This window comes from Trematomus bernacchii, unplaced genomic scaffold, assembly GCF_902827165.1.
Source record: "Trematomus bernacchii unplaced genomic scaffold, fTreBer1.1, whole genome shotgun sequence".
NCBI lineage: Eukaryota > Metazoa > Chordata > Actinopteri > Perciformes > Nototheniidae > Trematomus > Trematomus bernacchii.
In genome coordinates this window covers 3,398,666-3,449,903 of record NW_022987547.1, presented here as the reverse complement: position 1 = coordinate 3,449,903, position 51,238 = coordinate 3,398,666, and the positions used below count along the sequence as shown (strand labels likewise).

The 51,238-nt window shown below is 40.4% G+C and overlaps 1 protein-coding gene across 2 annotated transcripts; it reads right to left on the bottom strand.

The window, feature by feature from the left end:
• Window positions 1-13,626: 13,626 nt before the first annotated feature.
• LOC117476323 (zinc finger and BTB domain-containing protein 7C) lies at window positions 13,627-36,009 on the bottom strand. 2 transcript variants are annotated; one of them, XM_034122758.1, is made up of 4 exons: window positions 35,864-36,009; window positions 16,705-17,439; window positions 15,942-16,615; window positions 13,627-15,508 (listed from the first exon to the last, which is right to left on the bottom strand). In XM_034122758.1, the coding sequence occupies exons 2-4, from the start codon at window positions 17,425-17,427 to the stop codon at window positions 14,902-14,904; spliced, it is 2,004 nt and encodes a 667-aa protein (XP_033978649.1). In that variant the 5' UTR covers window positions 17,428-17,439; window positions 35,864-36,009; the 3' UTR covers window positions 13,627-14,901. The 2 variants fall into 2 exon arrangements, with proteins under 2 accessions (XP_033978649.1, XP_033978648.1); XM_034122757.1 differs by lacking the exon at window positions 35,864-36,009 and adding an exon at window positions 23,322-23,638.
• Between the last annotated feature and the right edge of the window lie 15,229 nt (window positions 36,010-51,238).

Here is a 51,238-nt window from a genome sequence, read left to right as displayed (position 1 = left end):
TGGATGGTTTAATTTCGGTTCTGCCAGTGAGTCGTACTTTAATAATACTACAGTGGCTCCTCAACAGACTATCCAGTGTCAAACTGGCTGCCATTACTGTACGAGCAAGTTTAATGGACTGAAATCACTTAACACTGAAATTGGAGAAAGAAAACAGTAGCCAGCTTTTCTGTAGAGGGCTCATTATAAGGGCTTCTGATAATTGCATGGTGCAGCCACGGTTACTGCCGGCTTTGCTGCATGTTAGCACACATGATATTTTCTTCACCTCCACATACATGCATGGCAAAAATCACACTTCCACATGTAATATGTACGTATGTACAATGTTAGTAACATATCCTGAATTTTGTTCCAGATAGGTACATACATTTTGTATTAGATGCCCTAAATATGACCCTATACTGTGCATTGCTTATAAATGATACTTATTCTTCATAGATACATTAAGCCTTGAAAGAACATACATTTGGGGTTTATAGGACAGGTTATTTAAAGTCAATCTGCATGTATTTTTTCTAAGTAAATGGGAATGAGTCCTTATCAAAGGATTTTAATAATTAAATCTGCATTTGTACTGTAAGTGAAAAGGATTAATGAATGTACATTGGTAGTCTATACACAAGATTCACCTAAATACTTAGCAGTCAAATGTAGAAAGGATAACTAATTCTAAACATGTCAAGTCAATATGTGATTTAACAAGCAACATTTTTATACAACATGGCAACAACAACAACAACAAGGTCCCAATAAATGGCTTATAATGATGTGTAAAGCATGTATACGTGACCTGTTAATGATTACTGACACTACTTTTTCTGTTCGGGACAGACTACCGTATGTTGCTTTCAGTTCATTGTGTGCACTCATTTCCCCTTTTACAGTACGCAGATACTATTAATAGAATCAATAGGGAAGTGGTAAAACCTACTGCGTTCATCATCTTTAATGTTGAACTACTGTTTTTATCCTTTGTGGTTTGATTGATTGATTGATTGAAAAGTGTATTAACAGCTTGTATATTGGGTACAGTACAGTACAGCTCAAAACATACAATTGTTAAGGGGATGCAGACCAGAGAAAGACTTTCGTCTTGTTTACATCAGGGTCCCCCATTTCCAATTCATCATATCATTTAAGACATATAAGACATATTTGACATACAGATGGCTTATTTACAATTTACATACAGGTGGTTTTTTACATACAGATGGCTTAATTACAATTTTCATTTTAGATTTCGTTCTAATACATCCTAACCGGACATTTAAGACATACCAAGTCTACAGATATACAGTTAGTAACAGAGTCTAAAATGCGAGTATATACATAGATGGGGGGGGGAAGCTGTCCATTGTACGACAGGTTGAGATTTGTACCATTACCGGGGCCAGTTTTGCAATGCTCTCCCCCGAAGGTGCTCTTTAAGAGAGGTTTTGAAGGTAAGTATAGTTTTACTTTACTTTACAGTTGTGGGAAGAGCGTTCCACCTTGATGTGGCATAATTGTGAAACGTGTATTCCCCCTTTTTTGTGCCAAATCTGGGTTTTACATGATTTGTGGAGCTCCCTCTGGTGTTATGATCATGGTATTCCTTGACCTTTGGGAAGAATTTGAACATGTACATGGGTACCATAGAGGTGTAGTGGATCTTGTAGACCAGGCCCATTGCAAGTAGCTGTACTCTGTCGTCTACTCTAAGCCATCCTAGGTTGTCAAAGTGGGCAGAGGTGAGGTGGGTTCTAGATGAAAGGTCAAGCAGTAGTCTGACCAGTTTATTTTGCGATGTTTGAAGTTTTATTTTTAGCGCCTTGGAGGTGCTATGGTACCATGACGTGCAAGCATAGTCATAGTACCCTTGAATGAGTGCTCCTGCCAGAGTTTTCAGGGTGTTTTTGTTTACCAGAGAGGAGATCCGGTATAGGAATCTAGTTCTTTGATTGACTTTTTTTATTACATTGGATGCCATTTTGTCACAGGAGAGGTTTGCCTCAAGAATAGATCCTACAGTAGGTATGTAATTTCCTTCTTACTTGTGACAATAATGTCACCCACTGCAACTGAGAAGTCGTCGGATTTGCTGAGATTATGTTTCGAACCGAAGAGAATGGACTCTGTTTTACCCAGGTGTAATGACAATTTATTATCGGCGAGCCAGGTGCAGATTCTGCCGAGCTCGGAGCTGAGGGTTTTTTCAACCTGCAATCTGCTCCTGTCAGAGACCAGCAGGGCTGAGTCGTCCGCGAACAGGAACAAGTTGCAGTCACATGCTGATGACATGTCATTTGCATAAATTAGGAACAGTAACGGACCTAATATGCTTCCTTGTGGAACACCACAGCTCACTGGGAGGGGGGGGGGACAGAGTACCGTTTACCTCCACCATCTGTTCTCTCCCCTCCAGGTAGGATTGCATCCAGCTCACCGATAGTTTATCAAAACCAATTGCTTTTAGCTTGTCAATCAGAATGGGGTGATTGACAGTGTCGAAAGCCTTTTGTAGGTCCAGCATCACCATGCCGCAGTATTTACCCTCGTCCACCTCTTGTTTGATGTGGTCGTTCAAATAAAGAAGGCATGTGTCAGTGGAGTGGGATGTTCTAAAGCCAGATTGAAATTCATAGATTAGTTTCTTTTCCGCAAGGTACTTTTCGACCTGTTCATATACTATTTTTTCCATGACTTTCGAGATGGAGGTAAGTATAGAAACAGGGCGGTAGTTGCCTGGGTCCAATTTGCTGCCCTTTTTGTGCAGGGGGGTTACTCTTGCAATTTTGAAGTCTTTGGGTACTTTTCCCTGTTTTATGGAGAGGTTAATTATGTGAGCTATGACTGGTGAGATGGCGGTTGCTGTGTCTCTGAGGAATTTGGAGGGGATATTGTCGTGGCCAGTGGCCTTGTTAGGTTTGAGGGCGCTCAGTTTAATGAGTACCTCTGCTGTTGTTACCCTTGCTAGACTGAAATCATCTTTGCGTACCCCTAGGTTTTTGTAGTAGGTCATGATGTGATCTACTCCAAAAAGTCCTGAGTGGGAGGGTAATTTATTTACAAGAGTTGTGGCTATGTTTGTGAAAAAAATGTTCAAGTACTTGGCCACATCCAGTTTGTCTGTGATGAGCCAGTTATCTGTCTTTATGTTTAAGTTTGAAAATCTCGTTTTGAGTTTTTTACTGCAGCCAAGCTGGTTATTGAGTAATTTCCAAAGTTCACAGGGTTTATTTTTGTTTTCCTCAGTTTTGACAATGATGAAATTCTTTTTGGCAGTTTTGATCATGGAGCTTACGTCATTTCTTAGTCTGTTTCTTTCAATTTTTAGTTCAGTCACGTGGGCCTGGAGTTCACTGCTCGTGCTTTTGGAAAGCATTGACTGACTTTTATGAAACTCAGAGCATTTTTTGTCTCTGGTTTTCATGGCGGTCAGTATGCCGGAGTGCATCCACGGCTCAGCGCGATTTTTTACCCTGGTTGTTCTTAGGGGGGGCCAAATCATTGAGTATTGCAGAGAATTTGTTTTGAAACCAAGCCATGTTTCTTCAACTTGTGTACCACTGAGCTCATCTGACCAGTCCAGGCTCTCCAGTTCTAGGTTAAAGGCCTCGCTAGAGTAGTTTTTGAGGTCTCTAGATATGACTGTTTTGTGACAGCCGGCCTTTTGTTTTAGCTTTTTGCGGGTACAGGTAAAGTTCAAGTGGTCCTCTCAGTGACTTATGACAGATTTTAAAGTCCATCCTGTAAATGCAGTTTCTGGTATTAAATCTAACACTGTTTTGACCTTATATGGGGACTTTATTTAGGCCTTCATAAGTTGTCAGTCTGGCTATTATCCCACAACTGCATTAGGAAGCAAGAAAAACGGTTTCCTTTCAGTTGAGTGCAACTGCATTGGCCTTCCAGACAGTTAATGTGAAAGTGCTGCAATAGTCCATTGATCACAAGGTCGGGCTTTTCTCCACAGGTCCATTAGGTCTGCAGTACTCAGAGCTCGTTGTATTGATGTCCAGCAGTCATTGGTCACTGCTTGACGAACTGCTGAACGGTTGGCTATTACATTGTCGTTAAAGGAGTCTGGAGTCTGTTGAGAAAAGGTCAAAGTTCATACAGTATACTGTATACCTCCAATTATCAATTTCTTAAATTAATTATATTTATTGAGCTTTCATTCATTTGTAAATATACACATTTATGATAATGAATTACCCCATTTTGTATATCAAAGGCTTTAAAATCATTAGCTATTTATAAAACCAATATTTCAAGAGCTCTCATGAGCAAATACTGGGCAGCCATTTAAAATAGTTTGCCTTGCTTATAATGCATTAAAATCAATGTTACTGTCATCTCTGGTCTTCATTTTTCTCTCTTGTCTTAGTGCTATAACCATAAGAGCACATTTAAAACAGTTATGTCTATAATTATCCAATGAAAGCAACATTTAACTCGTTCATATTGCTCATTTGCACAAGTTAGACAACATTAGTTTTCTATAATAAGATTAGCTAAAGTCGATGTTCTGTTGGATCAATGTGCTGTATATCCATTTATCCACTGGATGCCAATGTGTTGCAACAGCTTTTTAGGTGTTGCACATTATATTTTCACTTTTCATTTTTCAATGGCTACATCCATAACATAGATTTTTCATTAGACATCAATCATATTAGTAGTATGATTTAGACTTCACTCAAGAAGGTAAAAGGAGCTTTGTTATCCGTTTGCTTCCTGTTGGTGAAATCAATAAAACTGCTCTTTAGCTATACCTAGGAACCATTACAGCAAGTCTGATTAAATGTTGGTTACATTAGGCTTAGTACAAACTACTCCAGATGATGGATATATGCATGCCAGTGTATGTATCTCATATCATCAGAATTTAAATCAGAGGAGCATTAGTTGCTCCTGAAAAAAAAAAGAAATTAAAGAACAAATGTGCCAAACATTTAAAAAACGGCCAATACACACACAATTATTTGTTTATTCCTTCCTACTCAGTTATGAAATGCAGTTATGAGGCTGGTTTTAGGTTAATAACGAGTCAATTACTTCAAAAAGTGTGTCTAAATGTCTACATTTAGTCCAGCCTATGAGCTGTAAGGTGAATAAATATTCTTTAGCTGTCTTTACCTAGTTTGATTGTTATTTCCAGAAAGAGGCGAGGAGGATCTAAATGTCCAAGTGTTTTCTTAGAACAATCTAATTTTAGTCATGGTATAAAATTACCCTGAAAGAGAACAATACCTCACGCAGTAGGTTACTGTGGCTCCTTCAGTTCATTGTTAAAAATAGATATGAATAAACTCTAAAAGCAGAATCCTCATGGAGACATTTGTATTGTGATGTTTAGATGTATTGTCTCATATGTGCTGATGGATTTCACAACGTATTTAATGTATACTTGACCTCCCTGGTGAAAATGCTTTGTATAGTAAAACCTTCCAGCTGTGTATCCTTCTTCCCAAACAGTATACATATTTAATTAGGAGCATTTATGACTGGTGCCTTCCGGACTCATGGCACATACACACTTACATATTTTACCTTAGTCAGACACTGACGAAAGAAGAAGGATTGTCTCGAGTGATCGCCTGGTGCCGAGAAACCTTAGACTTACAGGGCAACTGTCTGCAAATGATAAAGTTGCAGTGACATTCTCGTTTGTGTTGTGGGGGGAAAAGGTCTTACAGCGAAATCTGTAATGTCTAAATATAAACAAGAACATGGCTGTGAAGATGAAAAGCCAAAGGAGACTTGAAGTGTATTGTCTACTCAAAAGATCTGTTAATGCTGCAAGTAAGCATTTCATATACACTTGCAGGCAGTTATTATTTAGGATTATTGACTTTCCTAAAGACACTTGTTCAATGTATTCAAATTTCAGCACACAGTTAGCAAAAGATACTCCAAGCAGGAGCGTTTAGCAGCAATGTGCTCCCAGGAGTTGGTGGAGACCCAAACGAAGCTAAAAATAATAATTCAACATACTTTTGCAAGGTGGCCAGGAACAAAACTCAATATGTTATGAATAACGTATGTTCCGGATGTGTAAATAGGTAACTGTTATGTCAGGACATTTGTTAAATGAATTTCTTTTTTTTAATGTTGTTTTTTCCCTTTTATATTTTATTAGATAGTACAGGAAGGGCAAGAGAGACTAAAGATAAGGACCTTGGTTTCGAACCTGAGACGCTGCTAAGAGGCTCTTTCTCTAACAGGTTAGCTACTATGGCACATTTATACTATTAAACTAATATAACACAATTTGGTTTACTTTGGTTTATATTTGCTGCCCAAAGTGGCCAAAATATGTTATTGTAGGTTAAAGTAATGGGGTTAATCAGATTTTTGTTATATAGAATATTTCAAATTTATTACGCTATAACGTCGATTATAGGTTTGTTTTTTGCAAATTGTTGATTTAAAGGTCACCTATCATGCAATATTTAGGCAATAGCATGGGTCTCAAATATATAAAAATGTATAAAAAACATGTCTATGTAGTGTTTTGCTCAAAATACCAAACAGATCTCCCATTCTAGCCATGCCTCATATCCCTCTATTTCACTTTCTGTTACTAAAGTGCTGATTCGGGGTATAAAGCTTTAAAAAAGAAAAGAAAAGAGAGGGCAGAGCTTATGCCTGTTCATGCGGGACCCGGCAGATACTGTCTAAAATAAATGCTGCGGTGATGAAACGCCAACACCACATCAAGGATTATTTCTGAAACATTATGGAGCTCAAAGGCTTTCTCTCTTGCCGGTTTACCACAAGGTGAGTTCCTTTTTATTTCCTGCTTCTTCACACATGTGCTCTCTCCAGTACTGGTTAGCTCTGAGTGTTAGCGATGCTTGCTAATGTAAACAAAGGCCATATTACGTCCAAAACACGTCGGGCATTGATTCTGATAGCAACTTTCTGATAGGGCCGTGGGTCCACCAAGTGGGTGCCATCCGATATGAGGTAAATAACGTCATATCGGATGGCAAATCTAGATCAGCTCGTTGTAGCCCCGTTTTTCAGAGATTTGCGCACGGAGGAAAAGGGAGAGGGTTTTGTTTTCTGACACTTTGTGAGTTCCCTGACATGCCGGGGACACATATTTATGTATAAAAGACATAAAAAAGTGCATTTTGCATGATAGGTCCCCTTTAAAGGTGAGCCTATTTTGAGGTTTAAATATTTATTTACCAGTTTATAAAAGTGGGTAAGGGGGGTTATTGAGCCACACGAGCAAGAAGTGCACACATTTCTTTTTATATAAAAACTATATGATTCCTTGCAAAACATTTTTTATAATTATAATTAATACTGTGATTAAGTCTCCCTTTAGCACTGAATTTAGTTTTGCTCCCAGCTCATGTGAGGCCCTTACCATAGATGTCAGAAAGCTGCTTTTTATGTCATACATATTGTTCTCGTAGTTGAAATCTTTGAGCAGACAAACACTTTTTTGAAGGCCCTTTGTTTTAGAGGTGTTTCCTGATTGGCCCCTCAGAAACCCCACAGAGAACATCAGAGCGTGTCACCGCCAGCACTCCCTCTGGTCCCACTTGCAGCCGCATTGTGGAGCTGCATTGTCACACAGCTTCCTCAGAGGATGTCGCATTAGAAGTGCTTTGTGTGTGCAAGTGCAAGCATAAAGCTCACACACACACACACACACACACACACACACACACACACACACACACACACACACACACACACACACACAACCAGACACAGCAAGGACTGTTGTGTGTACAAACACGGGCCTCAGAGGATGATCAGGGTGGGGACTGTAGGTGGTGAGGTAGAAACAGAGAGAGGACGGACTGTAGGTTAATGGGTCAGGAAGTCAGACCTCAGGAGGGTTGGGGTTCAGGAAGTCATGAGCAAAACACACACATTTACACTTTGTCTTGTGGGTGTACAGTTTCCATAGCTAACTAACACAGCCTTGTCTCACACTGCGTGCTCTAACTGACAACCGAGACCGCCAGACACAGTACACAGAAAGGACTTTGAATTTTTTTGAAAGAGTACGTCAAACCTTTTTATATCCCTATGACATCTACAGTCGCTTGAAAAAAAGGAAATATAGAGCACTGCATTTGAGGAAATCACACCACAAAGGAGACAAGAATGGCTATTTATTTTTAAATATGTCTTTTTATTTGAGGTCAAGCTCAATAAAGTTCCATGAACTTCTCTAACCTCTTATTTGTTTTACCTAAATCAAAAGGTTTTAAGTGATCTGTCAACCATCGATTGTTTTCACCTTTCATGTCCAGGGCTCTGTTGATAACCACAGAGTTATCATTTCTAATATTTACGTAGAACAAAATGAAAGAGATGAACAAATATGAAAAACGTTTAACGTACAAAAGGCTCATGTTTAACTAATTAAACGTACTCATTCAATTGACATTTGATTAACTTTACTTCGTTGCTTCAGTTTCAGTATATCTTTTTCTTTTTAAACCTAAATGAATCAATTGCGCTAGGTTCCCAAGTTTTGGTAGAATGTACGTGGTGATAATGGTAACTTGTTACTAGCAGCACTTATGAGCAGTTTATTAATGAGTCCCCATTTTGTTTGTCTTGCACAAGGACACACCAAGGAACTCAGTAATGTGCCAGGGAAGCAGAAGACTGCAGGGTATAGTGAACATATGATGGATGCAAACAATTGACGATTTAAAAATGGTCAAAACTTTGACTTTGCAAATGTTTCATGAGGAAGAAACTGCATTCAACACATTTAAGATCCTGAGGATACACACTATGGATTTTGGTGAGTGACAATTTATGTTAAAATGACTTTTGTTTGTTTCCAAGAGCACTCACCAGGGCACCATTAGGCTAGCTCTCAACAAAAAATGCAATCTAACAGAACTTAAGAGGTTGACAGAAGTAAAACTATCGCAGGAAAAGATGAACAGAAACGTTCTAACTAGACATTAACTGTTCCCAAAATATCCTTTATGCATCACCTGCACACCTGAACCACAGGTAAGGCATTTTGAATGTGTCAATGACTGTTTGCTGTCAGTCATTTGTTAAAGTTTATGGTTATACATCTTTGAAGCGAAACGGTCCAAACTACATTAAATTGCATAGAAGTAATATTAAATATGGTTTGGACGCATTTGACATTAGACTTTGAACTTGATTTGAACAGTGGCTGACAGCCGAACAAGTTGTTGCAGAAAATACATCTATGTTTTGATTTATTTTAAAATAACGGAACTCTCCTGCAAGGGTTGGCTTCCTGTGACATTAAATGAGTGTTTGCTCACTTCATTAAAGTAGGTGCACAGTGTATCACAGGAACCTGTCATCACAATAACCTAGGGCTGCTCGATTATGGCAAAAATCATAATCTTGATTATTTGGGTCAATAATTGATATCACGATTATTAAAAACGATTATCCATTTACTTTGAAAACATCCATTTATTGAAAAAGAAAATGTGAACAGTATGTTTTTAACAGTTGACTACCCTTAACTTTAAGTATAATTCAACTGAAAAACCAATAATAAAAAAATAAATCGTTTTATTTCGATGTTGTTTTCATAATCGTTGCAAGCCAAAATCGTAATTGCGATTAAAATACGATTAATTGAGCAGCCCTACAATAACCCCTGTGCAAAGAAATGAGTGAAACCCTCAGGAAGCAGCTGCTGCAGACCGTCTCTGCCCCACATGAAAGGATGTGGTTTGGGCTGTACTGTATGTGTGTCCTAAAAAATGACACACATACAAAGTGAACAAAATGAAAGAGATGAACAAATATGAAAAACGTTTAACGTACAAAAGGCTCATGTTTAACTAATTAAACGTACTCATTCAATTGACATTTGATTAACTTTACTTCGTTGTTTCAGTATATCTTTTTCTTTTTAAACCTAAATGAATCAATTGCGCTAGGTTCCCAAGTTTTGGTAGAATGTACGTGGTGATAATGGTAACTTGTTACTAGCAGCACTTATGAGCAGTTTATTAATGAGTCCCCATTTTGTTTGTCTTGCACAAGGACACACCAAGGAACTCAGTAATGTGCCAGGGAAGCAGAAGACTGCAGGGTATAGTGAACATATGATGGATGCAAACAATTGACGATTTAAAAATGGTCAAAACTTTGACTTTGCAAATGTTTCATGAGGAAGAAACTGCATTCAACACATTTAAGATCCTGAGGATACACACTATGGATTTTGGTGAGTGACAATTTATGTTAAAATGACTTTTGTTTGTTTCCAAGAGCACTCACCAGGGCACCATTAGGCTAGCTCTCAACAAAAAATGCAATCTAACAGAACTTAAGAGGTTGACAGAAGTAAAACTATCGCAGGAAAAGATGAACAGAAACGTTCTAACTAGACATTAACTGTTCCCAAAATATCCTTTATGCATCACCTGCACACCTGAACCACAGGTAAGGCATTTTGAATGTGTCAATGACTGTTTGCTGTCAGTCATTTGTTAAAGTTTATGGTTATACATCTTTGAAGCGAAACGGTCCAAACTACATTAAATTGCATAGAAGTAATATTAAATATGGTTTGGACGCATTTGACATTAGACTTTGAACTTGATTTGAACAGTGGCTTACAGCCGAACAAGTTGTTGCAGAAAATACATCTATGTTTGATTTATTTTAAAATAACGGAACTCTCCTGCAAGGGTTGGCTTCCTGTGACATTAAATGAGTGTTTGCTCACTTCATTAAAGTAGGTGCACAGTGTATCACAGGAACCTGTCATCACAATAACCTAGGGCTGCTCGATTATGGCAAAAATCATAATCTTGATTATTTGGGTCAATAATTGATATCACGATTATTAAAAACGATTATCCATTTACTTTGAAAACATCCATTTATTGAAAAAGAAAATGTGAACAGTATGTTTTTAACAGTTGACTACCCTTAACTTTAAGTATAATTCAACTGAAAAACCAATAATAAAAAAATAAAATCGTTTTATTTCGATGTTGTTTTCATAATCGTTGCAAGCCAAAATCGTAATTGCGATTAAAATACGATTAATTGAGCAGCCCTACAATAACCCCTGTGCAAAGAAATGAGTGAAACCCTCAGGAAGCAGCTGCTGCAGACCGTCTCTGCCCCACATGAAAGGATGTGGTTTGGGCTGTACTGTATGTGTGTCCTAAAAAATGACACACATACAAAGTGAACAAAATGAAAGAGATGAACAAATATGAAAAACGTTTAACGTACGAAAGGCTCATGTTTAACTAATTAAACGTACTCATTCAATTGACATTTGATTAACTTTACTTCGTTGTTTCAGTATATCTTTTTCTTTTTAAACCTAAATGAATCAATTGCGCTAGGTTCCCAAGTTTTGGTCAAATGTACGTGGTGATAATGGTAACTTGTTACTAGCAGCACTTATGAGCAGTTTATTAATGAGTCCCCATTTTGTTTGTCTTGCACAAGGACATCCACAGGTGGCAGTGACACACCAAGGAACTCAGTAATGTGCCAGGGAAGCAGAAGACTGCAGGGTATAGTGAACATATGATGGATGCAAACAATTGACGATTTAAAAATGGTCAAAACTTTGACTTTGCAAATGTTTCATGAGGAAGAAACTGCATTCAACACATTTAAGATCCTGAGGATACACACTATGGATTTTGGTGAGTGACAATTTATGTTAAAATGACTTTTGTTTGTTTCCAAGAGCACTCACCAGGGCACCATTAGGCTAGCTCTCAACAAAAAATGCAATCTAACAGAACTTAAGAGGTTGACAGAAGTAAAACTATCGCAGGAAACTAGACATTAACTGTTCCCAAAATATCCTTTATGCATCACCTGCACACCTGAACCACAGGTAAGGCATTTTGAATGTGTCAATGACTGTTTGCTGTCAGTCATTTGTTAAAGTTTATGGTTATACATCTTTGAAGCGAAACAGTCCAAACTACATTAAATTGCATAGAAGTAATATTAAATATGGTTTGGACGCATTTGACATTAGACTTTGAACTTGATTTGAACAGTGGCTTACAGCCGAACAAGTTGTTGCAGAAAATACATCTATGTTTGATTTATTTTAAAATAACGGAACTCTCCTGCAAGGGTTGGCTTCCTGTGACATTAAATGAGTGTTTGCTCACTTCATTAAAGTAGGTGCACAGTGTATCACAGGAACCTGTCATCACAATAACCCCTGTGCAAAGAAATGAGTGAAACCCTCAGGAAGCAGCTGCTGCAGACCGTCTCTGCCCCACATGAAAGGATATGGTTTGGGCTGTATGTGTGTCCTAAAAAAAGCTTCCACCACAGTTTCTTTATTGTATGTCCTCAATATATCTTTGTATTATTACACCAGATTTTTAATATGAGCAAAGAAAGAAATACTGCAAAACACTTTTAATTCTACTCATTTAAACTAATCACTTATTACTAAACCCACTGTGTCTCACTGTGAGTGTCTGAAGTCAAACTTTTGACTGGCCATTGTCCAGGAGTCAAACTTAAGTCTTTAGCGCCCTCCGGAGGGATAGAGCTGTATCAGAAGGATTCAAACAGTCACTTTATTCATTCCAAGAGCCACTTAGTAGACAAATCATGGGTCTGTGTCACTTCAACATCAACATTTATGAAACATTTTGTGTATTTATTTTATGTCTTGCAGTATATTCAGGTAAAACATATAATTCTGGATATTCTTTTAATATTAGAAGATATGTTTATTACAGTTCCATTTATTTTCCACTAGAGGTCAGGGCAAATAAACAGACGAGCACTGTGTGAAGCACGGCCAATGAAATAGCACTTTAAGTTATGAAGACATTTATTGAACCTGCTCTTTTGTAATCACAAACTCTGAAGACAAATAAACTCTCAGTGAATGACAAAGCAGCACCACAGTGAAAGATCTGATTCACTTTTTTTTTTATCAAATAGCGTTAAGATATAAAATCCACAAGGTCAGTGTGAAAACACTGAATGGGTCTCAGCAGCATTATGATCAGTATTTCTTTAAATGTATTGATCTATTGAAAGCCTTTCCAAACCACATAAGTGAATCATTGAAAGATGTTTTAAGTGGTGCTTTATTGAGTGTTTACCTCGGTTATAATATATTTCAACTTGATTGTGTAATGAATGACGCAAATCCTCTTGAAAATGTCTGTAACTGTTCAAAGACCACCTACAATATGATGTTGAACTAAAAGACTAATGTTCAACTTGTGATAATGTTTTTGTGACTGATTTTAATAAGTATCAGTCATGAATGAATGTAGTGACTTTTATAATAATTTTATTGTATCAACTTTTGTGTTTTGTGCTGTTTAGTGTGCATTTACCCGCCACTGAAAATTACTGGGTGTATTGTTTAATTGATCAGAACAGATTATGGTTGGCTTATTTACCCAAAGTAATTTATGGAGCAGTCTAAACTGTTGTTAAATGTTGTATCATGTGATTATTTATACAACATTTGTAATCTCACAAAGAAACATACACACACCACACACACACACACACACACACACACACACACACACACACACACACACACACACACACACACACACACACACACAATTGGTAACTCAAATAATACGCCAAAGAAAAGCAAATTTCAACATTTAGTGTCTTTATAAAACAGATTTGCAAAATATAGCCAAGGCTCATTCATTTAAATATGCATAAATAGCAAGAAAATACTTTCCCATTTCAATTCAAATAATGTTATCGAACTTCTTTATACACAAATCAGAGATGAACATTATGAAAAACAGGGCGGAACCCTCTTGATTTGTTGCAGCAGGTAAAACACAAGCATACTGAATAGCTAAAGCGGCAGCTGATTAGTCACACATATACATCCTCTGAAGACACATTTCATTAACATTAAAACAAATTCTTATTCAAGTCTGTGAATTATCAAAGTACACATCTTTGGATGGATGCCTTTTTAAGATCAATATATATTTATATATATATTTATATATTTTACATTTTCAGCAACGCAACTGTAATTAACACCACCATGGCCATGTATCTATGTACAATAGTGCAGACTAGGAGCTTAACTCAGAACAAAGGCAGTGAAAGTTTAATAACACCTTATCAAATGTCCTGATTTATTAGACTTCAAGTGGGTTTCCTTTGTTTGGGAATGTCATAAAATAACTATGTCAGGAGTAAATACACTTTCAGGACGTGTGCCGGATAACGCCCTGCTGTTATAAAACATTATTTTGTTTGTTTGGAAGTACAGGTCCCCTTTTTTTAAACATTTAAACACAGTTTATCATAATTCAACTTGCTGTGATTTGTTTGGATGAAGGCTTATTCTAATGCAATGTATGTCTACCACACTTTCCTTTTGTTTTGAGACTGAAATGTTATGATAACCTCATTCTATAATACATTTTTGATTATTTTGTACATGTAATCGTGTAAATGTTTTACATTCATAGTCACTCATTTAACAATTGCAATAGATCCTGTTTTATTCATAGAATTTTATTTTACATATAAAGATTTTTCAGAAAAAGCCTCATCACATCTTAAGATGACATTTTAGAATGATTTATTTTGCATTTATAGCATTTCAAACAACCCTGTAGATAAGTAACGCAAATAATATATATAACAGCATTTTGATATGTTTTCCTCATTAGCAGTGTCAAACTGTGTGCCTCCTCTTAAATGCTATCAGATTATTTGTAAACAATTATTCAACATGACATCTGTGAAATTATTTAATGAGACCGTTTTCTCAAACAGTCTGCCACATCAGCAGCCTGCAAAGGGTTGATCAATCTCTCGTTCACTTTTTAAAAAGGTGCTTTAGCTTCTTGGGGCAGAAAAGACTCTGAGATTAAAGAGAATATCTTTCTTGTCCATTTTTTCTTTTTCTTTCTCAGTTCATTTGGCCGGCTCAGGGATGGGAGGAGCGCGCTCCAGTCTCATGGTCCAGGGGTCAGAGGGCGCAGCGTAAAACGGAGCGTGGGTAAGCACTTCTTCTCCAGACAGGGCGAAGGCGAACACCCCCCTCTGCCTCCCCGCTCCTCCCTTCTCCTCCCGTGCGATGTGCTTCCCTTCTGCTCGCCGCTCCTCCCTGCTCTCCCTGTCCCCGCTCTTAAACCCCAGACCCCTGCTGGAGAGCATCTCCCCGAGTCCGTGGCTCTTGACTCCCTGGTATGCAGGGCTCAACCCGTTCTCCTCAAACCGGTTGGGGGCAGCAGTGGGGGGGCAAAGGAAGTTGCTGGTGGGTGTGGACCGCCAAGCAGCTGGCTTTCGTCCTCGCCTGGGGCGGGAGATGCGGCAGCTCTGCCTCTTGATGTGTCGATGGAGGTGGTCGGAGCGTGTGAAACTCTTGTAGCAGTGCTCACACTGGTATGGCCGCACGCCGGTGTGGATCCGCAGGTGGTTCTTCAGGTCGTAGTTGTGCACAAACTTGGAGTTGCAGTGGAGGCAGATGTAGGGGCGTTCACCTGTGTGCTTCCTCATGTGGATCTTGAGTTTGTCTTGTCTGAGAAAAGAAGAAAAAACCCACATGTTTTCATTCAGTTTGTGGCGCGTGGAAAGGTTACCACATCAATTATAGCATTGCAATTCTTCACACTTTTAGCCCTTGCTAAGTACAAGTGAGTTTAAAAAATGATTTGTTTCTGCTGACATTAAAGGTCTGTGGAACTGTTCCAGAGCAAGAGGATGTAAGTGAGTTAGATACCACTAATGCAAAGAAACCAGCGTAGGGGGCTTTCCACTTAAAGCCCTTTGATATTCAGATTTCGTAAAAACAGATTAACCTCAGTCTAAAGAGAATTGCGGTACTTTTCCGTTAACCCTGCAGTTTTACATAACCTGATGCTTTGTAGTACAAAGAAACAGAGAGCTCTCACGGTGATCTCTGTGTGCCAGTTAAGTAATGATGATGTGATAAAAAGTGCTGCCTTGCATACCTGGTGAATCGTACTTCACAGATAGTGCACATGTACGGTTTCTCCCCCGTATGCGTCCTCATGTGTCGAGGCAGTTTCCCAGCACCTTGGATGACCTTGTTGCAGATCGGACACTGCTGAGACGCTTTGGGCTTCATCTTCCTCTCCTCCTCCAGCTGCCAGGGGGGGAACAGAGCCCCCAGGTGGGACGCAGAGCTCAGGAAGTTCAGGTACGACCGGAAGTCGGCCTCATCCTTTATCGGCACGAGACCCTGACCTTCTGACGGAGCTGACCCCGGGTTCATGGCGCTGCCTAGGCCCGAGCTGACGAACTCCTTTAGGAAGTTTCCGTGGAGTAGACTGAGCGGGATCTCGTCTTTCATCTCCTCCTTTATGAGCTCTCTCTTCACAGCGAGATCGAGGGGTCTCGAGGCCTCCATCGGTGCCGCCGATTGGAAGCCGTGGGGGAGCCTGGTCTGCTGCGAGGCCGCTGCGTGGGGGTGCAGGTGGTGGCTGGGGTCCAGGAGCTGCTTGGGGAAGGCTGGGAACTCAGCGGCCCACATGGAGGGGTAGAAGCCCGGGATGAGAGGGGAGAAGTTGGCCCTCCTGTCCAGGGTTGACATACGGGGGTAGAGACCCTCCTGGAGGAGAGACTCGATGGAGAAATCCTTCAAAGCCCGACTCTCCATACTCTCCTGCAACACAACACAGCATCATCAGCCTTCTGAACTGTAGAAAAGAATGACCTTTGCAAGCTTTATTAGCAGAATAACAAAACAACTACCTGTTTCCCTCTCATGTTGTCCGGAGACTGCGACTGTGACGAGTCTCTGTGCAGGTCAAACTGCTGCTGGTAGGTGGAGGTGCTGGGAGGGGGCGAGTCCTCCGCCCCCCGAGACGTCTGCTCCCCCCTGCTCTCCGACGACTGCAGTGACCTCTCGCTGACATCGTCCTCCTCGTCCTCCTGCTCGTCCTTCCTCGACCCCTCGTCCTCCTCTTCTTCCTCCTCTTCTTCCTCCTCCTCCTCAAACTCCTCGGCATCCTCCTCCTCCTCCTCTCCCTCCTCCCCTCTCCCTCCTCCTCCTCCGCTGCCTCCACCCCCGCTGTCCATGATCTCCAGGCAGACGTTGATGATGCAGGGTATCTCCAGCATCTGAGCGGCGTTCAGGATCTCTTTCACGTTGGACGCCGTCACCGTGAGAGTCGAAGTGTAGGCGAACTCCAGGATGGCTGCGAGAGAGTCCGGGGCCACAAAGTCGATTTCGTACATGGCAGCTGTGTGGTTGTGATCCCCGCTATCGGTGGTGGCCACTGTGAAGAGCTTCTTGAAGTACTGGCTGCAGGCGGCCAGCACAGAGCGGTGGGTGCGGTACTCCTGGTCGCAGACGATGAGGATGACGTCGCAGAGCAGCCCGTCGCGCCGCTGCTCGTTGAGGCTGCAGAGGACATCGCTGCTGTGGTTTGGGAAGGGGATCCCAATTAGGTCCTCTTCTCTGTGATGAACCATGCTGATGGTTATCTATGGAAGAGAATAACAGTGAACTGTTTAGTGACACTTCAATTAGACTGTGAACATGAAGAAGACAACATTCTACTGGATCCACATATCCCCTCAAAGACTCACTTTATTCTATATTTATTCTATATAATATACATATTACATATTTAACTTCATGTGACCATTATGACACATTTTCAGAGTTACTCTGACTTAAAAAAAAAAAAATCCAACAGCGCTTTTACGAAAGATTATGTATAATATATAACTTATATATAGTACTTGATGATAGAGGTCTCCGTTATGAAAGGACTTTCTCAGATTGGAAGAGAATCAAAAAGTGAAAGGAATTATTTTGCAATTGATGTTATTGTTTTGTTAAAAATGGAAAGAAGAGTGTCTAAAATATCTGGGGAATGTTACACATTATTGATACTTTGAACATGTTATTATTTAATTTGATCATTCCTTTGGATTTCGTGCTGGCACTTGATTTCGTTTACAAATGGAAATCCACATAGTTGGCTTATCGCTCCCTCAAGAAACGGAGAGTCAGTATCATAAGCTTTTTGCAGGAATGTAGATTTGTGCTGCAGGGATTCTCATGAGGATGGAGTGCAAACTGAAAAATGATGTGGGCATGTTAAAGCAAATAATGAAACAGTTAATTATTCTAAAACACTGATTTAAAGGGAACAATAGCTGTAAATCGATGCACATTTGAAATGCTCTTAGCTGAAGCTGTTAACAACAATCAGTGACAGTCTAGCTTTATTAAAATATACTGTAGGCATGTTTGTTTGCGTGCCATCTGTGCAGCAAAGGCAACAAGTGGTAAATACAGCATGTCTCATTTTGAGCAAACATCACATCGGGTAATATTTAATCCTGAATGTGCTATCACGATCTCTTGTAGGAGCGCGTTGCGACTCTGAGCGTTAGGGAAACCCATCATCTTGATAAAACATGAACTTTTCTTTTTATTGTGTTTGACACATGATGATAAGTGCGTGAGAGTCTCTGTGATAATGCGTGTAACGTCCATCTCTCTTGTCTTTCTCTAACAGATATGAGCACGAAGAAAGCCGATACCTTCATTGGAACAATACAGTGTGTGATTGGGATGTGGTGAGAAATGAAGAGAACAACAAAAGAGGTCAGATTGTACTCTAGATACTGTATCCTGTCAAAATGCTTACTTAGGCACTCTGTCCTCTCCACACTTTCAATACGCACACACACACACACACACACACACACACACACACACACACACACACACACACACACACACACACATCTCTTTTTGCTTTTCTTTAAGCCTTCATTCCACAGCTGCCTGAGTTCCTACCTGTTGATTCACTGCGCTGTTGTTTACAGTTACTGTGATAAAACTTCCTCTGGCAGGGTGCTCATTCATTCACATCTATGAATAGAGCTTAAACTTAGCCGTCCACACTTGGTGGTCACTGGAGGCATGTGTAGATAAATACTTTGAAGCGGGCTCGCTCACCACAGCTGCATTGTTGACTGGCTCGAAATGGGCCAGGGCTAAAGCCACACAGTCGTACACACACAAAGACACACTCGCACACACACACATCAAGTGTCTTGCCTATGTGCAGTTGGGGATCACACCAGAGAGTGAGAAAAATCAAAAAATCTCAGGAAATCCGTAATTTCACCTGCAGGTATACAACGTGGTTACCAATCTTACATGTCGTTTTTTCTTGTCGATCTTGTTGCTAGGTAACTGTTGCTATGTTCATGCTATTGATACAGTGTGGTCATAATTAAAATGTCTATAGAGGGGGTGGTGGTATAGGATATAGGCCCGCAGACCTACAAAGAACTACCTACGATTAGAAAAACTGGAACAAAAGAGTGACAGAGAAAGTCGCCTCCAGTTGAAATTATATATAAAAACATAAATACTGAAGGGAACATATGTTCTATCTGCATTTCATTTGATGCTCCAGCAAATGATGTAACATGAAGTCCAGAAACGCACATACAATTAAAACTTCTGTCACTATTTTCTGTAGTGCAGATTAATGTTTCTCTAACACCAAAGTGCAGTATCCTTGTGTCTAACATCCAGAAAAGTACTAGCCTGGGTAGAAGGTGAGAGAATCTCCAGTGAGAGAGCAAGAGCGAGATCAGATGGCCTTAAAAGTTCCCTAACAGGTTGCACAAACACCAGCCGAGGGGCCCCTCCCTGTAGCAGCCTGCCAAGGCAAACAATAGTGCAGAGCTTGGAACAACACGGATTGGATAAGAGGCAGAGAGAAAGAGCCTGGCTGGGAGGGCTGTAACCCACTGTCATTCGTCTGCTCTCGACCCATCCCACCCACTCCTGGAACCATGAGACACGTGCTGCTGTTGCTGTTTGTTCGCCTGGTGCCCCAGCGAGCACCACTCCCCTCCGTTCCCACTGTTTGCTTGCCACTAGCTAGCACTAGCTCTTAGCGGCCGGCCCCTAATTACAATGTGGAGAGGATCTAAGGAGGATGTGCCACATAGACAGGGAGGGGAGGAGGGCACAGCTTTCCCACCACAAGGTCCTGGAGCGACATTTCATTTCAACAGCCTTAACCCTTTACTCACTCCCACCCCCCCCCTCCCCCTCCACCCAATCGGAGCAGCCAGGGTGGGGACGCCTTGTGAAAGGCCTCTGATAATTACTGTTTAAGTCAGTTGGCTCTTTATCCATCTTACTCAGACAGTGAAGTCATGGAAGGACAATCCAACTTTTTCTTTATTGATAAAACTGACTTGATTGAAAAGATTTTTGGCCTTTTTTGATTTGAATGAGTTAGGAATGAATGCTTCTATCGGATCGCCCTAAACGAGCTGTTGTGTCTCACTGTAAAAATGATCTGTGGATTGAAAGAACATAAGAGGCTCGGAAGTCTTCATTGTTTGAATTTATTGTGAGCTAGAGTGACACTGAAACATTGATTGTTTTTAAATGGATGCAGAGTGATACATTTGTGCACGAATTTACTTTTTTATTTGTTGGGAACAGCAGTTTTGGAATACACGCTTTGTCTAAATCGTATTTTTGATTCATCGCGTATTTCTGTTTATCACACGTGCATCACTGAATTAATTTACTTTAGAGGAATTTCTGTCGCATGTGTGAAAACGAATCATACCAACTCGATATTAACTATTCAATTAATAAACTGACCTCTAATGGTCAGTCTTGCTTTTCTGTCCGTCTCTCTTTTTCGCCTGCATGTACGTCTCCTCTCATGCCTCACTTAGTCACTAACACTTTCAACTCTCAGCACTCCCACCCCAAATTATGTGTCACCTTCATTCAGTGTCGTCCTTCTCCCGAGAACTTCATCTGTTTCCGGGCTCTGACCACCACTTGGCCTAATCAGTCTCCTCTTCCTCTTCCTCTCCTCCTCCTCCTCCTCCTCCTCCTCCTCCTCCTCCTCCTCCTCTCTGTCCCTGTTGCACCTGCATCATCATTATGCCCAGAGCAGAGAGGCTAACTTGTCCCCATCCCTGAGCGCTCAGGCCACAAATCAGCAGCTAATGTCCATCTCACCCCTTGTCACAGGCAGACACTCATTTGGCCTGTGAGCTCCAACACCTAAAGCCGAGTTTACCGCTGTCAGGCCATCCACCTGACCCACATGCCAAAGTTTACCCCTGTCACCTACTGTCCACAGCCAACACCTGCCCACAGACGGACAATAATTTACAGTATTGACAGCCAAAATCCATCCCCTTATTAGGAGAAGACATTCATTTGACCTACTGTGTAAGCTAGTCCATTATCACCGGTAAAACAGCAGTGCACCTGTTTCTCAGGGAGACTCTTCCTTGGTCGGATTTTAAATGACAATTGTCTGGAGCCTGTGGAGGTTTTTAAACTCCATCTTAATTGCTGTCAACTTGAGCAGGTGAACACTATATACAGTAATGCCAGTTACAAAAAAAATAAGGTTTTTATCTTGACAATAATGAGGAAATGTCAGGGGCAGAATTTGAGCATTTAACTGCTCAAGTTATGTTCAAAAGTTGTCAGAAATTTATTTACAAGAAGTTTACACAGTTTGGTGCACATTTATTCCACATTTACACTTTTATAAAACAGATGTTGTAGAAGAAACTTATTTACGTTATTTTAGACTGACTTATATTATATATTATTATCATTTTGGTTGAAAATCAGCCGGCATTTCTTTAATACATTTCCTAAAATGTAACACTTAGTGCTTGAAATAACTTGTTACATTTTTTTAAAAAAAGTCAGCAATGTTTCATTATCTACTATTTTAACTTCAGCAAATTATGGATAATTAATGCCTTGAATTATTTCTTCATTTGAAATAATAGGAAATATGACAAAATGAAATATTTAGAGAAAACACTGAGTTTGTTCTCAATAAATCTGGAGGCCAAGTCAAGTCGCTCGGCCCCTTAAAGAGCCTGTCTGCACCAAGTGTCATCTCTCAGGCCTTCAGGGGGGCCCGCAGCTACACACCATTATCTCTCTCACCCCCAAAGTAAACTAAAGTTTAGGGTTTGCCGTTAATAATCTGTTCGGTGATTAAGAATGTTTCATCTAGACCTTTTTCCATCTAACAAACAGATTTAATTGAACTATTCTAAGTCCCTTTATGTTTCTCTACGTCTCTGTTTTGTCCGAACCAACACTACCAAATGAACAAAAGAAGTTGCACATTCTTGATTGTTACAACGTGATATAAAAAAATAGATTTTCCGAAGCAGGAATAATTTGGACAGTTTCATAATCAAGCCTTGGTAAGAAAAAATCATCTGCTCTATTTTTCCTGTATTCAAAAATAGTCCATTAATTACCATAAGGTGTAAAAAATAATAGTAAAAAGGTTCATGAAAAAAAGTGAAAGCCTTTTTCACACACTGACAGCTGTAGGATAAAAGTGACTGAAGAGAATGAGATATAACAGAGTAACAATTTGTGATTAACCAAACCTGTAATTTGTCATTTTTGTAGAAATGCAGGTCCTTTTCTGTAGTGACTTTATAAGTGTTACATTATCAGATATACCAGCCAGACAATACATTATAAAAAAATACACCAACTGCTACATTATTATATGCAGCTGGATTTTCTTTATTTTCCTCTTACACTGCATATTTCTTTCTTTAAATATGAGACTACAAACACATCTTAATACATAATGATGAACAACAACTCATAAACAATTTTAATGGAAATACTGGTCATGGCATTTTGTAACAACATGAGGTAAGAGGGCTATGAGCTGACAACAAGCCCGTTGTAAACAGTAATTTTCAGCTCAGCCTCAAATCCATAACATGTTTTTATTTTGTCCCCACTCACAAACATTCCCTTTATCTTTATGAATTACCTGAGCTTCTATTTTGGATTCAAAGCAGAATGTCGTATAGATATGGAATATCTAAAAGTGCAATGTATAATTACCGCTGGAGACAAAACACATACTTAAGTCCAGTTAAACTACTATGTTTGACATTTCCAAGACGTGCTGTGATGCTATAAACGATCTTGCTATTTCCAGAATTTTACAGCACAATATTTACACTACAGCCTAAATAATTACATGAGTCATTAAGTGACTTTATTGACCTGTTTGCACCTTGTCAGGCCTTTGTGATCTAGAGCTTCAACACTCACTCAAACACTCTTTAAACAGGGACACTAAGTGCTGCACGTGTGCTCACTGTAACATAACGCACAAGTGCAAGCTTGTTCACTCAAATACACACTCTGAAACAATGTGACAAATCATTATGGACATATACACTCAGACACACACCCATGTGCATTCTCTAAAACTCTGGCTTCCTTCTTGATTCACACATGTCTTGATACGCTCCCAAGCATTCCACAGCTTTCAGCACCCGTCACCTACCGTGCCTTCAGTTTCTTGATTCCCCTCACGTGTCTTTGTATTTCCAGACTACTTAGAGGCTCTGTTGCTCCCTGCTTGACCTCTCAGCATTGCCCTTTTTTAAATGACACACCGCTGGGTCTCTATTTGCTGTCAATCAGTCCGGCAGTCAGTCCATTCACAAGCTCCTCACACCGGCGACGGATGCCCATTCACAAAATTAAATGTAAAAAAAAAAAAACACCCAAGGAGGAATATCCAATGGAGTGAAGAAAAAGCAGCGCAGCAGAGGAGAGCAGAGTGTGATTCTTGGGTCTGTCTGTGTAGCGGAGTGTGGAGTTAAGAGTCAGGCTCACTGTTGTGTGTGGCTCATGTAGGACGAGCGAGAGAGTAAGAGGAAGGGAGGGAGGGCAGCAGCACTGCGCTGTGGAGATGTCGCACCACTAGTTTTTATAGCAGGGTGGGTAGCTGGAAGATAATAATACCCCATCCTCCTCCACAACACAAGTTTAAGCGCACTGTGTAATAAGCCCATGGCGCAGACACCCTCTGATTTAGGTCAGACAAAATGAATTTTTAGTTGTGTTAGAGTGAATTTTCGGTATAAAGGGACCGGGGGAAAGAACTCGAAGGGGTTGTTTGGGGAGACGGAGGGAGGGTTAAAAAGAGAAAGGAGGAAGCGAGAGAAAAGTTGGAAAACTATTTGGTGCACTTCTGTTGGTTAGTCTCAAGCTGAGATGAAGAGATGTACAGGACTATAAGTAGTCACACAGATGCAGATCTCTGGGTCTTTTAAAAACAGTTGCACTGACAATTCTATAATCTAACAAACATTTAACAAACTCTTTGAGTCCTCTGCACGTGTTTAGTCAATGTAGGGTTAAGAAAGGCAATGAGATGCATGCTGGGCGAGTGTAGCCCCCATAAACACTCAGTCACAACAGACTAATTACTGAAAACACATTAACACACTTTGGTGTGTGGCACCCTGCAGTCAGAAGCTTATAAAACACGCTGATTCAGTCAGGGGTGTACATTTTAAAGGAAATATCACTTAAAAGCTGACAATATCTGAGACAAAGTTAAACCACAAACGCTGAAAAATACCACAAGCAAGGCAGACCTATTTTTCTCTGTTGAAACGTCTTTTTCAAAAACCAGGTTGAAGAGAGCAGTATAGGCCAACGTTAGATTCTTGTTTTGAGTCAGAAAGCCGCCCAAGCAAGGTAGCAGTTGGTGACAGACCACCGGCTCTATCTGGAGGTGGAGGAAGTTCATATCGTGGTGTAGAAATAACCCATTCTGTATAGACTTCAGTGTAGAAGAGTAAATCTGTTCAGCAGGCGTTTGGCGAGATTTTCAAGAACGCCAAGAAAATTTGCAATTGCTTTCATAGGTTTATGGTAACAAAGGTAATGGTACATAGCATGGCTTACCAGACTGATTCTTCCAATTGTGTCAAAGTGTGTTTGAGTTTATGACAGCAATAAATAGAAAAAAGGGAGAAAGAGTGTTTCCTCAGACAACCCAAATGTTATGACGTAGCACATTCAACAGATCTGAAACAGCCATTGGGATTTCCTGCATGACCTCAATAAACCTCGCCCTTTGTATTACTTACGTTTTTTTGTTTAATTTAGCTTACAGGAAAGCGTCATCGCCTGAGTGATACATTTTAAAATTGTGTGGGACCGTTTTCTCTCACAGACCAAAAAAACAAAACAGGGTTGCAGGTAATAAAACTTAATTTAAGAATCTAACATAGAATTAAGAAAAAATCCAAACCATTTCCTTCATTCATAAAGGTGAAATATGCAGTCAGACATTGTTGTCTTAGTGGTCAGCGGACCTTCAAATCTACTGAAGTATTTCAAACCATCCACAAATCATAACTGACAATCAGACTATGAAAGCAGTCAAATTGTGTTGAGTTAACCTCCACAAACAAGAAGACATCAGAGTGTACATCAGACTGCTATGCCCACTTCCCTTTGGGGAAAACATGGACTGCAGCAGACCGCAGCCCATGCCCTGGCGGTTTACACTGTTTTGTACAGGGTGAGAGCTGAGGCCAGCTCACATTGGCATCTAGTATATATAAACAGGGTTAGCCACTAACTGCTAGCAGGCCAGCCAGACGGCCAGAAAAACAACATTTGCCATCTTATAAGATCGGCTATCTATTCTCAACACGCCGCTGCCGTCATAGCAGCATTCTGTAAGTGGTACCTGTGAACTGCTTTGTTCTGAACTCTGTAAAACTGCCATTGGCCATGATAGACATAAACCCAGGCGTCATCAAATGTGAAAAATACATTGATTTCCTCGACAGCTCACTTTGCGGTGTAGATTCAAAAGTGTTTAATCCCATCTGTAATGTGTGCACAGTATACATGGCTATAAGCTTGATTTAAAAAGCAAAATCCCAATAACAAAATCATTCACAATTCAGTACACTCTCACAAAGGCAAAGCTAAGACAAAAGCAAACATTTATTTATGCCTAACTTGCAAATAAACACTTACTCTAACGTTTTTAGTATTTCTCAATTCTCAATGACTTTGAGATCTCCAAGTAATCAAAAACATTAAAATGTTGCCTTTTACAAATGTAATTGGTACTCTAGCCACCTTTTTTATTTTTATCAGAAACCTCCACGTTAGTTATATCTAGGTTGTGAAAAAAAACTTGAACAAAAACCTTTTCAGTGATGTGCTTTCAACACGTTTTTTTTAACTGTCTTGTATTATTGTCTTGTCAACAGGACATTAATCTTGGGTTTCTGGTGTTTTATATCTCAGGCTAAATATATTTTCCTTTCCCCTCTCCGGTCCTTGCCAGTGTACTTTAGGGCTACACCAAGACGTGGTGTGTCTTGTCACAAAACACGAGGACTGGGGGCTGAGTACGAGTCATCTGTTTTGTCTGTCTGTCTGGCGGGTGTCTCAGCGTACCTGTTTACTGCCTCCTGCTGCGCCCAGCGGGACACTCGTACCAGGGCACCAGATTGGCACTTTGGAGGGGGGATGGGGTGTGAAGCATCATTACATGAAGTTGGTATCATGGAGACTTTGATGCTGTTCAATATGACATACACAGATTTCTCTCAAAAACTAAGAACTCACGCGAATAGGTTTGATTGTATAGCAGCAATGCAACCACATACCATCAAACCTAATTTGTGTCAGTAAAACAAAAGATCTCACTTAAAAGCTTGTTATAAATACAGTTCCATAAAACTTGAGAGCTATTAGCCTAGGGTGCTGAACTCTTAATGCTGTTAATATTACGAGTCATAGACAATCTTTGATAAAAAGGGTACTTTCCTTTCAAAAAGAACCACAGCATCAGTTGTTTCATTTCAGGCGGTACCCGGATAATACATATGTTTATTCTCAAGTGACAAAGCCTGTAGTAATTATGACTCTTCTCTGTCAGGAGGAAAGAAGGTTATATGACAAAGTCTGTGTAAGTGGGAGGTGAAGGGTCATTAAAAAAAATGCAATTTAAGAAGGTGTAGACAGCTGTGTTTCTCGTTTTAAACAGATAGCAAGCGTTGTTGTTATTCAAACCTTTACCATGATCACTCCCTAACTTTAACCATGTGTTTATTATTGTAACAGCCTGTCCTCCTACAAAAAACGACCATATAGGCCGATTGTTCAAGCCCTTATTACGATCCCAGAGACACGTTTTAAAGTTGTCGTGTAAGAAACAACATGCTTGATTGCAAACGCTCCGGAGGGACGTTTATTCACAAATAACCCTCTCTGGAAAATCCTAAATTGTGGAATAGTTTGGCCATTAAAATGCTTTTTGATTCGATTTCTAGCGAGAAGTGTGTATTGTACCCTTAGAATCCACGTCCAGTCGATGTGTAGGATCTATAGTTTGATAGATATTACGAAGATGATTTGAGGTCTCGCCAGGATAACGCGTCAGCTTCCATGTAAAGTTAGCGTCTGTCACTACCGGTCACTACCCGATCTGTCCCCCTGCCCGATCTGTACTGCGCATGTGCGAGATGGTCCGCCATATTGGACAACTACATACGGCAACTCTAATAGGACACTTGACACAGTGGCTTTTGGCAAAGCAGAAAAAGAACCGAGAGAGATGAGTTATTGTTATTACAACGTTCACTATTATTTAACAACTCTTTTTATTGGGTTCTTTTATTTGGGGTTAAATACATTGTCAGAATAAGTGAGAAATGGATTTAACTTCTGTTAGACAGCTATATGCCATACATTTTTGCATACATTCACAGTAAATATTTATTCAGTATGATAGCTGTCTAACAGAAGTTCAATCAATTTCTCACTTATTCTGACAATGTATTTAACCCCAAATAAAAGAACCCAATAAAAAGAGTTGTTAAATAATAGTGAAGTCACGTTGTAATAACAATAACTCATCTCTCTCTGTTTTTTTAGTTGTCTTTGTGTGCTTTGCCAAAAGCCACTGTGTCAAGTGTCCTAGTTGGGTTGCCGTACGGAGTTGTCCAATATGGTGGACCATCTCGCACATGCGCAGTACGGATCCGGCAGGGGGGCAGATCGGGTAGTGACAGCGTCAACCCTCACGGGGTGAAAACTGTTTTTCCGGTCTCGAAGTTTTCATAATAAAACCGGATGTATTCCCCTCACTGTCAAATGATTACATAGTGATATCTGCATTACTCATCCACTAAAAAACATCAGTTTATTCTTGTTAATTACACAATATTGATTGGTTTAAATTGTGTACAATGCTTTTGTGTTTTTAACCTTCGATTCGGAGAAACAAATAGTTTTTTCGGAGTTTAGATACTACAGTTTCCGAAGACACTACACTACCCAGAATCCCCAGCTATCGTTTGGGACTACAACATCTGCCTTGCTTTACAAACCCCGTGATTAGTCCTCAAGCCCTGTGATTGGATGTTGGAGTGGCAGTGCGACAAGGTTACGCCGAGCGTCAACAGTTCTTTGAAATGGAATGGAACCACGGCAGATTATCCAAAACTGGAATTGGACGGGTCCAGCCCAGCCCCCCCCCCCCCCAGAACTACACATGCTGGCTATTGTGTGTTTCGCAACATGTGCTATGGCACGTCTCTACTGGGAATTGTAGTTTTATAAGATGTTTTCGTATTTCCCACAATTAGAAGTTGCCAGTATTAAACTGTGTACACCCTGGAGGTTTAGGGGATACGAAGCACACTGGTGTTATCAAATTTAAAACATATAATTAATAAATGGGTGAAAATTGCTTGTGTCCATAATGGGCAGCATTAATATATCCACATGACAGCTAAGGTCAGAAGAGCTTTATTTAACAGCTGGTCTTATGTCTGTGACCCCTCCTGTTGTTAATTGATAAGCCTGAAACATGCACTTGTCAAGGTTCAGAGGCAAATTTTGCAAATATGGCAGTAGCCATTGATCATCTTAAGATAAGATAAGATAAGATAAGATATACTTTATTGATCCCAAGTTGGGAAATGTTTTTGTTACAGCAGCATGTACTACTTTGTTCTACTCCACTACAATTCAGAGGTTAACCTGGTATTTTTACTCCACTACATTTATTTTAGTTACTTTGCAGATTCTGATTAATGATGTGAAATATAAACAACCCTTAAATCAGACTTTAGTTACACCTGAGTCAAATTCAGGGAAGGTGATTGTACTTTGTCAGACTTAATATTTATCTGTGGATACCCCCAACGTTTTTTTCTTATTCAAAAGAAGACCTTAACTTAAAGTATTCTTTAATGTTTAAATAAAGCCTTATTAGTTTGTCTGTTTTGCACATCCTCCTATTAATATCTGTGGACGTCCTGCACTAAACTGTTTTATAGAGATCACTACAGTATCTTCTTGATATTTTCTATTCTATATTTCTCTCATTGACCTTCTGTACTCTTAATATTTTTCATCAAATATAACATAATTTCAACAAAATATAACATAATTTCAACAACAAAATTCAATAACGTTTTTTAACCACTAGGTGTCCCTTTCTATCAGCTGTGCACCGTTATGGTGTAAATATAACCTATCTACCAATTGGATCAAATATAAAAGTCAGCCGAATTAATGTTGATACTGCAAGGAGACGTATTTTGTGAAAATAAATGTAAGATGTTGTGTAATTGCTGATATATTTATGATTCACGTCACATATTCAGTTTCGGCGGCACTTCTTCCTGTTTGTCCAGAAGTCTTCTCATCAGGGGCTCTATAAATAAAGAACTACGGCAGATGTGTAATATGTAATGCAGCCGAACCGTGTATTACAATGCCGTTATGTGATGACTTCCAAAGAGAAAAGCAAGAACACTCGGAATAAAGTATTATTTAATTTTTTTTTAAATGTTTTCCGATTTCATATCGCAAAAATCCCGACGTGCATTGCAGCGTGATTTTAGCCTATCAAAACCTCTGAAAAAAGAAATGTGTCTCTCAGAATCGAAAGAGAAAAACCTATGGGAAAAACACAAAAGCATTGTACACAATTTAAACCAATTAATGTCGTATAATTAACAAGGATAAACTGATGTTTTTTAGTGGATGAGTACTGCAGATATCACTGTTAAATCATTTGATCATTGGTTTTATTATGAAAACGTCGAGACCGGAAATACTGTTTTCAACCCGTAACTTTACATGGAAGCGACCGCACGTTCTCCTGTCGAAACCTCAAATCATCTTCGTAATATCTATCAAACTATAGATCCTACATATCGACTGGACGTGGATTCTAAAAGAACAATATACACTTCTCGCTAGAAATCTAATCAAAAAGCGTTTTAATGGCCAAACTATCCTACAATTTAGGATTTTACAGAGAGGGTTATTTGTGAATAAACGACCATCTGTAACGTTTGCATTCAACGGGAGCACTAGAGGGCGAACACTTTAAAACGTAATTATAGGTCGTATTAAGCGCTTGAACAAACAACATATTTGGTCGTAATAAGGGCTTGAACAATCGGCCCATTTGGTCGTATGAGTTGGAGGACTTGTTGCATTGTAACCATTACAACGAAATTCCCTTATCCTTAAGAGAGCTATTTCAACCCAAACATTGATCTTAACCTGAAGTCGTTGGGGCCTTAACCTAAACAAACCTGCCAATAAGCGTTACTTTGTAAAGTAGTTGTATTTTTGGACAAATGGGCAAATTATGTTATTTCTTGGTTAGATTTGAGAAGTTGTAAATGCTAAAATGTTCACACTGTCAATCTTAGAAGACCTTCATATTCAGGTTTAAAATGACATGGCAGTGTGTGCATGGCATAAGAATCTACTCATCAGACCTTCCCAGGATTAATAGCCGTGGAAACAGACAAACACAACCAGCCTGACTTATGCCCTTCTCCTTGGTGTGTCGGAGGCCAGGTGTGGCCTGTAGTGGGAGAGGAGCAGGAAAGGGAGGCGATCACCCCCCCACAGTCCAGAGATAGAGGATCGCAGCAGTTCTACACCCCGTCTCAAGTCCAAGGACAGAGATAGACACGCAAACATATGCAATGTTGCTTAAACCCAAAGGGAGGCAGGCATGTGTGCAAAATAAAAAACCTACTGTTAACTCGCCCCGCTCAATCACAGAGGCACACACCTGTCTGTCAATTCATTAGAACTCACCTCGGAGCATGCCATTCGGGTGAGTGAGTTGAGGGCGTTTTCTCTCTGCTGACCTTTCTGTTTGTGCTTTAACTCTCTACTTTTGTCTTCTTTTCAAACACCCTAATCAGTATTGCAATATTTGCCAGAAGGGAGGTAGGGTACACAAGCTGCATATTTCGAGCTGCGAGTAGAAGAGTTACAGTGTTTCACAACTGGTCGTAATGCGTTGATTGAACTCAACGCTGTGTGAGAATACCCTGACTGTCTCTGGTGATGTTTGTTGAAGACAAATATGATTATTACCTCCCCTAAGGAGGTTATGGTTTCTCTTAATGGTTTTACAGCATGGAAAAACGGATCCGATTTTCATAAAACTTATTTGAATTATGTAGGATTGATCTCGAAAAGAACCAACTAAATGTTGGAGTGGATCCTATTCTTGTTGCAGATACAGCACTATTTCATTGCACTATTTTACTTTTATGTCTTAAGTATAGTATGTTGCATTGTTGAGAGTCTGGGACATCATCTTTTTATTGTCAAAACTACGCTTTTGTGAATATGCATTTTTGAATTAACCTCACGAGTGGCCTACGTCTGCGCTCTCCAAACCCCCACTCTAGTTTTATATGTTTAAGGCCACCTTCGTTATATTTAATTTTTGTAATAATGTCATAGGAGTCAAACTGCCCTCCACTCCTCCACCTTGCTGCTTCTGAATGCATTATTGTGTTGATTTCATTTACTTGTGTGAATATTTGTGTGTGCGTTGGGAGGGTCGTGGGGTGATCGAGGACAACTCCTTATAGTGATAACGAGAAGGAGGCCAGCCTCTGCCTGCCCTCAGGTAGTGTGTGTGAATGTTTGTGTGTGTGTGTGCATGTGTGTGTGTCAGCAGGAGAGCCCTCGGGCACTCTGGCACCTCCTAATTAAACCAGTAAGGCTGCAGGGCAGGGGAGACAGATGCCTGTCATGGCGCACACACACACACACACACACACACACACACACACACACACACACACACACACACACACACACACACACACACACACACACACACACACACACACACACATGCACAAGGTAACGGACCGCATTCAACCGCATGCACACCCACAAACACACAAGTGCAATTCGTAGGTCAGATATTTTTGGACTCACACCCACTCAGGTATCACACAGGTAACTAATCAGTATATGAGCCAAGTGACGAAAGAGACGCAGTGAAACTAACACAGCAGAAACATAATTCATGTTCATAAATCTGATAATAATCCAAGACGAAAAGGATTTTGACAAACATCACTGTTTTAGCGACCTAACTGCTGAATATGCTAGTTTTATTAAGGAATACATTAGTTTTTTCAGTGGTTAGCCTTAGGTTAGAACTAATGTGGCTAATTTGGGTTAGAAATCAGTGAATTAACTTTCATTAGGTTTCTTCCTACCTGGAACCTGCTGTATTACGGCAAACTTACTCACCATTAACACACCAAGCGTGCCTCACACACACACACTCTCTCTCACATGCAGTCGTGACCCATAGCTGCTTCCAGATTGACACATCTCTCTCTCTCCAGAGCACAGAATGAGACATAATTGTGCTGGATGTCTGTTACCTGCAGAGTCTGTCACTTTTTGTCTCTGTTCCCCAATGTAAGGCCCAGTGCTGCAGGCGACCACATATAGTACTTAGCAGGCTAACTGCTGTTTGTCTGGGGTGGGTGGGCGGATCAAGGCATGCTGCTCTCCTTTCTCTCCCCGTGATTAGATAGCATAAGCAGGCCAGCTAGCCTAACCCACACACTCATGTCTCTAAAACTGCCATCCAGCCCCGCTTTCTCTTTCGCTGCCTCTCACACACAGGTGGGTGGACCCACTTATTCAACCCAGATCTTTCTTTTAGACATTATGAAATCGTGCTGTGTTTTTCTTCTTTTCTTCATCGAACACCCTGATGCTGAATGACATTCGACTCTGTTTCCTGCAGATCTGTTCTACAAAGTCGTGCTTTCCTTTTTTTCTGACTTATAATTATGTCTGATTGCCAAGCTGAGAATCATGTTTCTTTGCACTTGTCAATCTGCTGAGGTTAGGTGGGTTGCCTGTGGTTACAGGCCTATTTTGTATTATCTAGGTAACATTCAGGAAACACCCACAATTTAAAATGCTTCATTGCAAAAGCACAAAGCAAACCACCACCACTAACGTTTCAGTAACGTAATGTGAAATGTATCACAATAAACATGTCAGATTAGTTTGAGCTTACAGGACAATACAAATATCATTGTTTATTACATTTTCACTGGGATATAGTCAATATTATGCTAATATAACTGCTATTTTATTATAACAGATTCATATATGATTTTAAGTTAAGTGAGTAATTCATGAAATGATAGTCTCAGCAGCCCTTTAAAATAATAAATATACCCTATACCTAATGTTATATACGCAAATAACTAGTTGTAAATCAATACAACCATTAGAAAATTATAATATGACAAAAGGGCATTCTGTAGTTTCAATATGTTGCTCCAAGGTGAGGTGGCTGTTAAAGTTTGTCACTTCTGTATTGAAAAATGCCACAATGTGAGGAAAGCTGCAGTTGGTTCAGACAGAGGAAAGAAAAGAGGAAAAAGAAGGAAATGGAGAAATTGTAAGCGGAAAGAAAGAATATAGTGGGTGCGACCGAGCCGACCTCTAGGAGTGTGAGCGGCTGCCTCCCTGGCTGCTTTCTCCTTTGAGCCAGGCGCTGTGTTTCGTGAGGAACGCAAAAGTACACAGATCCCACAGAAGGAGCTTTTTTGGCAAGGCTCGGGCCTCCCACCCACGGCAGCCTCTTCAAGCCTCCTCCCATCCTCTATTCATCTGTGAGGGGCGGCTTACTCACCCAGCCCAACTCCACACACACAACAAAACCTGGACCTCCATCCCACGAAGGAGGGCGGACACGCACACAAGCACACACACAAACAGCTACCCGGCCATTGTATACATACAAACTCACATGCGGGCATTAACCTGAACTTGGGGTTTATTGAGATTAGCTTATTAAATGCTTCAGCATTATTAAGACTATGTCTCAGCTGCGTGATTTAAAAACACTGATTTTTGGAGAACAATGACAAGAAGACATCTGTGTCATTAGAGGTTAAGATCAGATTGTGTACCCCCGTGTTGATGATGTTACATGGGCATGCCCACACGCTGTCAGGTGGGAAGAAGGCGTGTGGACTCATTCACTCTGTCAGTCTCATAATGAACACATTGCATTGTTTTGCAATTATGTATCTACCTCCTCATTCACCTGCCACGTTCATCCACATCTCTTAAGTTTCTCAATCATGTACTTTTGCGCTGTCAAACACATCAAAACACTCTATAAAAGGCACACAAAGTTCCTTGGCTCGTAATATACTGTACAGTGCGCTATATAGGTGAGATTGTACAAACACGAAATAAATGAGCCTCAGGTAATGTTTGTGAAACACACCAATGTAAGGGAGGCTGTTTAACAAAAGACCTGCCAGGATCATGTTCAACTGAGTTCATCCTGTAGGATAGAGGCAGACGGAGGGCTGTAGATCAGGCTGTGTGACGAGAGAAGGTGTGGTACTGTCTACTTTATTCACATTTAAGCGCCTCTGTGATACAAAGAGAGCTCTATAGGGGCTTCTTCTTGTTTTATGTCTATATTAAAGAAGGCTGATAAAGGCTGAGGGCAGAAGCGTATGTGTTCTATACATGCTCCTTTAAATCATTTAAAATAAAAGTGCAATTTTCACTCTGTTTGTCACTTCCTGGCTATACATTTGCCTATACGAACCTTCATTTTGTACTTATACATGAATCATCCATCATGTGTATGAACAACTTGTCACTGATGTGGTTCACCTGCTGAGAAGCTGCGTGGTGAATTGCTGCAATTAGTTTACATAAAAGATTAACCACTAAAGCCCCAAGGCAATGCCTCTTCTAACAGGAAATGTAGGAAACTTTACCTATAGAAAACTCCCATCATTGTAATAATCATTTAATTATAGTATGTCAAATTTAAAGATGGAAACATGCGGTAACTATATCTCGTAGATCAGCAGACATTGCACATTACAGGCTTTTAATAATACCCTAAAGGTTAACTAATGTGTTTTGTTATGAGGGTATCACAGACAGGAAGAGTGAAATAATGAGATGTCACACCTCAACCCCCACATGTGTCGTATAGAGAAGCTGTATCTAAAGAGAAAATTAATCACTAACTGATTATGAATTTCTCATATTAGAATGAAAGTGAGATTTTAAGATTTCCAACGGAGCGATGACATTGCGTTTGTCACTGATGAGTCCATTAAGAAACCTAACAAGCATAACATTTCATTTTACAACCACTGAGGCGCTCTCATAATGATAGAATCGTGATGATGGCAAGGAAAAATATTTAAAAAATACGAAATGTATATCGTGCACAATCAATCAATCATGTAGTTATACAAGCTGCTGCTGTCAAAACAAGTAAACAAATGGATATCAGTCTGTTCCAGCTTTGTCATGCTTTCTCTTGCTTCCTCCTCAGTGTTTGGCTTTTATGTGCAGGGGGAGGCTTTCACTGCGAGCACATCTGTTGCAAGACATGCACACACAGGGTAGTTTCTGTACAGCAATGAGAATACCCTGAACAACCCTCATTATAAAAAATGCAGACGTGGAGTGATTTGCAACCTAAAAAGGGAACGTAGGGTAACCTGTGAAAGGTCAGCCATCCTTTAGTCTGATTCTGCCGCTTGTGGGTGGCCGACACCTTTTGCATACTTTGAAATGTTCCCACCGTACAGAAAATATGAATCTCTCATTATTACTTCCTGAGGGCAGGCGAAATAGTAAAAAAGAAGAAAAAAAACAGTGAAGTAAACAGAGTGAAAGAGACAGTTAGATGTTACTGACCTTTTAAGAAGAGAAGTTTTGATTTCAGTTCCTCTCTAGCGCTCTCAGGAAACTCAACTGTGTCTGAGCGTTGGCAGACTTGTGAAAGTGAGAGCAGGCGAGATAGAGACTCAAATTTGCTCTGAAGGTGTGTCAGTGATTTGGGGGAGTGAAAAGGTACCACAAAATGGTTATCTAAGAAACACAACAAAACAAAAACTTCTACACCCACCAGCCTCTGTCAACACCCCTCCCTCCACCTAAACCAAAAGTATTTGGCAGCGTTCCCTACCAGTCCACCTGTGCTTAGGGGAGGGGAGTGACACGCACTCACACTCACTGGGCCAAGCCTCAAAACCTGCTTGCATGCGTGGACTGGGTGGTATAGGTATGACTGGGATTAAGCAGGGCTAAGCTTTGGTAACACGACAGAGGAGGGGGAGGGGGGGGGGGAATGCTGGTAGGCCTCACCAGAGATGAGGCTAGAGAAGAACTGACACTGCTGATAAAACTGCCAAACTGTGCAGCTGGACACTGATATTTCAAGGCATGGGGAGGAGGTTGTTGCAGTATAATGCAGGGTTGAACAAGTGGGTGGGTCTCTGCCGGTGCCAAACAGGAGCTAGAGGGGGTCATATCAGGTGTCGAACAAAAGACATATCAGGGGAGAAATAAAAAGAGTTGAGTTTGTGTGATACAGTCGGTGACAGTATCTGAGTGTGTTTGGGTGTGTGCCTCACTGTACCAGCTCGTACCTGGCAAGGTGTAAGAACCATTGTGCAGCTCTGAAGCCCATTATGAAGCGTAATGAGAATATAATAAGAGGGTGTAATCAGTGATGTAAAAGCTGTGTAAGTGTCATATCAGGTCAATAAAGTGATACTTTATAGTGAAAATATCTAGTAGTAAGTGGAATTCTACTTTAAAATCTTGTAATTGAGATCTATAATCAATATTTTTTACCATAACCAGTGTTCAGTTAGAAACATAGTGAAGTATTCAGATCATTTCTTCAGGTTTGTTAGAAAACAAAAACAGAGAAAAGTAAATAGCACTGAACACAAGGTACAGTTGAGGCAAAATAATATTTTATTATAGACCGAAACATTTGACACATTTTGACCAATGAAGAATCCAAAAAGTAATTAAAATGACTTCATTCTGAGAATAATACAACTATGTAGAGTTTTATGATAATTTGTTTAGTTGTTTTTGACCCTAAAAACTAAAATGGCAGCCTTATTGGTGCCATATAGGAAAAGCCAGGGGATCCCCAGTAGATACTGTAGGTTCATCCTCTGGGCATCATGAATGCTGTACAAACTTGCATTACAGTCGGCCTTTAAAAATCATTAAAATAAAAATGTAAGAAGGGTTGAAGCGCTCGCAGTTGATCAACATATGAGCTGGGCGAACACGTGTACTGCTGTGAGGTGAATTTGCAAATCAATGAGCAGGTATGATATGGTCCAGCATAAGAGGAGGACAAATATTTGTGCTTCATATGCAAACCATGCCATGCAGGCATCACAAGGAGGTTTCTCAGATTTCATACAAAACGCAAAACAGAATACAAATACAATAAATAATTTGACATGTTTATTTCTATAAGCCTCGACTCCTTTGAGTAGATCAGGGATTGAACGTGTTGAAATTTAGAACAGACAAATCAGAGTTAAGTTTACAATATTTTCTAGATTTGTCTTCATTAGGATTTTAGAGGCTTCACTTGTTTGCAAATGAACACACCCAGCAGAGGTTGGATCATTTTATATCCTGGCTCATTCCCCTCAGTCAAAATCTTTGAACTCAGTCACACAAGGTTACAACAGGTCAGAGAAGCAAGTGTGAATCATGCTACACTGTACTTTTCAGTCTGAGCAGCTAGATCCCTTTTTCTGATTGACTGAAACCTGAATAACTCATGAAAAGGTACTTGAGATTGTGCTTTATTAAACGTACAATTTTACCTCCAAGAACTCTTATTTAAATCTCAAGCAGGATTTTTAAACTGTGATTCTTATTTTTACAGGCAACAAAGTTCAATTTAGATTCAACAAAGAGAATAGTATAACTGGAAAAAAATAGGCTTACTGTGTAAGTTACCTGGAGTCTTATCGTTGCTGTGAGGTTTCTTAGTAACCAGCGAACATTTCAGGACTTCACTCCTGGGCACAGCTTGACATTTTTTTCTCTTCAGTTTTAAACAAACAAGGTAATGTATTAATAGGAGAGCCTTATAAGTGCTGCTATGCAGGTTTTGTCACCTGCGGACAGAGCTAGGCTAGCATTTTTCCACCTCTTTTCAGTTTTTATGGAGAGAAAAGGAAACCGGCTCCTGCTATGATCTCAAATTTAAAGAACACCTATCATGCTATATTTAAATGATATATTGTAGGGCCATACCTATATAAGGTATATTTATACGTTTCTGTTTTCAAAATACCAAACAGATCATGCATTTTAGCCATGCCTCATTTCGCTCTATGTGCTGTTTGCTGTCTACGGGGCTGATTCTGTGAGCTGCAGCTGACCAGACCCCCCTGCAGGAGAGGGGAGCGCGCTCTGATCAAGTCAAGAGGGGGAGAAAAAAAGATCTCCGTCCTCCGTGCTTTATTATATTATTATAGGCCTATAGAGTCGTTATTCATTTGTTTTAAAGCTCAATAAATAACAAAGAAGACCTTTGACCAGCACTTTTCTAATTTTGTCCGGAAGATTTAAACTTTAACGGACATCTTGACCGGCGAAAGAAACTGAAACTGAAACTCTGCCGCACGGTCCCCTCGTTCCTTGGAAGAGGCGTAGAGGTGGGTGTTTGTCATCTGCTGGTGGACTAACCGGAGAGAATTACAGTGCTTGCCTCGACGGGGAGGGATTGCATTGAATTACAGCAGCGGGAGCAAACGCTTGCCTCGGGGAGGGAGAAAAAAAGCCACAGCGGAGAATAAACAGAAGGGTAACCATGGTAACTATGGGCGGGAAGTCTTCTTCGCTGCTTTTGTGGCAGACTACATTGCCACTTACAGGCCTGGCATATGTACTACAGCGTCTCCAGCGCTTTCAAGCGGCAATGGCCGGCCGTGGCCCAACCCCACATTCCCCTGATAGGTGGAGAGTTGGCCCAATAGCCGTAGCGCCACCGTCCTGGCGTCAGGACAGTGTTCAACTCTGGATCAGTTTTTATCAGATCCGTTGCAGCCCTTTTTTTAGAGATTTGGGTATGGAGGGAAAATAGAGAGGGTTGTGCTTTCTGACACTTGGTGAGTTCCCTGGAACACCGGGGACACATATTCATGTATAAAAGACGTACAAAAGTGCATTTTGCATGATAGGTCCCCTTTAACAAACAGATATTAGGTGCTGATTGTTCTTTGAGCCTGATGAGAATTTTCCTTAGATGACAGCTTTAGAGTTGGTTAGAGTTAGAGTTTTTTCTTTAAATATGAAAAAAATGCATTATTATAAGACTTACCCATATGGAATAATCTTCAATGTCTTTACATTAGCATTAACAAATACAGGCTCTTAACACTTTAGGGTTTAAATTGATCTAAAGTTCAAACAAAGTCCAGTCATGAATCTTTGATATTGCCCTGAACTTCCTCTCATACTGTACCTCAAGAACATGACGATGTGGTTCACAGGCATTAGCATAAATCCGTTGGCAAGGTTTACCACCTTGTTAATTACTGGGTCTTCTCAGAAACTTAAGCAAGAGGAGACACATCAAGGGTAGCGCAGCAGAGCAAAGGCACACATCTGAGAATTTAAATTTCTAGACAAATTAAAAGTGAATTATCATGCATATTACCTTTAACAGTGATTAGATTCAAGAGTTTTAACTATATCTCTGAGTGTGTCTGCTGACCTGGTGGGTTTTTATTGTACATTAAGCTGGGGTCCAGTGTGAATACAATAGAGAAATGGGCCTACAGTACACAAAGCAACAACTCGAAGTAACACCCACATGCTTCTGTTGCTCTCATCTTGCCACCTGTGGAGTGGGTGTGACCATCCAATCATCAAATCTGTCAGAGAGACCTGTTTTCAGCGATGGAATCTGTTTTATGAATCGCTTTTGTTGTGAGATTGTGTGTTACGCTGTAGGCTCTTCCACTCTCCCCACACATTTATTAAAACAATAGATGTAGTTGTACTGCATGAACAATCATTACTTGGTGGTGATCATCAGAAACATGTTAACAATACATCTTATTCTGCTTATAGATGATTAAAAGCAGAATAAAAACACGTGTTTATAGACAGTATACATTTTATATGATGTTGAAAAAGATTGAAAGGTTTTGTAGGCCTGCTGGTCCTTTGTCAGATTTTATATATCAAAATGGTCAACTCTTCTGGCATCAACTCAAAAGGTTATCATGTTAAATGACACACATTACTTGCTATATCCTAAAGTAAAAAGTATATATGGAGCTAAATATGTCAATCTAAAAAAAGAGATTTAATATATTAAAGGGCCCATGTCATGGCCATTTCCACTGATCATAATTACATTGTTGAGGTATACTAAAATAGATTTATACTGTGCAATTTTCCAAACTCACATTGGTTTCGCATACAGCATCTCTGTCAAGCATGTGTATTCAGCAGTATTCACTTTCTCCACTAAACGACTCGTTGGAGCTCTTGCCCCCCCCTCCCTGTGAGCCTAGTGTGCTCCGATTGGTCAGCTCGGCCACTCGTTCTGATTAGTCAACCACCAGAGAGGCTGCGCCCATGTCAGTGCTTTTCCCGGCTGCTCTCAGCGTAACATCAGTCTTATCATGGCGTCGGTACAGCGGTATATTTTATATACATATATATTTTTAACTGTTGTTATAGAAGAGTGTGACGGCCCCAGGGCCTTTGTCTTACGATGGGGTGGAGCTGAAGAAGCTAATCAGCACGATCACGGACACCTCCGGACACTACGGCCCCAGTCTCTCTCCAAAGCGGCTGCAGGAAGACTAACTCTGCGATCCTCTCAACCACCTATCTTTGCATTTACCACAATAAATGTGCCGTGGTTTTGTAAACTCGTGTATGTCTCCTTGTCTTTCCGTTGTGGCCTACGAGCTACTCTCATAACAAAGAGTAAGTTATTTTTACCCGTTATAAACTACTACTGTTTGATGAGAAATCAAATCATGGTTTGCTATATATGAATTCAGGGAAGAAAGGATAGGCCTACTAAGTATTTCCATTAAACTTTATTTTTAGAAATGTACAAAATGAACATAAATATACATATATACATATATACACGGTATATCATCCATTCCTCCTCCTCTTGCCTGCGCACAGCCGGTGCGGTGCGGTGCCTTTTAGCACGAGGCCTCAGTAGTAGTAGAATCCCTTCCCCGTCATGGATTGTCCGCCAGGATCTGGCTGGACGAAATCAAATGCAAATCACAAAATATTAGAGAAACTTAGTTGTTTTAGATTCGTTAGTAGTAGTTGTGTAATGAACAGCTTGCCTGCTAATATGCTAACCTAGCTTTGTTTACCTTGGTAGCTAACACGATATGAACGTTAGCTTGGAGGAAAGGCAACTATAATGCAGTGTAATAAAACTACTATGAACAAAAGCTAGTGGTTCATATTAGGCTAGCAATAACGTGTTTATAATTGCAATCGTATACGGGTATTCTGCTACCATACAATGTAACTTGCATGAATACATTGTTTTGCGCTAGCATACAGCTAGCCTCGTTAGCTACATGCAGTATATGTACGGTCACAATGTACGGTAAACCGGAGTATACTGTATGAGTATTCCGTGTGTGTGACTGCAGACATTCTCCTGCCATGACAAACATGTAAGGCCATCTGCTGACATTGTAGTTGATATATTTAAACGCTAGCAACGTAGCATCACAAAAATGTTTTTCTGACCAAAACTAGCTCAAGCTCCGTGTGTTAGATCGCTACGCCAGCTATAATGTAATTACGTTTCGCGACTGACCGGCAAATCACCCGCAGTATACTGTCAATAGGTATTTTGTGTGTGAATGCAGACATTCTCCTGCTATGAGATACATGTATGCAAGGCCATCTGCTGATATTAGAGTTGATATATGGAAACTCTAGCAACTTAGTTAGCACAGTTAGCACTGTGTCAATGGCTTAGCAGTCCAACACAGTTTACACATTTAAACAGTCTTGTTTGATAAATACACAAATAACAATGCAAACTTACAGGTTGTATACCCAGATCTTCCCCTGCTCCAAACGGTCCAAACAAGCTGTGCATATCCGGCCTCAAACTGGGCAATGTTTTTGGAAGCTTTCGTCTGTGAAAATGCCGGTTCTTCGAACCTCTGGAGGAGGAACACGCCGCTGCTGGTGTGGCCATAGCTCTTCGGGATTGGTCCATTTCGTTCCGGGTACCGCATGACATCAGGCGGTACCCGGAACTAAATGGAAGACTCAAATGGGCAGTGACGTATCTCCAACGAGGCGTTTTGGGGAGGTATTTTCTGTGTTAGAGTTTTACTCGCTACAGGGTGTACTTTGAGGGTTTTGACTCTGCACACCGTTTACATGCATAAAAAACCTTCATAACACACAAGGGGACGGGTAATAACCGGAAAAGCATGACATGGGAGCTTTAATATTAAGACATATTAAAATATGTCATTGTGGTTTTTTTAACCATGTACTTTAGTTTGTTTTATGTTTGCTGAGGACAAGTATTACAGAAGCACAACAAAAACAAACCACAAAGCTCCAATGGTACATATTCTATTGTTCTTTTATTCAGTATATACCACATATATTTCTACCTTTTTATCTATTCTAGTAAAGACTGAAAGTTATTTGATCAAAGTAACTAGAAGCAGTAACGTGGGTCAGAGGTGTGTACTGTAGGTGTGTGCGGAGGTGTCAGTTTGCAACATCTCCAATATTATCGGCAGCTCTTACCTCCAAAGGTTCAAACTTAGATGGCCCGAGATACAAACCTCTCTCACCTCTTTGTCCTCATCCACCTTCTCTGTGAGGGGGGGGGGATGTAGGAAATGAATGATTCTCAATAGTGATCAGTGTCTTGCTTTCAAAGTTTAAGAAATGTGATGAGATTATCGTACAACACAGTATTGGTACCTCACGATGTAAGAACACAATTGGATTATTGAAAGTCTGTTTTCCGCTTAATTCAGTCTCTCCCGCTCTCTTTTGCTCATACTTTCTGTGCTTAGTGTTTCCCACACATACAATTGACTCAGGCGGTCCGCCCAGGTATATTAACATAACAAGCATTTGACCATTTTTTCATTTTCTTTATTTGTCATACATGATTGATTAACTAGTGGCTCCAGGACCGCTTGTTGGACTGAAAGGCATCTAGTAGAACATAATGAACACAACAGGTTTATTACCATGCAGAGCCCAAAGTGATTATTTATAATACATTTTGTAAGCCTGCTTGATTTTTAGGCTTATCAAAAAGCTAAATTGTATATGTTATGCTACTGCTTGTTGCCGGGGTACTGTGGGACAAATGCTGATATATAATATATTACGCTATGAATGTATAGAGAGGCGAAGTCCCTCCCCTTCCGGTGGACCTCCATGGGACCTTATTTCGGAAACATTATGCATTGAAGTCAATGGAGAGAGAAAGATTATCTTTCGATCCCGTTTGAATTGTGCCACGAATTACACATACTGTATGATGTTTGTCAATTTAAAAGATAATTTTGCAAGTCAAAAAAAAAAAAATGTGTCGTAAAACTGTGAAGTAACACATTTGTTTGTGTGAAACGCTCAATGAACTACATCTCTGGTCAACAACACACGTCACCAAGATGGCCGTCACTACTGTCTTGTCAACAAAACGATTGACTATCCTCACTATCACCACAATGAAACACGTCCTGAAGAATGTCATGCAAAGCTGCCTGCCTGCCTTCCTTTGATTCTCTCTGAACTGCCTGGTCGTTTTAATGTTTAATGTCAACCATTTGTGCAGATAGCATGAAGTAGAGAAGATCGCCGATGCTAACGTTAGCGTATTGTATTATAGAATGATCACACCGGTGACAGTACTATTCAAAGGGTTCACGAAATATGACTACTACTCTTACTGTTTAACATTTTGGGTTACTTAATGTTACTTCATGTTAAGGCTAATAAAAATGACAAGGCTGTAATGCTAACTAACGTGCTAGCTACTAGCTAGGTAGCTAACTTGATCAAGCCACTCCTGGTCCTTTCATCAGACGGGAAGCAAAAGAACGAGCAAGACCCATTGCTGGTATAATAACAACCTGGTACTAAGCACACAGGCATCTTGTTAAAGTTATCTTATCTTAGCCAGCGCCATATAGATAGATTATATCTATATTGCGCTGACCTTCGGTATCTGAATGGTGGAGGAAAACAATTGTGACATCACTTACGCGACTCTGGGATTTGTAGTCTTTCTAGTTACGTATTTTTCATAGTCTTATATTTCAACAGTTTTACGACAAACTGTGACTTTTTTGACATGGAAATTATTTTTTAAGATTGACAAACATCATATGTGTAATTCATGGCACAATTCAAACGGGATCGAAAGATAAGTTTTCTCTCCCCATTGACTTCAATGCATAATTTTTCCGAAATAAGGTCCCATTACCCGGAAGTAGGTGGGCGTGACTTCGCCACTCTATATATATACAGTGTATCTTTGTACTTTCTTAAAGCCATATTGTCAGGAATTTCAATATTGCCCAACTCTATTTGTAGCCCTCAAAACGTTACAGTCCCATCGACTCTCTTCTTTGTGTCTTTCTAGCTGGATTTGTCTGAATGTGTCTTCATGTCTTAACCACTTGTTGGCTCTCTGTGTAGTGTCGGTAACCAGGTGGGATTGGCTAAAATAGGCGTACCTCGATTAAAGGACTAACACATCATCACCTATTCATACCAGGGCACGAATAAACGTTCACATAAATGGCACCATTTGTGGGCCACTGGGATCATCAAACTAGTTTAACTTGCCTTACCGAAACAGAACTGGGGAGGAAGCCAACATTACTCGAAAGATTTCGGTGAAAGAAGGACACAAAGAGTTTAACTGAAGAACACTGTCACAACAACGACTTACTCTGACCAGCAGAAACACATTAGGGTTTATCATTTGGAAAGTTGTGGACAAACCGACCAACCAACATAAAGCTAAAACGCAAGCATGGCTAAAATTATCTTCATAGTTACCACATGTTTCTGGTCGCAGCATGTAGTGAAGTGCCTGCAATAGGATACAGTATGTTGAAGGTGTTGCCACAGTATTAACACTGAGTAATAAGCATGCCAACTTTCATTGTATTTCAATGTATTGCATGATACTTGTCTAAATTATCAAACTTGTGTTAAACTGTAGAAAAATATAATTAGTGAGCGAGTGGGAGAAAGCAGGATAAAGATCATGACAGAAAGGAAGTAGAGGAAGGTGGAGAAGAGCTGGTATGAACCAGTCTTGCCACTTCAGGGGCGTAACGCTGGTGCTGCTTTTGTGAGAACCGTCGGCACTGCCCATCTCTCATCTCTCACCCCCTCCACCCGTCTTTCACCATATCCATTCCTACTTCCCCCACCTCTCATTCTCTTCCTCTCCCTCGCTCCATCTCCCTTCCTCTCTTCCAGCCGGCCCCACCACAAAACCCCACCCACAGCATGAGAAGAGGAATATGATCTAACCACGCTCCCAGAGATATTACCTCAGCAGCCACCCCCCCTACACACACACACACATGCACACACAAACAAACACTCCTACCTTCCCGCCCGTCATACCCATACCCATGCACTCCCCCAGCGCTCCCTTCCCCTCTCCCCCTGATCTCCTCCGCGTCCTCCACTCCCTACTACGCTGCTGCCAGGCTGTAATGTTTTTCTTAGCCTCTCCTACACAGATTTCACACACTTTCCCTCTGCCTCAACACACAGCAACATCCCACACACCCTGGGCCCAGCTGACCCACTGAGAGAGGAGGTGGGAGAGCTTTGGGTGGGCAATAACGCCATCGCTGAGGGACAGGCTGCGTGACTGTTTTGTTTAAAAGACGACTGACTGAGATTTTTGATCAGCAGGAAATTTAAACAGGATTCAATGCTTTGCCTTCAATGAATAAAAAACAAAAATTGTTGGCTTTCATAAAGCATTTTTTCCAGGTTTCTATCCCTCTGCTGGCCCACATTCTTGCTTTGTTTTTTTTTAACGTGCTGTTATGCTAAGCCTCATTGAGGCCGTGGTGATGTGGGGTTGACAGGATGTGGTGTAGGATTCATTCCCCTCCACAGAGAGAGAGACAGCTTTAAAGGTTAAGGTGTCTGTTTTCAGCAGGTCTCGATACCTGCCATCTGTCTGTTGTGGTTTTCTCAGTAGGGTCCTTAAACAGAAACACCATCTATCTGTGGGCCTCATCAGATAGACCCCCGTTGTGTAGAATTGTCCCCCTTTGTCTCATGTATAGTTAGTTACTTAGTCAATCATTTTTATTATCACGTGTTAAAATTCAGCCACCCCAAATTGCGATACAAAATACTGCGATTTTTCAAATATCAGATACGACAAGACATCTTCTAGTAACACAGTTACAAAACAAATACATCAATCATATGATTATAGACAGTATACATTCACATACATTTAGTGTTTGTGTAAAATTTGAATACAATTGAAATCACACTCTTTGTGTATTGTTAATAAAAAAAAAAAATCCTTAACACCCAAGGGGCCTTTTTTCAAATATTTTTTCAAACTGCTTTTTTCATCTTGAATATTTCCACACAAAACGTGAATATTACTCATGCGAAAAAGTATTTCACTGAAGAAAGTCTTTACCTGCTGGTGGCAGTAATTCGCTCTTTGGACATAATTGGACACGTTTCATGGCTGTCACATTCTGCGTCTCTTTCGCACAAAAGATTCCCAGTAAAAAGATAACTTTGATTGAGCTTGAGATGTCACAAATCCCTCTTTCTTTCTCTATACTGATATATATATATTGTCCAGTTGAGTGGTAACACACCAGATACAATAGAATCAGAACATATTTTCATATTATGCAGAATACAGCGCTGCTTCATCAGAGGTCAGATGCCAACTCATAGCTGGCTAATTAACGAGTGGCCTGAAATAGTGTGATAATGTGATGTTTTACTCTCCAAACAGAAGTGCATGGTGTTGACCTTAGATCCAAACAGCAGCCAATTTGGGCGGCTGATGTAATTATTTATAAGAGACGATGCCCATTAATCAACATTCCAGTTTTCACCTCGATTTAACGCCAAAATGTGCTAATTGGCTAAATTTATCTTAGTTCGGAAAGTTATCTCCAATTTGTGGACAAATGTTAGAGAGAATTAAAAACATTTTTTGACATGAGTAGATTATTCACAGTATCAAATCCTTTTTTGTTTATTAGTTCAATTGTATTCCCTTTAGTTGTTGCAAAATGTAAAATGTATTAAGTGCTGCAGAGTGTGGGCTGTAAAAGCCCACCTTTGACACATAATGGTTTCATTTATTTTTGTTTTGTTTTATTATTTAGCGTATCATACCAAACCAAAATCAAAATGCATTATTTGTATTTGTTTCTACATTCATTTATCTCAGTATTATAAAGTACAATTCTCTGTCTCATCCTATTGTGTGGATTATTATTTTGCACTTTTTATGATAGTGTGAGCCGGCATCTTCAAATTCTTCAGCTGAAATCCTATGAATGTACACACTGTAGGGCAACCCCAGGTCCCAGAGACAGAGAGAAGGATCCAGCACTCCTTCACGATGACTTGTTTGCTGTTTTCCAGATTGAGCCAGACACATGCGGGACAATATAAAAGTATATTCAGTATATGATAATAATCCCCCTCGTCTATCAATATCCACATAATCATTATGACCAGAGGGAGGAGAGGACGCTGGTCAGTAGAGGATTGTGGGTTTTGCAGTTCAGAGCAGCTAAAATAGCTATGGCACTGGTGGGGCATGTGACTACAGGGACCAGAGGAGCTTGAGAGCGTCTTGGCAGGCTTGATGAAACCACACGCTGACACAAATGACTGGCCTCGAAGCCTTTTATCTCAACAGGGACTCAGAGGCCCCGGTCAGAAACAAGCAGGCAGTTAAAGGCTACAAAAGCACAAGTTATATGTGACGAGCCGTGCTAGTGCGAAGGAAAACACACACTGAAAGGACAGGAAATGTTTAATGAAACATCTTCATGGTAGTTTGATTAAGGAGGATACTTGACTTTTATTGGGTGATACAGAGCCTTGGTTTGTAATCGGTATGTCAAATAGGAGTCCACAAATGAAAAGGATGACTTAAAAATAGTGATTATCTGAATTACCCTGAGAATAAAAGACGTGTATAACATGTATGACTCAACATTAGGAAGCCTATATCATTCTATAAATACATTTTTACTTCAGTTAGTTATTTGTTGGTTTATAACACAAGATATAAACCAACAAATAAATGATTACATCATATTATAGATTAAGATAAAACTTTCTTGTTCATGATATTGACAAGCTACCAAGCAGATGAAGAAAATAGCAAAAATTAGCCAACATTACAATCTTCCTCACTAAAGTGACATTTGAATAAATGACACAATAACTCTAATCCGATAATATCAAACATTATCCATACATTATACATTTTTCCTCATACATTATTCTCAAATGGTCCGTTCCTTAAGCATATTTTGACGCCAACCCTATTTTTCGAGATCATCTGAATCTTTTTTCTACCTCTGTTTGTCTCCAAAAACAAGGTTGCATAAAGTACCAAAGACAGATTACTCAATGTAGAAACAGGTCCCCAAAATGTGTAAGACACATTAAAAAAAGATCTTAATTTTCTATAGTTACAAGAGTATTCTTTAAATCCCGAGTAACATTTCCTCTGACAGTGAGTGGTTACAGTCACTCGCTACAAGTCGTGTTTGTTGTATGTCTGGTTTTAGGGGCTAACATTTGATAAACAGGTGTTTGTGTGTGTGCATCATGGGATCGTTTTAGACTTGCATGCACGCCTGCAGGTGTTTGTGCTTCTGTGTAGCATGTGCATGCTGCCGTGTGCTGAAGCCCCCTCACTGGGCGGCAACAGGGCTGAGGTAACATCACACGCGTCTTTCTTCTTTTCTGTTTTTTTTTATAAAATATATATAGCTGAAAGTAAAGAGCTCTCATAACTACTGTGGTTTTTAGTGTTGCCAGGTCAACCTGCCCACTCTACACTCAACAGCACCGGGATGGGATGGGTTGAGCAGGGGAAGAGGTGAGAGAGGAGAAGTGGGAATGATAGGTAGAATTTGGGGAGGGAGAATGATGGCAAGCAGGAGGAGAGTAAGAGGGGGGTAGTAGTAAGAGGCAAGCTATTTAGGGAAGAGCGATGAAGAGATGGGGAGGAAGTAAGAGGAGATATAGAAGGAAGAAGCAAAAAAATAATCAAAAGAGGAAACCATTGATGCACTTAGGAGAGTTATGAGGAGGGAGAAGAGAAAACGTGGGATGATGAAGCTCGAGGGAAGATGGATGATGATTAACTCCTTTTGGGCTTTAACCCCAGCACTACACCCTGCGCTGTCCTGGCATACCCTCTATCCACTTATTTTACATGAGATAGAATGTGTGCATGTGTGTCAGCGTGCATGTGTGTGTGTGTGTGTGTGTGTGTGTGCATGTGTGTGTTTTTCAGTTGCCCCGGCCTGCCAGCTGCCAGTGTGTAGCACTCAATCCAGCAAAGGCGAAGCCTAATTACAGACGCATGGCTACAGATTTAGCCGGCATGCTAACCATAACGGAGGAGGAAGCAGGGAGGGGATCGCTTGGAAAAGTCACGGCTGGACGGGAGCTTCACAAGAGCGGACCACAGGGACAAGGGAGGGGGGGCACTCTATTTCAGGATCTGCTGCTCTCATTATTTATCATAGTAGAAGTCTCGGCAACAAGGAGCAGCCTACAATTGACTGCACACATTGGCGCAAAAGGGCAGACGCTAACCTAGCCCCCAGCCCCACCCACCGGATTCATGTATGCCGCCATCTAAAAACTGCTGAAAACATCAAACAAACAGAGCAGCATTCTCACCATTTTCATGCACCGACATCGCCAGAACTAGGTATAACGCATTTGATGTAGCAGCCAGTACAGCAGGGTGACACAGAAAGCATACTATTCATTACAGGGATGGATTCCTCTCGTGTCTAGCATATACTAAAAGAGATGGAACGTTTTCCAGGTTGTCAAGTGAGAACTCTTAATGCACGTGTGTATGTATGTGCAAGTTAGCGTGTGTGTGTGAAACCAGGGAGGGTTGGCAGTTAAACTCTGAGCTCACCCACGACTCTACCACTTCCACCCACAGTGTCCTCTATACAGCTGCTCTCACTGAGCCAAACTCACACTTCATCCTCATCCCTCTCTCTTTTTCTCTTTGTGCTTCTCTCTATCACTCCCTCCCTCCCTCCCTCCCTCCCTCCCTCCCTAAATCCATCCATCCATCCACCCCTACAGCCATCCATCCATCCATCCATCCATCCCTACAGCCATCCATCCATCCATCCATCCATCCCTACAGCCATCCATCCATCCCTACAGCCATCCATCCATCCATCCCTACAGCCATCCATCCATCCATCCATCCCTCCATCCCTCCACCCACCCATCCATCCATCCATCTCTTTTTTAAGTACCCCCTTCTCTTATCTTTCATTCTCCTTCCCTCCATCTGTCTATATTTTTCTCAGTTGCAACCCTCTACCCACCTCTTTCAGTGTGTTCATTTTTATGCAATCTCTCACCATTGGCAAGTATTTTGCTTACTATTTCAAACTTTTGGACTTTTGACACAGCCTATCCTTGTACACGGTCTCAGCGTAGGAAGTATTATTTTCATATATGGATGCATCCAGTTGAGGGTGTACTTGAACATGCCCTCTTATAGTGAATTGATCTAACGTTTGAGGGAGGTCACAAAACAGAGTTTGAATGTTCTGCAGGTGTGTATGTGTCTGCAGAGGTTTTAATTACACAATAGATTGTCTTAATTAGAGTTGAAACTTACAGTACTTTCAAGACAAGAACTTCCCACTTCTTGTGTTCATTCATTTACTTTATAAATAATCCATCAGCCAGTTGTGCGAAAAGATGACTCAGCGACAAAAGAAAAAATCTTCCACAAGAACAGAGGACTTGAGTCACACAACAACAGCTCATACAAACCAACTCAGTGTTTGTGCTCTGTTTATCAGGGATTACTTAACCAGAAGTTACACAGTGCTATCACGATCACTCTTTCATTGAACAAGAGAGAAGCTCGCTCTTAAAGTTATGAACGTTTTCTCTGAGACTCCCCAAACTCCATCTGCTGACGCAGCTTTAATT

Bases quoted from the DNA above. Each gene is read 5' to 3' on its own strand.
- LOC117476323 (XM_034122758.1), bottom strand. From the start codon at position 17,427: ATGGTTCATCACAGAGAAGAGGACCTAATTGGGATCCCCTTCCCAAAC. The intron at 16,616-16,704 runs GTAGTTGTTTTG...GTTGTGTTGCAG, and splicing joins ACAACATGAGAGGGAAACAG to GAGAGTATGGAGAGTCGGGC. The intron at 15,509-15,941 runs GTATGCAAGGCA...TTCTTTTCTCAG, and splicing joins TGTGAAGTACGATTCACCAG to ACAAGACAAACTCAAGATCC.